Source organism: Melospiza melodia, chromosome 24 (assembly GCF_035770615.1).
Source record: "Melospiza melodia melodia isolate bMelMel2 chromosome 24, bMelMel2.pri, whole genome shotgun sequence".
Lineage (NCBI taxonomy): Eukaryota > Metazoa > Chordata > Aves > Passeriformes > Passerellidae > Melospiza > Melospiza melodia.
Genome location: NC_086217.1, coordinates 11,505,463 through 11,566,410, shown reverse-complemented (window position 1 = coordinate 11,566,410; position 60,948 = coordinate 11,505,463). Strand labels below are relative to the sequence as shown.

Below are 60,948 nucleotides of genomic sequence, written 5' to 3'. Positions count from 1 at the left end.
TCGACACAGGTGGCTGTTGTTGGTCATCAAGTAAAAACAATTTCACGTGCTGGGTAAACAGTTCTCCAAATCACATTCCAAAGCAGCAGAACATGGGGAAGCTGAAGCTTCTCAGTTTCTCAGGAGAAAAGATCCTAAGGAAAGGATTTTTCATAAAATGTGTCTGTGACACCACCCTGTCCATGGAGCAGGTGAGCCCAGGGGCTGCACAAATCCAGCTGGGGTTGGGCTCTTGTCCCAGGTAAGAAATGCTGGGACAATGGGAAACAGCCTCAGGTTGCACCAGTGGGGTTTGAGGTTGGATATTGGGAAAGACTCCATGGGAAGGGCTGTCCTGCCCTGGCACAGGTGGTGGAGACCCCATCCCTGCAGGGATTGGAAACCGTGTGGATGTGGCACTTGGGGACGGGGGCAGGGGTGGCATTGGCAGTGCTCAGGGAGGTTGCACTGGGTGGTCTTAGGGGGCTTTTCCAACCTCTTCTGTAATTCCAGGGACGCCTTTCTCCCCAAATCCACATCTGGGGAAGGTGGGGGCTGAAGGCACCCCGGGGATGTGTTTGCCGTGGAAGGGATGGTGGAGGAGCAGGTGAAGGACGTGGCGATGGCCAGGGCAGCACCTGAATCCGCTGGGGCTGGAGGAGGCTCCTCTCCTGACCTTTGGGGTGCAGGGTGGGGATCCAGGGAGCAGCTCCACCCTGTCCTGCAGGGCCAGGTCACTGAGCGACACCTGGAAACCGCCTCCAGCCCCCGCAGCGCCTCATTCTCCTGGGAAACGCCGGGGCAGGAGCAGGGAATGGCTGGGGTGGGCAGCGGATCCCGGGCACAGAAACCCCTCTCTGTGGAGCACAAGCGCCTCTCTGTCCCCTCTGTCCTCCCTTCCCTTCCCTTTAAAGCCGTCCCCTTTTGTCCCCACACATTTCCCTCGGTGCCGTTGTCCCCCTGCTCCCTCCGCCCACCCCAGCCCAGGAGCTGCTCCCAGAGCCACCTGCTTTTTCCACGTCCTTTTCCAGGACACCTGATGTATTTATTTTCATTGCTGGTTTGTTTTCTTTTTTTTTTTTTTTTTTTTTTTCCTCCTCCTTTTTTTTAGCGCCTATTAAGTTGATTCCTCCTTCCCGTGCCCTGGGAGCCGCGGTTAATGAGTAACCACAGCGAGCTCCGGGGCAGCTGCCTCACACAAACCGAGCCGCGAGGTTTTTGGAGCTGCATAAGGGAACGTTTGTTCTGCAGCCTCTCAATGGATCCTTGTGCGGGAGGCGAGGAGTGTGGGGAGAGAAAGGGACAGACACTAAATCACTGCCCTCCTCCTCCTGCGAGCACAGCGCAGAGCTCAGCCCGGGGCTGCTGCTGCCTTTTCCTCAGAGGTGGGGGCTGAGGCACCTTGGTGGGTTCACAAAATGGATTTATCTCCCCAGTCGAACCCATTTTTAGGGACTTTTTAGCTTTTAAGTGGTTTAAGGATCAAACACTGAGCCCATCTGGAGGCTGGCGTGGCAGGAATTGGGATTTTCCTTGTCCCATTGAGGAGCATGTTTAGCTCCTTGAGGTTCATCATTTTACTTGTGGTGGTTTGTGGTGGTTTTGGGAGCTCACTTTTAGGCACTTTTTAGCTTTAAGGCTCCTTTTAAGTGGTTCAAGTAATAAAAACTGAGCCCATCCCAATGGGCTGGGCAGGAATTGGGACTTTCTGTCTCTGTCCCAGTCAGGTTTGGCTCTTGGCGTTCATCATTTTACCTGTCCCCTTTGTGGTGATTTTGGGGGGTTTATCTGACATTTGCCGTGGGGTTTGAGGCTGTGTCCCTTCCCTGGCTGATGGGGCAGGGCCTGGAAGCTCCCAGGTGTCCCGTGTGACCTTGGCCACGGCATTTTAACCTCCGTGCCCTGCAGTGCCCGTGTCACTGAGCAAACAGTGACACAAACACAGCTCAGCCCTGCCTTTGTGCTCCTCCCCAGGCTGCTGGGAAGCTCCTGGAGCCTGGCTGGGATCTTGGGAGCAGGCAGAGAATCCCAGGTACCAAACTGCTCCTGCTTGGAGCGGCTCTCCCTCTCCCTGTGGCTCCATAAAAACGTTGGGAAAGAACTCCAGGAGCATCAAGTCCAACCTCAGACCAAAGCAGACCTGCTGGAGGAGAGCCACCTGTGCTCCTTTCTGAGGGATGGGGACGCCCTCGGTGCCCTGGGCAGCGCCTGGCAGTGCCTGGAGGCTCCTGCAGGGCAGGAATTTTGGAACATCCACCGGGCACCTCCCTGGCACAGCCTGGGGCTGCTCCTGTCCCTGTTCCTGGGAGCTGATCCCGCCTTGCCTGCTCTGCTCAGGCTCTGAGGGGCTGCTGGTGGCAGCAGATCCTCCCCACGTTCCTGGGACAATCCCAGGCTGGGATTGCTCCGTGTCCCTTTGTCCCCAGAACCTCCCCAAGGTTCCCCATCCCTGCTCCAGCTCCCTCTGGGGATTCCCAGTGCTCCTTCCCAGGCTGGGATCCAGCACCAGGCAAGAGCTAAAACCACATTTTCCTCCTCTTTTAAAAACCTCAGCTTTGGGGCTTGGGTCTAGCTTTATTTTTCTTTTTTTCTTTTTTTAATTTGGGGGTTGGCTGCAGTTTTGGGGGAAGATTGGGGCTGTTTGTGTTTTACCTGCCACAGCTCCCTGGAGCAGCAGCTCTTTATTGGCTCCCGCAGCACTTGGCACTCTCAGCACTGGAAAGAAAAAGCTTTTTGTTCCCATATTTCCATATATTTATATGGATTTAACTGGGCTGGGGAGGGTATTTGAAGGTCAGGGGACTTGCAGAGGTCACTGTGCTGGGAACAGGGAGCAGCCATCCTGTGGGAACTCATTCCCAGCTCACCCTTCCCTGCCTCTGCATTTTCCCAGTGCTGCCCATCACCAAACACTTTATTTCCTTGTTTCTCTGGGAAAAAACCAGCAGCAAATTCCACAGTGTGGATTTATGGATGTGCCATTCCCAAGCTGGGGTGGGAAAAGCAACACGAGCCGGGGCTGTGACCCCAAACTGCTCCACAGAGCGTTGGGACCAACAGAACTGTGACAGAATTAAGAGTTTTCCTGGCTCCCCCTCCCAGGGCAGAGCTCCTGTTGCTCCCCAGAGCTTTCCCTGTTTTCCTGGAGGAGTCAACACCCCAGTCCTTCCTCCTTGGCAATTCCTGGCTGTGGGGAGTTCCATACCTTGGGAATATTCTGCTGGAGAGGAGCCAGCCCATCCTCCTGGTGGTCTCTCCTTGGGAGGCCCAAAGCCATGCCTGGAGTGAGGAACAAGAACTTCCCTTCTCAGGAAAACCAGGAAAACCCTCTTCCTTTTCCATCAAAACCCTCTTCCCTTCCCAGGAAACCTCTTTTTCCAGGAAAATCCTCCTTGTTTTCCATCCAAACCCTCTTCCCTTCCCAGGAAAACCTTTTTCCAAGGGAAAGCCTCCTCCTTTTCCATCCAAACCCTCTTCCCTTCCCAAGAAAACCCTTTTCCCAGGAAAACCCTCCTCCCTTTCCATCAAAACCCTCTTCCCTTCCCCACAAAACCCTTTTTCCTGGAAAATCCTCCTCCTTTTCCATCGCAACCTTCTTCCCTTCCCAGGAAAAGCTTTTTTCCAGGAAAACCCTCTCCCCTTCCCAGCACAAACAGGAAAACCCTTTTTCCAGGAAAAGCCTTTCCATCCAAACCCTCTTCCCTTCCCTTTCCCCTGTCCCTGGCCCTTGCACTGAGGATTTCCTCCCTTCAGAGCTCAGATCCAGCAGCTCCAGGGCCACATTCCCATGTTGGATTTGATGTTTCCAGGGTGTGCACTCGATGATCTCAGAGGTTTTTCCCAGCCCGGATAATCCTGGAATTCTGTGCTCCCCACACCACCATGGAGCTGGGGGGGATAAAGGATGATTCCAGCTGTTCCCAGAGGATTTTTCAGGCCTTGGGAACATCTGGCTGCCATCCTCCCACCCCCACAAGGGCGCTGCTGCTCCTCCCCTGCCGCAGCATTCCAGGGCTTTTCCCCGCGGCTCAGGAATGCGGGGCAGGAATGCCGAGCTCTCCAAGGAGCCGGCAAGGGGCACGGCTGGCACTGCCCGCAATGCCAGCGTGTTTGCAGGGCCGGGAATGCCGCCCCGCCTGCAGCTGGGTCCCTTTCCCGACGCCTCCCAGCATCGGGGTGGCACAGCCAGGGCCGGGAGCATCCCAGGAATCAGGGTCAGGCTCCTCTGGGAACGAGTCCTGCAGCTTCCCATGGGAATTCCTGCTCTTTTGGGGTCTCTGGGCAGCACCCAGGAGCTGTCGTGCTCCCTTGGACCATCACAGGGTGACACAAACGCTGTGGCAGAGCCTTGGAGAGCTCCAGCTTGTTTTTTTTTCTGGGAGATGATATCTCGCAGCTCTGTGTCCTGTGGGCTCGCGGCTCTGAAGGAAATGGCACTGAAAAAGGGAGTAAAAGTTCAGAATTCATTTGAAAAAGGGAAATTTGCCTTTGGAAATCCCAGATATCCAATCCCACGGCTCTGTGAGCCCACGGGAGCCCTCTGGACGCCCAGCTCAGGTGGTGCTGGGTTAGTGACACCGTCCCAGGCTGCTCCAAGCCTCATCCAGCCCAGCCTTGGACATTTCCAGGGATCCAGGGGCAGGATAAGCTCCATCCTCGGTGCCTTTTCCCAGCTCTTTCCTCTCTCTGAGCCCCGTTCTGCCTCTTGCCAAACAGGTTTGAATTTCCAGACCGTGGCTATGAAAACGCAGCTCAGCCCCTCCTGCACAGCACTAAAATATGGCTTTTTCCCCTTTTTAATATCCCCTAAACGATGACCTTTTCCCTCCTTCAGCAGGCAGCCAACACAAGCACAACAATGTGATTTGTGCAGCGTTTCAGCTGCGGTTTCTTCACGAAATTCATCTGCTCTCGAAGCAATTACGGGCAGGGAAGCATTTCCACTCCGGCTCCGGGCCCTGAAAAGCTGCCAGGAGGGATTTTTTCCCTTCCCTTCCCCTCCTCTCTCCCTCTTGCTCCCTCAGCCCCCCCTTGTCCTGAAAAACTTGTGTGGTTTTGCTTCAGCAGCAATTCTGGGGCGGTAAATCCCACCCTGGTGCAGGTGGGAAGGGGATGGATCCGCGTCCCTGTCCCTGTTTGTGCGGGACATCTCCCATCTGGAGCGGGTTTGTGCAGGATCATCCCCTTGAGCAGCACCTTCTGCACCCTCCCCAGTGTCACCGCTCCTGGAGGGGACACAGGGCACGGTGCCACCCCCTCCTCGTGCCCGCTGTGCCCACAGCACGTGGGGTTCAGAGGGCACCGGTGGGACACGGCTCCATCCCATGGGTGACCCTGCCAGCACCCAGGGCTGGGGAGAACGGGCTTTAAATGAGCCCCGAAGCCAACAGCGAGGTTAATTGCTCATTCATTCCTCCGATGGGTTAATAATTAAGTTAAATTAATAATTGGGAGAATAATTAAACAAAACAACAACCCATCCCCGGCGCGGTTGAAGCGCTCGTTGGTCGTGCCGGGCTTTTGGGGTTACTCATTCACTTTAGGGCGTCGGGCTGGCGGTGCCAGGGATGCGGCTCCGGGGATCCCGTGGAAAACCGGAGATTTCCAGGAGAAACCATCGGCTCTGCCCTGCCCTGGACCCGGAGAGCGGCGGGGTCCCGGTGAGGAGCGGGACCGCCCCGGCCCTCGGTTCCTCCCGAACCGCCCGCGGTCGGACGGACAGAAGGACGGAGGGAGAGAGGGAGGGACAGAAGGGCAGAAGGAGGCGGCTCCAGGCCGGGGGGAGGAACTACAAGTCCCGTGAAGCCGCGCCGCCCCGCGGGGCTATAAAAGGGGGAATGGCCCGGCAGCCGCAGTCGGAGCATCCATCCCTGGCTGCGGTGGAGCCGCTCCCGATCCCGGCGCTCCCGGGGGTGTTCCCGGACCCTCGGAGCGGGCTGAGGCTCTGCGGAGGGAGGATGAGGAGGATGCGGATATGGAGGTGGGTGCCGATCTCGGTTCGGGGCTCAGCACGGGGCTCCTGAACCCCGCACTCGCTGCCCGGTACCGGGGGCTGTGCCGGGCACTGCGGGTCCCCTCGGTGCCCGCACCCGCTGTCGCTTCTCCCCCTGTGCCGTCCCCTTTGTGTCCCTTCCCCTGCCCGGGGCTCGGGATGCTCCTGGTGGAGTTTTCCCGTTCTCTCTCGTGTGGTCGCTGTTTTCCTTCGCCGTTTGCGGTTTTTTTTTAGGTGGTTTTTTTTTTTTTTTTTGGTTTATTTTTAGGGGCTCGCACACGGATTTTCCCTTCCCTGCCGTGGCAATTCCTTCCCCCAAAGTCTCGCCCCGGGGCAGGTGCTCGGGCGGGGCTTTGGGCAGTGCCCGCAGCCCCTCGGAGCCCGTCCCAGCCCCATCGCGGGGTCGGGGATGCACAAGAGCACTTTTGTGTGAATCCCGGAGGAAAAAAAAAAAAAAAAATATATGAATGACTCCCTTCTTTTGCTGGCTGCAACAAAAAGACCACACCAGTCTAGACCTGCAGCCGGCGGCACAGACAGAAATTAGCGCTGGCTGCTCCGCTCCACGGAGTGTCCTGGGCAGCTCCAGCCCGGGATCCCCCCGGAGAGCCGGGGCTGCTGCTTTGGAAGGGGAAAGGATGTTTGAGGTTACCCCGGTAGGAACAAGGGGAGGTTTTATTGCCCGGACATCGTCGGTGTTGCTCGGAATTTCCTCCGAAGGCTTTGGAGGCTGCGGGAGTTGCTCATCTCTTGTTAATTGAGACACCTTTTAATAATCGCGGGCGCAGCAGCCGCGGGAGGGAGGTGGGGGCAGAGCGTCGGTGACTCAGGCCTTGGGAGGAGGCTGCGTTTGGGGCTGTGGGGGGAGATCCCGGCTGGGAAACCAGCGGGGCTCCCAAGGACAGCGGCCCTCTCTGCTGGATGGCGAATTTCTCATTTCCCTGTAGAGCTGAGGGGCAGAAATCTTCCTGGTCTGCCTCAACCCTTTAAATATGAACGCTGAAATTGAAGGCATCACCCCCAGGTGTGGGGTCTGCCGTGTGAGGGGAGTTGGAGCTCTGATATGGAGACAATCACTGTGTGCTCTCATCAAAATTTGGTGGTTTATTTTTTGTTTGTTTTTTTCTTTTAAGTTTACCAGGTGCTTTCCATGTTCAGGTGTCCCAAATCAAAGGTTTGGGAGATATGGCACCCCCTCAAATGCCATTTGATGCGGCAACGATCGCCCTGTTTGGGGCTGGGGGGTCACTCTGGCTCTGGGAATATCAATCCTTTAGGAAAAGGCTCCCAGCTGTGTGAAACGAACCCCAAATCCCATTTCTTGTGGGGTCACGAGGAGGCAAAATCCCCCTGTGGGCAGGAGTGGTGACACCTGTGTGGTGTCTCCTGAGGAAAAAGGGGTTTTGGGAAGGCTGAGGTGTCTGCTGAGGAAAAAGGGGTTTTGGGAAGGCTGATCTGGGCAGGGTAAGCAGGCTCAGGTGCTGGTCTCAGGAGCTGCAGGTGTTTCTCCTGCCCAAGTGATTTGGGAGCAGGAGTGTCCCTGCTCACTGCTGAGCCAGGAATTCAGGGCTGTGGAGTCCAGCAGGATCCTCCTGCCTGCTGAGACAGGGAAAAGATCCCAGATGGGCTCATCCCACTCTCTGGGGTGTTGGCAGGACCTGGTTTGGAGATGCTGGTCTGGGGCTGCTCCCCTTGGCTGAAGGATTCTCCAGATCCCTCTGGAATGGCTGGGACCTGCTGGATTTTAGCCTGAAGGGCTGGAAAATGAGGAGTATCCTTAGGAAGGTGTGTTCAGCCCTGAAGGGCTGGAAAATGAGGAATGTCCCAGCAGCCTGGGACACTGAATGGCCACATGAGCAGAGTGGTGTCACCTGCAGTGTTTGGGGGACAGAGTTAAATTTTGGGATTTTGGGAGGGTTTGGGGTCTAAGCTCAGGTGTCACCTCACCTGCGCCTGGCTGAGCTGGGCTCAGGGTTACAGGTGCAGAGAGGGCTTGGGGAATGTTTGGACCTGGCTTTTTTAGGATCGCTCTGCCTGTGACATCTGGAAGCCTCCAGCTCTGACCTGGCTCTTCCAAGGCTGAGCTTTTTCCATTCCCCTCCTGTCTGGTTTTAAATCTGTTCGATCCAGCAGCATCCCTTCTCCCTGGTGATTTGTAGCAGCAGCTGGCTCGGATCTGGACAGTTTTGGACTCAAGCTCCTCCATCTGGGAATTCTCCTGGATAAGGAAATGATCCTTAAATTTTCAGAGATCAAAAGTTTAGGGCCACACCCGCCCCGCAGACAGCAGGGGGATCATGCCAGGAACACAGTGCAGCTTCCTGGGGGGTTTGGGGGTTGTTTGAACTTTGAACAGAAAATAAAAGCAACAAAAGAGAGGCCGAGGAGAGCGCAGGGCTCTGCCAGTGCCCAGAGCTGGAGCCGCTTTACAAAGCCTGGCCTTGTTCAGCCGGGCTGCTTCCACCACCAAAGATGGGTTTAAAGCTGAAATGAGGAGGCGAAAAAGTGCCCCGTGTTGGTGTAAACACGACATGGAAAGACTTTTATTATTTAATAACTGCTGCTCCTTTCTGAGGGAATCTCTCAGTGCAGGATTGGGGTTTGCCCCCTCATGACTCCCTGGGGACTCTGCGCCTCTGTCCTGCTCCCAGTTTGATTTTAGCGCTCCAAGGCTTCCTTTTGTCCCGTTTTTTTTTTGTGTTTTCCCCCTGTTTGGCAGCACAGGGATTGCAGTCAGAGCTTTGCTGGCCTGGCAGGGGCTCGCTGTCACCTCGGGCCCCTCCTGGGTGCGATCTCCGGCGGGGCTGATGAGGTGCGAAGGCCTCGCCCGGGCCGTGCCGCTGCCGTGCCCTCAGAAAAGAACATTTTCCCCATTCAATTGGCTGCTCCTCCTGCCAAGCCGCAGATGTTTTTTTTTTTTTTTTTGAGGGCTAAAACTTAAGCCTTTAAATAAATGTGTTTGATCCCTGGGTGGTTGTGCAGCTTTCCTGAGCTAAAAGAAATAAAAAAAGTCAATCTCGGAATGGGTTTTGTATGGGGAGCAAACATCGTTTGCTTGGGCTGTTCCTAAACTGATTCCTCAGGTTTTATTCCCTGGCAGGGGATCAGAGTTGCAGGAAAAGCTCCCGAGGGCTCTGCTGGGTAAAGCTCAGCCTAAGGCAGCCTGGATTAGCAGGGCCAGAGGGGTTTTGTGCCCTGCAGGAGCTTCAGGCTGGCTCGGAGGGTCTGCCCTGGGCTCCTGGATCTCCCCGGATCCTCCTGGATCCTCCTGGATCCTCCTGGATCCTCCTGGACCTGGCCTCCTGGATCTCCCCAGATCCTCCTGGACCTGGGCTCCTGGATCTCCCTGGATCCTCCTGGACCTGGGCTCCTGGATCTCCCTGGATCCTCCTGGACCTGGGCTCCTGGATCCTCCTGGATCCTCCTGGATCCTCCTGGATCCTCCTGGATCCTCCTGGACCTGGCCTCCTGGATCTCCCCAGATCCTCCTGGATCTGGGCTTGGGCTCTGGATCTCCCTGGGTCCCCTGGACCTGGGCTCCTGGATGTCTTGGTTCTCCTGGACCCTGCTGGTCTCCTGAGTCTCTTGGATCTCCTGGAACTGGTCCTGCTCAGGGTTGGGTGTAGAAGCTGCTCTGGGACCCCAGTGTCACCTTGTCCCCAGTCTAGGGTGGCTGTGGTGTCACTGGAGCTGCTTCAGCTCCTGCTCCTTTACACTGCGCTCTCAGGCCAAAGCACGAGGGGTTTTAGAAGTTTTTCCTAAGTTTGTAGGAGAAAAGATGGTTTTGGGGTGCGGGGTCCTGCTGGCAGACAGGAGGTTTGGATATTAGGAACAAGTTTTTTACAGGAAGGGTGATAAAGTTCTGGAGTGGTCTGGGGAGGTGGTGGAGTCCCCATCCCTGGGTGTGTTTAACAAAGCCTGGATGTGGCACTGGGTGCCAGGGTTTGGCTGAGGTGTTGGGGCTGGGTTGGACTGGATGATCTTTAAGTCTCTTCCAGCCTGGTGATTTTGTGATTCTGTGAATTCTGAGGTGCAGCCAGGGGTGCTTTGGGAGCTGTGGGGTGGCAGCTCAGGGGGTTCCTGTGGTGCTGCCCCTGCCCATCCTCGTTCCCTGCACACAAACCCAGGGCTGGCACTGCCCCAGCGCCAGGGAAGGTGGCCCTGGAGGGACAGGAGCTGCTGCCAGCACTGGCACCTGGGCTGCCAGTGACACCAAGAGGCAGGTGCCTGTCCCCGAGGCTGGCACTGCAGGAATTCCAGAGCCTGGAGAGCAGCTCCCTTCCCTGCTGGGATGAGCTCCAGGAGGTTTCCTCACAGCCAGCTCTTCCTTGGGCTTGGTTTGGTTCTTGTTCCAGCATTTCCTGAGCAACTGGAGGGGAAGAGAGGAGGGGTCCTCTGGGGCTCCATCTGGGGTTCTGGGATGATGCACTGGGATGGGGTGGGATGGGGACAGGAGGGTCCAGCTTGGGGGGACACAGCCACCGGGAGGGAGTGGGAGGTGAATCCATCACCCCAAAGGGGGTTGGGATTTGTGGTGGAGCCAGGCTGGAGGTAAAGCTCCCCAGCTGGAGCTGAGCTCCTCTCCTGGGCTGTGTGAGGCTGAAGGTGTGCAGGAAACTCCCTGTGAGGAGGGAAGGAGGAGCTGCACATCTGGAAGTGCCTGGCAGGGCCCTGTCCAGCTGTTTTCCATGGAAATGCCACCCTCTGGCTGCAGGGATCCTGGGGACAGCGATTCCTGCAGCCCTGGTGGGTTGATGGGTATTTGATTGTGGGTGTTTAATCCCTGTTCCTGGGACAATCCCTTTTCCTGTGGAGGCAGGACAAGGTGGCTCGTGGAAGTGACACCTGGCTGTGGGAGGGAGGACAAGGACCAGGACATCTCCTGCTGGACAGTCCCCTCCATAAAGTGCCCGTGACCCTCCTGCCAGCCCTGTGGGATCTGTGGGATGTGCCCGGCCCAGGGCTCGGAGGGGGAGGGAGAAGCTTCCCAGCCCAGCGGCCTGGATGGGGAATAATGCTCCCCTTTTTATGGCTTCTTCGATTGTTCCCGAAAATCCTTTTTAAAAGCAGGAAAGTTCCTTCCTTCCTTTCAGCTCCCGGTATCTTGAAGAATTCGCTCCATTGTGAGGCCAGGACAGAGACCCTTCTATGAGGGCTCTCCTCGGGCCCCCCTCCCCGTGCCCCATCCCAACAAGCCCCCATTCTCCTCTGAAGAGGGTCCCTCTGTCTAACGCCAAGTAACTCTTAAGGGTAGCATTTATCCCGGGCCACTCAGCTCACAAAGAGTGCTGGAGTGTCAAATAAACTCCCCGCAGCCTGCAAAGAGCAGAGGAAGAAAACACAAAACCCCCTTTCTTTCCACCCCTGCGGGGAAACAAATACGGACTTTGTGCCGGCGGCAGCGGCGCCCTAACGAGCCCGAGCGGGGCTGCTGCGAGCCCGGGTGGCCACGTGAGGGGCGAGGGGGGACTCCAGACCCCCCCAAAATATCTGCTGGCCGTCCCCTGTCCCTCCTGGCTGTCCCCTGTCCCTGGCACATGGCAAAGATTCCAAACACCCCCCCCCCCCCCCCAAAATATCTGCTGGCCGTCCCCTGTCCCTCCTGGCTGCCCCCTGTCCCTGGCACATGGCAAAGATTCCAAACACCCCCCCCCCCCCCAAAATATCTGCTGGCTGTCCCCTGCCCTTGGGGGGACCTGGCACATGGCAGGGACTCCAGACCCCCCCAAAAACCTGCTGGCTGTCCCCTGTCCCTGCTGGATGTCCCCTGTCCCCGGGGGGACCTGGCACATGGCAAGGACCCCAAACATCCCCAAAAACCTGCTGGCTGTCCCCTGTCCCTGCTCCCGGTTTGGGGAGGAGCTGCTGCTGTGCTGGGGTTGTGACCAGAGAGAAGGGACAGCCCTGCCCTGATCCTTGGGGGGCTCAGCTCCTGTTCCCCACGGGAATTCAGCTTGGGAATTGTCACCTGTGGGTGTTTGCTGTGAGGAATCTGTCCCGGGCTCTTGGGGATGCAAACAGGAATCAATCCTGGGCTCTTGTGCATCCAAACAGGAATCAATCCTAAGCTATGGCGGATCTAAACAGGAATCAATCCTGATCAATCCTGGGCTATGGTGGATCCAAGCAGGAATCCCATGTGCCAGGAGCCAGTGGGACCAGTCCATTAGCAGGGAAATCCATCTGGATTCTGGAGTTTGGCACCACCTGGGTGCTGAATTTGGGCATCTCTTGCAGCCCTGCTCTGTGGGATGTGCTCAGGTGCCCCAGGCAGAGCAAGGGCTGGACACGAGGTCGTGCTGGGTCTGAGGTCACTCCTGTCCCTCACCCTGACCTTTGTTTCTCCACAGGTTTTGGGATCCCTGCAGGGACAACTCCTGTAGGCCCCAGGAGCTGCTGGAACCCCCTTGTGCCAGCAGTGAGGACACGGGGCAGGAGTGGCACCCGGTGAGGACACACAGCGGGAGTGGCACCTGTCCCCTCCCGAGGCTGGATTGTCCCTGGATGGTTCCTCTGAGCCTCGCCTGGGCTTTGGATGCTCCCTTCTGTCCGCAGCTGGAATGGCAGGGCTGTTCCTCCTGCTCCTCCCAAATCCCGTGGATTTACTGCCTCTGGCTGCTTCTCCATCGTTCTGCTGGGACTGGCTCTGGCACAGGAATCTCCGAGGGACAGATGGGGACCAGCAGCACCTGCAGGCTGCAGTTCCCTCCTTTTCTGGGCTGCTCTGAGCATGCTGGCTCTGCAGGAGGAAGGATTCCATGCACTGCTGGAGGACAATTCCTGCTGCTCTGATGTGAGTCAAGAACATGGATTTTTTCCCTTTTTGTTTCTGTTTCAAGCACCTTCCTGTTGGACTTGTTGGAAATTACATTTTCACTGTCTGGAGGAAAAAAACTGCCCAAACCTGGGAGCTGCTGGGAGGGAATGAGAGAGCAGCCAGGTTTGTTCTGACAGCTGGACTGGCTGCTTTAATCAATACATGAATTTTTTAGTGCCGTTCCAGCTTGAAATCCCCAACAGGAATTCTCTTCCTGGAGTTTTATTGCTGAGAAATGGATAAAAGGTTAAAGGCTGCAGCTTCCCAGGAGGTTTTGCTTTCTTTCCCTCAGGAGGGGAATCCTGGTGGTTTTCCGCTCTCCAAGCCAGTGGTGGCTGCAGGGGGATCCTTGTCAGGGTCACCGGGGACAATGTGTGACAATGTCCTCAGGGGCTCCTGGTGGCTCCAGGGGAGGAGATGGAAGGCTCCCTTTGGGAGGAGGCTGCTGTGAACCTCCTGGGGATGGAAAATCCATTTTCCTGCTACAAAATGATGCCAGACTTTGGATTTTGAGGAGACTTGTGCTGGTGTTGTGACCTGGGTGTGACATGGGACACATGGGACATGGGACACATGGGACACATGAGGTGGGACATGGGACACATGCCTGAGGGGCTGCTGGGGACAGCTGGGGGACTGAGGGGGTTTGGCCTGGGAGGGGGAGGATGGGATGGGATTTCTTGGGTGGAGAATGAGCTGCTGTTGATGGGATGGGATTTCTTGGTGGGGAATGAGCTGCTGTTGGCCACTAACCCAGGAGGGTCTGCTGTTTGCTCTTCCCAGAGGGGGGAAATGCAGACCTGGAGCTCTGAGTGGCTGCAGCAGCCCTTGATCCAAGGATCGACTATCGGTCCATGTCCCCATTGCCGCAGGTTGGAACCTTTGGAAGGGATTTCCCGTGGAGCTGACCCCTGTCCCCAGTGCCACAGGTTCCCTTTGGAAGGGATTTCCCGTGGAGCTGACCCCTGTCCCCAGTGCCACCGGTTCCCTTTGGGAGGGATTTCCCATGGGTGGGGCACCACCAAAGTGGGAGCACATCCCAGGTGTGGGATGCTGGATGCTGAGGGGGGCTTGGGGGCACGTTCCGGGTGGGAAATGCGGGGTTGGCTCCAAGGGGATCCGAGCAGGGTCCCAGTGGGGTCCCAGTGGGGTTCCAGCGGGATCCAAGCAGGGTCCAAGCGGGGTTCCAGCGGGATCCCAGAGGGGTTCCGGTGGGGTCGGGGTCTCTCTCCCGGGCTCGCGCTGACCCCTGGCGGCAGCAGCGGCAGCGCCTGCAGTGCCCGGCGGGGCCCGCAGGGGGCGCGCGGGATTCGCTGGGATGGGATGGGATGGATGGGACGGGATGGAGCTTAAATCCCATCCAGCGCCACCCCTGCCATGAGAGGGACACCTTCCACCATCCCAGGCTGCTCCAAGCCCCATCCAGCCCGGCTTAGGACACTTCCAGGGATGGGGCAGCCAAGAATTCCTTCACAGTGTCCCATCTCTCCCTGCTCTCTGGCAGTGGGAAGCCATTCCCTGTGTCCTGTCACTCCATCCCTTGTTCAAATCCCCTCATCAGCTCCTCTGGAGCTTCTTCAGGCTCTGGAGGAGGTTTTAAATTCTCCCTGGAGGCTGAACATTCCCAGCTTTCCCATCCTGACTCTGGAGCTGAGGTGTTCCAGCTCTTTGCTCTCTGAGCTGAAAAAGCTGGAAAAAGGTGTAAAAACCTCATGGAGCGACCAATATCTTTGGGAGCAGCAATTAAACACCGCAGGGCCGCTCCAGACGAGGTGGGATATTGGGAAAAACCCATCCAGGGGGTGTTGGCTGTGTCAGAAATCGCAGGAGAAGTGAGAGCGGCTTCCAATAAAGCCACGGGCGCTGCTGGAGCCGCTGGATGGCAGCGGAGCTCCGCGGCATTCCCCATCGTCTGCGGCATTCCTGCTCCGGGCACTGCCTCCATCCCCCGCATCCATCCCCTGCTCTTGCTCCTGCACTGCGGGTTCCCGAGGCTGCTGCTGCCCGGAAAGGGCAATTCCCAACTCGTGGGGTGCCCATGGATGCCCCAACCCCGGCGGTTATTCCAGATCTGGACTCGCTCCTTGTGGGTGGCTTCCAGCTCTGGGTATTCCAGGATTCTGGAGAAGCCCAGTTTGGTTCTTGGCTCCCCAGAGCAGAGGGATGAGGATGAGGAGGGAGCAGATCTGAGGAGATAAATGTGACTTTTGTGGATCTGCCTGTGGCACTTGGGAAACCTTTTAAACTTGATCTGGAATGCTGCTGATCCAGGGATGTGGGGTTTGGGGGGCGTGGAGAAGGACACTGGGGGGGGGTTTGCTTGGGATGGCTCCAGCATTCCCAGCTCCTCGTGGGATGGCTCAAAGTGCTCCCTTCTACCAAAGAAAAGCTTGGAAAGCTCCTGCTCTGCCTCTCCCTTCCCCAGCTCCCTGGGGAGAGGAGGGATCGGGACTGGGAGCTGGGGCTGGCTCTGCTTGCACATGGGAAGGGGTGAATTATGTGGGATAATCCCACATAATTCTGAGAGGGGTGAATTACTGAGGGATAACCCCGAGTCTGGAAGGGGTGACTTACTGAGGGATAACCCCAAGTTTGGGAGGGGGTGAATTATTGAGGGATAATCCCGTGTTTGAGAGGGTGAATTACTGTGGGATAACCCCGAGTCTGGGAGGGGGTGAATTACTGAGGGATAATCCCGTGTTTGAGAGGGTGGATTATTGCGGGATAACCCCGAGTCTGGAGGGGATGAATTACTGAATTATTGTGGGGTAACCCCAAGTCTGGGAGGGGGTGAATTACTGAATTACTGTGGGGTAACCCCGAGTCTTGGAGGGGTGAATTATTTCGGGACAACCCCGTGTTTGGGAAGGGGTGAATTACTGAACTAATGCAGGATAACCCCGAGTGTGGAGGGGGTGAATTACTGAGGGATAACCCGTATTTAGGAGGGGGTGAATTACTGTGGGTTAACCCCGAGTTTGGGAAGGGGTGAATTACTGTGGGATAATCCTGAGTCTGGAAGGGGGTGAATTATTTCGGGATAATCCCGTGTTTGGGAGAGGTGAATTACTGTGGGATAATTCCGTGTCTGAGAGGTGTGAATTACTGAATTACTGCGAGATAACCCCAGGTCTGGAGGGGGTGAATTATTGTGGGATAACCCCGTGTTTGGGAGGGGTGAATTACTGAGGGATAACCCCAAGTCTGGAGGAGGTGAATTACTGAGGGATAACCCCATATGTGGGAGGGGGTGAATTATTGTGGGATAACCCCCTGTCTGGGGCTGCTTTGGAAGCTCTTCCCGAGCAGTCCCAGGCTCCTGGGCTGGCACTTCCCGAGCTCAAAGGTTTCCCTGTCCGGGCTCCTCCCGAGCTGCAGCCAAGGGCGAATTCCAGCGGCGATACCAGCCCGGGGCTGGGTTTCCATGGTGAAGGCATTTGGGGTTTGCTGTGAAAAGCCGGGTTTTTGGGAAGGTTTCAGCCGGGAATGGCACATTTTGTCCATCCCCAGGCTGCTCCCTGTGGGGGGAAAAAGAGCTTTGAAAGGGCCCTGAGAGCCTTGGGGACAGCCTGAGCTGAGTTCTCACAGTGCTCTGCACTCCAGGAGTCCCCTCTGGCCCTGGGATGCTGGGATTTGTCCTGGGATCTGCTTTTCCTCACCCAGGAACTGTCCCAGCTCCTTCCCCAGCTCCTTTTGCTGTTCCCCAGCTCCTTCCCCAGCTCCTCCTGCTCTTACAGCTCTCACTAAACTCGATTTATTTCATTTTCTGAGGTGCTGCTTCAGGCTCTCTTGTGTGAAAACCAAACATTGATCCAGGGATTTTGCATCTGAGGAGCTGCAAGTTGCACCTCTGAGCAAATGAAGTGACCTCATCCTCTCTCAGCCTTGTGTGTGTGTCCCTGGGAGGCAAAAACCTGGTTGAAAACTTAAGGAACTGTCTCAGCTCCTTCCCCAGCTCCTCCTGCTCTTACAGCCCTCACTAAACCCGATTTATTTCATTTTTTGAGGTGCTACTTCAGGCCCTCCCGTGTCAAAACCAAAGGAAAATGTTGATTTTGCATCTGAGGAGCTGCAAGTTGCACCTCTGAGTAAATGAAGTTTGTGTGACCTCATCCCCTCCCAGCCTCAAAAAACCTGGTTAAAAACTTAATTTAGGCTTCCCAAGTGTTGCTCACCTGCCTTTCTAACAAAACAAGGGGTTTTTGAGGTGATATTTTTGCCTTTCCTGGGCTCGGCCAGGACACCTCCAGTGCCCTGGGAGCTGTGCTGTGCCCTTGGCCTCTGGAATGCTCTTTTCATTGATATTTTCTGGGAACAAAAAATGCCGGCTTTGTATCCACTGCCCCTTTTCTTTGCCCACGCAGAAGGGGAGGGAGGGGGGAAAAAAACCCGACTCAAATATTTTCTTGTAACAAAAGGCTGCGGGTGAATCTGGATCAGCCTCTCTGCTCCGTTTCAGGCCAAATCTCCAGGGTTTTCAGCGGAGAAATTAAAACACTGGAGCTCTCTCTTTTCTCCCGCAGAACAAACAGGAGCGGTTCCCACTTCCTCCCGCTCATAAACAAAACCAGCCCGACGTCTCCAGGAGAAACCCTGCCAGCAGACTTTCCTTCCTAATTGTTTGGTGTTTTTTCAGCTCTGATTAGTATTCGGGAGTGCCTGGCACGGGGGCTGCGGGATTCGGGAGCAGCAAATTCAGGCTCCCAGCAAATGCTTCCCTCTGCTTCCATCCCCTTCACCTTCTCCCTTCCTCTCTCTCTCCCTTTTGCTTTGTTTCCAGTTCTCCTTCCCGGGCAGGGGCTTGGAACTGGGTGATCTTTAAGGTCCTTTCCAAGCCAAACCATCCCCTGGTCCTGTAAAATTCCTGTTTTTCCCTTGGAGGCTTCGTTGTCCTTGCAGGAACTTTAAAATTAAATACATTTAAGCAACTTGAAAATTAAAAAGCTCTCCAGGCTTTTCCCTGCCCTTGGGAAGGAGCCTGGCCTGGCCTGGCCGTGCAGGGATTCTGTTTTTCGTGAGGAAAGGGCAGGATTGGATTTGGGAATGTTCTAAAGCAGTAAAGGGTGCAGGGGATAGGTCTGGGATGGAATTTGTCCCACACAGGGTGGGAGATCTTCTTAGGAAAGGGCAGGATCAGATTTGGGAATGGTCTAAAGGAGTAAAGGGTGCAGGGGATGGGTCTGAGACAGAATTTGTCCCTCACATGGAGATCTCCTTCTGAGTTTTCCCTTGAGTCATTCCCTTCTTTATTTTTTCTTATAATTTTTTCTTATTATTTTTCTTATTATTTTTCTTATTATTTTTCTTATTATTTTTCTTATTATTTTTCTTATTATTTTTCTTATTATTTTTCTTATTATTTTTCTTATTTTTTTCTTATTTTTTTCTTATTTTTTTTCTTATTTTTTTTCTTATTTTTTTTCTTATTTTTTTTCTTATTTTTTTTCTTATTTTTTTTCTTATTATTTTTTCTTATTATTTTTTCTTATTATTTTTTCTTATTATTTTTTCTTTTTTTTTTTTTTTTGTCTTTTTTTTTTTTTCTTATTTTATTTTTTTTTTATATTTTCCCTCCCGTGCGTGGGAGAGATCTGGGATGGATGGGGGTGATAAGCAAATCTTGGAAAACAAAGTTCAGGCAAATCCGTGGGCAGGTGGAGAGCAGCTTCCTCTGGGTGGGGACACATCTGGGAGGGGAAGGAGCAGCTCTGGATTTGGGGGGATTTTGGGGGGCACCTGCACAGGTTAGGCACTTTGTGTCCTCTTGGAGCTGCTGCTCAGCTCTTCTCTGCAGGTTGGGATTTTGTGGGTGCTGCTTTTGCATTCCCTGGGAAAATAAATGCCCCTTTTCCTTGGGGAAAAATGCCCCTTTTCCTTGGGAAAATGCCCTTTTTCCATGGCAGGAGTGTTGGATGATGCTTTCCACATCTGCTCTGTGTTCAAACTGCCCCGGGTTCCTTGGGCTGGTGAGGATTTTATGCTCTAGAGTTCCTTGGGCAGGTGAGGACCGGGGGGGATTTTGTGCTCCAGGGTTCCTTGCCCAGAGGTTGATGGGGAGTTTGTGCTCCAGGGTTTTTTGGGCAGGTGAGGATGGGAGTTTGTGCTCCAGGGTTTTTTGCCCAGGTGTGAATGGGGGATTTTTGTTCTCCAGGGTTCCTTGGGCAGGTGAAGATACGGTTTTTTGTGCTCCAGGGTTTTTTGCTCAGGCGAGGATGAGATTTCTTTGTTCTCCAGGGTTCCTTGGGCAGGTGAGGATGGGGAATTTGGTGCTCCAGGGTTCCTTGGGCAGGTGAAGATGGGAGTTTTTTGTGCTCCAGGGTTCTTTGCCCAGGCGAGGGTGAGGTTTTCTTTGCTCCAGGGTTTTTGGGCAGGTGAGAACAGGGGATTTGGTGCTCAGGGTTCCTTGGGCAGGTGAAGATGTGGTTTTTTGTGCTCCAGGGTTCTTGGGCAGGTGAGAACAGGGGATTTGGAGCTCAGGGTTCCTTGCCCAGGTGTTTCGCAGCTCCGCGGGAGGCCGGGCTCGTAAAGCGGCGCTCAGAGAGGATTAAGGGGTAATCGGGGCTGTAAACAACTCGCGGCTCTTTAACACCTTCCTCGATGTGCTCCCTGCCCTGCCCCCGATTCCTGGCTCTGGATGAGCCCTGGGAATGCTCTGGGATGGGGCTGTGGGATCAGGAACCCCCCTCAAAGGGGTGAGGAGGGATTTGGGGAGCCAGCACTGGATGTTCCTGCATCCATCCAGGTGGTTTAGAACAGCGCCTGCTCCGGGTGGGAATTCCCAGCTCCAGGAGAAGGGAACTCCTCACACAACAGGGGGGAAAACATCCTGGGATTGGGGCTTGTGGTGTTTGGGATGTGGTGTGAGCCCTTTCTGAAAGGTGGGACATTGCCTGGCTGGGGTTTGGGAATGAGGAGATCCCAGTTGGACATTCCGTGTCTGGAATTTGGGATGTGGTGTGAGCCCTTCTCTAAGGCTGAGCAGATCCTGGGACGTTCCCTGCCTGGAATATGGGAATGGTGTGGCTGGAATTTGGGAATGCTCCCTTCCTGCGGGGAGCTGAACAGACCCCACTGGGACATTTCCTGGCTGCAGTTTGGGATCTGGTGTGAGCCCTTCCCTCAGGCTGAGCACATCCCAGTGGGACATTGCCTCGCTGGAATTTGGGAATGGTGTGAGCCTGTCCTGCTGGGAGCTGAGGACATTTCCCGTCTGGAATTTGGGATCCGATTGTGAGCCCTTTCCTGCTGTTTAAACAGATCCCAGTGGGACATTCCCTGGCTGGAATTTGGGAATGGTGTGAGCCATTCCTGTAGGCTGAGCAGATCCCGTGACATTCCTGGATGGAATTTGGGAATGGTGTGAACCCTTCCTGTAGGCTGAGCAGATCCTGGGACGTTTCCCTGCCTGGAATTTGGGATCTGGTATGAGCCCTTCCCTCATGCTGAGCAGAGCCGTTCCCTGGCAGGAATTTGGGAATGCTGTGAGCCTGCCCCGCTGGTGAGCAGCTCCTGGGACATTCCCTGGCAGGAATTTGGGAATGCTGTGAGCCTGCCCCGCTGGTGAGCAGCTCCTGGGACGTTCCCTGGCTGTTTACCCGTTGCTTTCCCAGCTCCGTTTCATCTCCCGTTGTGGAATTCCCCTGCAGTTCCCACCTCCCCTCTGCTGCCCCTTCCCACGAGGAGGATCAGGGTAATTAAACACCGGGGTAATTAAACACCGGGGTAATGGAACATTGTCCGGGCCGGGCACGGAGCGACCCCGCTGTTTGCCCAGGAGATAAGGGATGGGAGATAAGGCGTGTTTGCTGCCAGCCCAAGGACAGGGCCAGCCCTGCCCGGGCAGGACAGGTCCCCAGCCCTGGGGTGACACCTGCGGTGACATCTGGCGGGGCTGGCACTGCTCTGCCCGTGGGCACGGCTGGCACCTGGGGCTGGAAAGGGAAAAGGGAGGAGGCGCCTCTGCCCCAGGGATGTGCCTGGCTGGGGTTGAAATCCCACTGGGGTTAAAATCCCACTGGGGTTAAAATCAAAATCCCACTGTTAAAATCCCGCTGGGGCTAAAATTCCAGTGTGGTTAAAATCCCAATGGGGTTAAATTCCCAGTGTGGTTAAAATCCCACTGTTAGAGTCCCGCTGAGGTTAAAGTTAAAATCCCAGTATGGTTAAAATCTCACTGGGGTTAAAATTAAAATCCCACTGGTGTTGAAATCCCAGTGTGGTTAAATTCCCAGTGTGGTTGAAATCCCGCTGTGGTTAGAATCCCAGTGTGGTTAAAGTTAAAATAACACTGTTGTTACAATCCCACTAGGGTTAAAGTTAAAATCCCAGTGTGGTTAAAATCTCACTGGGGTTAAAATCCCACTGTTGTTAAAATTAAAATCCCACTGGTGTTGAAATCCCACTGGGGTTGGAATTGAAATCCCACTATGGTTAAAATCCCAGTGTGGTTAAATTCCCACTGGGGTTAAAATCTCACTGTGGTTTAAATGCCACTGTGGTTAAAATGAAAACCCCACCGTTGTTAAAATCCCCCTGTGGTTGAAGTCCCACTGTGCTGTGCCCTCAGGGAGTTTGGCCACAGGAAAGCTCTGATCCCGAATGAGCTCCCACTTGCTGTTTTTCCCGGATTTTGCTGTCCCCACAGCCCCATCCTTCCCTTGGGAATGCTACTGGGGCTCTCCTTGCTGAAATGTCCCCCCTAAATCCCTCAGGATGGGGCAGTGCCAGCACAACCCTGCTCCTGCCGCTCCCAGTGGATGGATGCCTGGAAATCACAAAATTCCCAAACTTTCCCCAAGCCCATCCTGCTGGGTTTTATTGGGAATCCCAAATTCCCAAGCTCTCCCCAAGCCCCGAGCCCATCCTGCTGGGTTTTATTGGGAATCCCAAATTCCCAAGCTCTCCCCAAGCCCATCCTGCTGGGTTTTATTGGGAATCCCAAATTCCCAAGCTCTCCCCAAGCCCATCCTGCTGGGTTTTATTGGGAATCCCAAATTCCCAAACTCTCCCCAAGCCCCGAGCTCATCCTGCTGGGTTTTATTGGGAATCCCAAATTCCCAAGCTCTCCCCAAGCCCATCCTGCTGGGTTTTTCCTGGCAATAACAAATTCCCAAGCTCTCCCCAAGCCCCAGTCTCATCATTCTGGGTTTTTCCCGGTTGGGGCGAGATGAAAGGGCCCTGCCCCACCTGGGGCACACCTGGAGCACAGCTGTCACCTCCCCATCCTTTATGGCCCTTTGTGGTGCCGCGGGCTGATAAGGGCTCACCTGGGGGGGGGGTGGGGCTGTTTGATAAGGGCTCACCTGAGGGAAGGTGGAGGATGGGGTTGGTCCCTTCCCTGTCCCCGGGGCTGCTCCAGGGTCTGCTGGGAGCTGGAAGCATCACCTGGAGGCAGGAGCAGCCTCAAGGACCCAGTGAGGGCTGGAATTGCCCTGGAATTCCTGGAGTTCTGAGCTCCTTTGCCAGAGGGAATTTTGGGATCCTCTGGGATGATGGAGCCGTGTGTCAGCGTGGGATTTAATCTTTATTTAAGGCTGTGTGTGAAATCTGCCTTTGGTGGGGAGCTCAGGAAGGAGAAAACTCCCAAATTTTGGGATTTCTGGATCCCCTTTAATTTCAGGGATGAGGAGCCCAGTGCCTGCCTTCTCCAAGCTGCCATGAGCAGGTTATAAATTCAGATTGCTGTAGGGAAATGCTGCTGCCAGAGCTCTGGGTGCTGTCCTGGCCTCACCTCCCCACAATGCAGGGAATAAACTCGGCTAAGGGCAGGAGTGTGAGCAGGAAAATCCATGAAATCCATCCCAGCTGGGCCCTGCTTGCTCCCTCTGGATGGGCTGGGTGAGAGCAGCCAGAGCTGGCACCTCTCCTGCTCCTGGGCTCAAATTTTAAGCAAAGATCTCAAATTTTAAGTGAAACCATCACCTCTGGCTCTGGGGTGATGGTTTTGCTTAAAATTTGAGATTTGCTGTCAGCTGAGGGCTCTGCAACCTCGTTTTTCTGTTTTATTGAGCAACTTTGCAGCTTTTCTGTTTGTAAATTGAGTTTGATAGCAAAGTCTGAAAAGGCAGGAAGGAAAAAAAAAAAAAAAAGGAACAGAATGTGAATTTTCTCTGTGGTCAGATCTGGGGATTTATTTCACTGGGAATAATCCTGGGTGATCCAATTACCACGAGCTGGTGCCATCCTGCAGTGCCTGGGGAATCCTGCAATTGATGTGGGGTTGGTTTGGAGATCCCTAATTAAGATTAGCTTAATTCAGAGCTGCTTCTGCTCAGCTTGGCAGCACAGGAACTTCCCTGACTCCAGATTTCCTGGGGATGCACGTTTTGGGGGATGCACGTTTTGGGGGATGCACATTTTGGGGTCCAGCAGGGTGGCTGCAGCTTTTCCCCCATCCCAAAAAACTCCAAAAAGTTGGAGCTGGGTCAGCTTGGAAGGATCCAGCTTTGCTCCACCCTAATCCTGATTTTCCTCCCCTAATCCTGATTTTCCTCCCCAGTTTTTGGAAGGTTTTTTTTGAGCAGTCCTTCCTGTTTGGGGCTGATCTTCCTCCCCTAAACCTCACCTTCCTCCCCAATTTTTGTGAGGTTTTTTTGCAGCAGTCCAACCTGTCTGGGGCTGACCTTCCACCCCTAATCCTCATCTTCCTCCCCTAATCTTGACCTTCCTCTCCAGATTTTGGGTTTGTTTTTTTTTTTTTGCAGCAGTCCAACCTGTCTGGGGCTGACCTTCCTCCCCTAACCCTGACCTTCCTCCCCTCATCATCACCTTCCTCCCCAGATTTTGGGAAGATTTTTGCATCAGTCCATCCTGTCTGGGGCTGACCTTCCTCCCCCAATCCTCACCTTCCTCCCCAGATTTTGGGAGGTTTTTTTTTGAGCAGTCCAACCTGTCTGGGGCTGACCTTCCTCCCCTCATCCTCACCATCCTCCCCAGCCTTTGGGAGGTTTTTTGCCCCGCTCCCTGTGCTGTGCTGGCCCACGTGAGCAGCCTGGCTGGCACTGCCAGCTCCCGTCACCTCCTGGGGGACAAATCCTGGATTAGCAGAGCCCATGGCCCCGCTGCAAGTGGAGCCCTGCTAATTAGGGTTATGTAACCGGGCAGGGCTTAATTGGGGAGCAGGATGAGGGCTCTGGGCTGGTGTGGGATTGATGGGGGTAGGATGGATGGAGATGAGAGATCTCTGAAGCCAGGCTGTGAAATCTGGGGTTTATTGCAAAGGGCCAAGTGCAGGGAGCTGCCAGCACAGCTCAGAGCAGTAAAGAGAGTGGGAAAGAGGATGAGAAAGAGAGGATGAGAGGATAAGAGTGTAAGAGTGTAAGAGAGCGAGGTTTCCTGTTACAATACCATAAATCTTCTCTGTTGAATATTCCAATTCTCTCTAAGCAGTCTGGTCCAAGATACAAATCCTGTAGCATTTAAAATCCTGTAGCATTTCCAAATCCTACAGCATTTACAAACCCTATAGCAGGATCCCATCCTTGGCTCTGTGGTGCCATTGTTGGATCTGGGGCATCCCAGGGATTGTCTGAGCAGCTCCTCCTGCACAGGGGGATGGAATTTGGGATCAGCCCAGTCCCACCTGGCCTGGGGCACTTCCAGTCCCAGCTGTGCCAGCCTTGCCACCCTCTGGGGAGGGATTTCTGTTGGGATCCTGAGCCTCATCCTCCCTCTCCATGGCATTCCCTGAGGGTTCCAGCACCCCAAAGTGACAATGACATCCCGGAGAGGGCTGTTCCTGCAGGACAGGCTTTTCCTGCCCATCCCACTCTGATCCTGCGTGTCCAGCCCACACCAATGGTGCTGCCGAGCTTTGATCTGCTCCCAGTGATTAAATTCCTATCATCCAGACTGACAGCTTAATATTCCTTAATATTCCTCAGCCAGGCTGTGCTAAATTAGTTGTGTCTGTCTTGCCAGAGCTGCAGAAATCTTTCTGACAGCTCCAGGCACTCGATTCATTTTTTTCTCCTTTTTTCCCCCCTTTTTTTTTGCCGTTTTCTCAGTGTACAGTAGAAGTTGTGTTTGCTCTGTTCAGGGAATGCTTTCCTGGGTTTCCCACAAACTGCTGGAGTCACTCAGTGCTTGTGGGGTGTGGGATTGGGATCTGCATGGGACCAGGCTGGGTTTTCCATGAAAAATCATGTCCTCATGTTTTTGGAATGATTTCCTCCCTTAAATCTTGGTTTAGGTTGAATTGTTGCTGTTTTGTGACTGAAGGCCTTTTGGGATTCCTTGGAGCAGCTGATCCCTTTTGTGCCCCCATTGGATCCCCTGTTGGATCTCAGCCATTTTGGGGTGAAAAGTGGCACTTTGGGGGCTCCTGAACCAGAGGAGGAGGAGGAGCAGATTTTGGCGAGGATCTGTTGGCAGCAAATCCATCCCAAATCTTCTCCTTTGCTCTCCCCATTGGGGTGACAGCAGGGACAAGGGACATCCTGGGGGCTCCGGGAGGGGAAGTGACCCCAGATCCACCCTGAGCCAGCCCTGGGGACAGTTCTGGCCTTGGCAAGAGCTCAGGCAGGGAGGAGCCCCCCAGCAGCAGCTCTGCTGGTTGCCTGCTGCACAGGCAGGAATTCCAAGGGCAGAGTTAATCTGCAGCAGGATTAGCCGAGCGTGCGGCGTCTTGTCAGATGTGGGAGCATTGCTGGGGCTGTAATTCTTCCAGACAAGGGGGAGGCTCCTGCTGGAGCCCAGCCCTGCCACACGCTGCCCCAGTGACCCACTGAGGGCTGGGCTGCTGCAGATTCCATAAGAAGTTCTTTAAAATGGCAGTGCAGAGTGTTGTTGCGGGCAGGATGGAGGATCCCGCTGGTTTCCGCTTGAGGCTGGGACGGGAGGTGCCAGAGCATCCCAGAATATCCCAGCCTGGACAGGGTTCACAAGGTGCATCCAGCTCTTGGTGCTCTGCAGGACATCCCAAAGGATCCCAGGTTTTCCCTTTGGAGCAGGGGTGAGGCTCCCTGGCTCCCAGGGATCTGTGTGTGCTGCAGGAGGGGAAGCAGTGACATCCCATGGCATCCCATCCCATCATCCCAGCCATCCCAATCCCATCCCATCCCATCATCCCAGCCATCCCAATCCCATCCCATCCCATCATCCCAGCCATCCCAATCCCATCCCATCCCATCATCCCAGCCATCCCAATCCCATCCCATCCCATCATCCCAGCCATCCCAATCCCATCCCATCATCCCAGCCATCCCAATCCCATCCCATCATCCCAGCCATCCCAATCCCATCCCATCCCATCATCCCAGCCATCCCAATCCCATCCCATCCTAATCATCCCATCCCATCATCCCAGCCATCCCAATCCCATCCCATCCTAATCATCCCGACGATCCCAATCCTATCCCATCCCAATCATTTTATGCCCTTCATCCCATCCCTATCCTATCCCAATCATCCCATGCCATCATCCCATCTGTATCCTATCCCAATCATCCCATCATCCCAACCATCCCAATCCCATCCCCATTTCATCCCATCCCAATCTCATCCCATCCCCATCATCCCTATCCTGTCATCTCCATCCCATCCCAAATCCCATTCCATCCCAATCCCATCCCATCCCTCCTTTCTTTTCCCACAGAATTCCTGCCCCAGGAGCTGTTGGCCTCTCCTGGTTTTTGGCCCAGGAGGGGCTGCAGCACCCCGGGATCCTCAGGAGGAGTTTCTCCATCCAGGCTTTGGGATCTGCTGCTCTTGGCAGCTCTGAGGGGAGCCCAGCCTGGCTCTGGCAGGCCCTGAGCACACGGACTTAATTAGTGGCTGTTAATTGCGCTGGGAGTTGGGAATTGGACACGTTTGGAATTCAGAGTTGCTGTTTCCAAGCGTGGCAGCTCTGGTGGAACTCCTGTCCAGCACTGGAGAAGGAGAGCACCACAATTTGCCCAGGGAAAAAGCAGCATTTCATAGCTTTGGTTCCTCTCCTTCCCTGCTGGCTTTGTTTGGGTTTGGAGCTCATTATCTGCTCCATCTTTGCTCCCCCAGGGACGATTTGCAAACCCCAGGCTGGGTTTGGAACAGGGATGCAAATCCTGGGGATGTGGGGGTGTTGTGGAGCCAGGTCCAGCCTGGCACCCCAGAACCCCAACCCTCGGGGGGGAGAGGAGGATTTCCATCCCCTGACACCTCCCCAGCCCTGCATTCCAGCTGGACACTGCCAGGGGACACTGGCAGGGACACTTAGGGCACACTGAGAGGACACTGGGGGGACACTGGGGCGACACTGGGAGGGGACACTGAGGGGACACTGGGAGGACATTGAGGGCACACTGAGAGAACACTCGGGGGACACTGGGATGACACTGGGGCGACACTGGGAGAGGACACTGGGGAGGGACACTGGGAGGACATTGAGGGGATACTGGGGGGTGACTGGGAGGACCCTGAGAGGACACTCTGGGGACATTGGGACGACACTGGGAGAGGACACTGAGAGGACACTGGGGGACCCTGAGAGGACACTGTGAGGACACTGAGGGGACACTTTTCCTGCTGGGCCTTCCCCCCTGAGCCTGGCCTACCTGGGGGCAGTTTCTGTGCCTACAAGGGTTAAATCCCTGCCCTGCGTTTGCTTTTTGGCTGCCTGGGTGCATGAGGAGCTGTCAGCACCTCGGCTTGGGATTTATTTAGGCATTAAAAAGGGCCCGGGGCGGGCGGATGCAAACACTCCCTGCAAAATGTGCCTGCAGCACAACCCCAGCCCCTGCACACAGCCCAGCCTTCAATAAGGGCATTTAATTAAAGTCATATAACTTTTTTTTATTATTATTGTTATTATTATTAAAAAGGAGGGAGAGGAGGGGAGGGATAATAAAATAAATAAAGAAGCGGGGCCTGCTGAGCTGTGAGCAAAGGTTGGGACACAAAGAGGGGGTTTAGAGTGGGGCTTTAATGGAAAAGTCATCAGCAATGTGTTGTGTTGCTCCTTTTTCCCAGCCTTGCTTGGGCTTGGGGAGAGAACTTGAAGGGATTCCTGAATTTCCAGGCTGCTTTCCCCCCTCTCCCCATGCTCTTCCCCGCTGGTGAAATTTTGCAGAATTATGAATTTTTCCAAAGGCTGTTGCTGTTGGATGGAGCTGCCGTTGCTCTCTGTGCTTGTTTAACCTTTCCTTTCTTTTCCTTGGATCTGGGGGATCCTGGAGCCCGGGATCTGTGTGATCTGTGGGAGATGGGGTTTGTGGGGCGTGGGATCTGTAAGATGTGGGGTGTGAGATGGAACCTGTGGGATGTGGGAGATGGGGTTTGTGGGGCGGGAGATGGGATCTGTGGGGGTGGGAGATGGAATCTGTGGGATCTGTGGGGTGGCAAGTGGGATCTGTGGGATCTGTGGAGTGTGTGAGGGCTCTGCAGGTACACACATGCAGCTGGGGCGAGGGAGACTGCAGATGTTCCTGGAATTCCCAGGCAGGATCCCGACAGGATGTGTCTGTGTGTCTGTCAGGCGCTTGCCAAGGGCCTGACACCAGGACAGGATCGTTCTGTGCCTCCCCGAGGGCTCTGGGAACCTCGGGATGGGAGAGCACAGCTGGAATGGCTGTGGGATGGGAGAGCACAGCTGGAATGGCTGTGGGATGGGAGAGCACAGCTGGAATGGCTGTGGGATGGGAGAGCACAGCTGGAATGGCTGCGGGATGGGCCCGGGGCAGATCCCAGCTCAGCATCCCCAAGAGTCCATCCCCAGCCCCACTGTCTCTGCAAACCTCCCTTCTCTTATCCCTACACAGCTTCTCCAGGCCGTTTTCCCAGTACAGCAGCAGATCCCAGCGCAGCATCCCTGGGGCCATTCCCAAACCTCACCAAACCTCTGCTCTCTTATCCCTACACAGCTTCTCCAGGCTGTTTTCCAGTACAGCAGCAGATCCCAGCTCAGCATCCCTGGGGCCGTTCCCAAACCTCACCAAACCTCTGCTCTCTTATCCCTACACAGCTTCTCCAGGCTGTTTTTTCAGGGCAGGAGCAGACCCCAGCTCAGAATCCCCCAGGACCCATCCCCAGCCCCACCATGTCTCCAAACCTCCCTTCTTTCATCCCTGCACATCTTCTCCCTCCAAACCCCTGCTCTTCTGTCTCTGCACAGCTTCTCGTGTTGTTTCCAGGCTGTTTATCCAGGGCAGCAGCAGACCCCAGCTCAGCATCCCCCAGAGCTCATCCTCTGCTCTCTTATCCCTGCACAGCTCCTCCCGTGGTTTCCAGCCTGTTTTCCCAGGAAACCCGCCTGTGCTCATGCAAGCAGGCCAGCACTGTCTCAGAACCCTTCTCCTTCTTGTCATCCCCGTGGTTCCTAAATCCTCGTGGCTGCCCTGCTGTGGTGTCCGTGCCTGTGCCCCTTTCCAAGGGTTTTTTCCTTGGATTATCCACACTGCTGAGGTGTGGATAATAATCTTATTTCATCCCTGCAGGTGACGCTCTGGCTCACCCCTGTTTGTGTGGGCCAGGACCAAATTCCCCGGAGCAGGGAGTTCTGCATTCCAGGATGAGAACAGCCCCCAAGCCAAGCTGCTTTTTTCCAGCTGGAGCCCCCAGTGCAGGCAGGAAGCTGGAGAGGACAGAGGGGACGTTTGTGGTGCTGGAACATCTGCTCTGCAACCCCCAGGAGCCCCTTCTGGCCAAAAGCCCCAGGGCTGGAGCATGGGGGGGTCTGAGGGATGCTGCAGCTGCTGGAGAGCCTGGCTGAGCTCCTGGCATCCCAGAAACCCCAGAAATCAGCACAGGGAGCCATCCCAGGCACAGCCAGGTGGATCTGCCTGCCTGGCACACCCAGAGGGGTGGCAGTGGCAGCCCCAGGTCCTGTTTGATGGGAAGAGCAGGGAGAGCCCCAGTCCTGCCTGGGATTGCCCAGCTCTGGGCTCTGCACCTGGGGGGCAGCAGGAAAACAATTCCTGCACTTTGCTTTCCAGGGAAGGGAGAGAGGGGGGCACAGGGAATTAATCAGCTTAGGGTCAGCACAGGAAAAAACACTGCTTAAATGGGTAATCCCCGGGCTGGAAATCAGCTCAGAGCTGCGAAATCACCGGATGGGTTTTCCTCCTTCCCTCCCTCCCGGCTCCAAGGACAGGGGTGGGGACAGGCCAGGACTCCAGTGTGGCTTTTGCACCCTTGCTTGGTGCCACTCCCTGACCCAAAGCTTTCCAGGGAGCACCTTGCCCCAGGTGTGTATTTGGGGTACACAGATTTGGGTTTGGGGCACCCCCAGGCCGTGGGGAGCAGGCCTGGTCCCTGGGGTGGGATCCACAGCCAAAGCCATCTGTTTGTCCCTCCCTGGGCACAAACACAGGGAATTGGCAGCTCTGCCCACCTTGGGAGCAGTTATTGTGCACTGGCATGGGAGATGTGGGAATGAGGAGGGGACCCTCTGTAATCCCTTTTATCCTGGGGATCCAATCCCTGCTCAGCTCTGGGGGTGCAGGAGGTACCTCAGAGCATCCCTGGGGTGCCTTGGGAAGGAGCTGGGGCAGAGTTCCAGAATGAAGCAGGGATTTATTCAAAGCATCTCCTCCATGGATCCACCTTGGGCAGCACAAGAGCCCAGCCAGGGCGGCACCCAAGATGAACCAAAATGGTCCCAAAATGAACCCAAAATGGTCCCAAAATGCACGGCTGGGCACGGGGTCTCTCCCTTGGATCAGCTCTGCTCCATTTGCACCTTGCAGTTCATTGTCCCATCCCAGCTTTAGCCCATCCAGTCCCACCCTGCTTGTTTTTCTCTCTCCAGCCCACGGTGTTTGTGCTCCTGGGCTGAGATTTGGATCATTTGTCCTTGGTGCCCAGCTGGAGCAGGAATTGTTTTGTCTCCCTGCTCTGTGCACAGAGCTCAGCATGCCCTGATGTGAGCCCAGCCCCACACACTGAAGCAGCACAGGACCTGAAACATAGAAAAGTTAAACCTGAGGCATCACCTCCTCTGTAGGACACGGAAATCTCCTGTTGGTGAGGAGGGGGCAGAGCCCTCCAGCTCCTTTGGAGCATCCAGGGATCCCCAGGAGCTGCTGGCAGAAACCTTGGGGAGCTGCCCAGGGGCTCCAGCAGGAAAAGCAGAAATGCTGGGAAATCAGCAGAGCTCCTGCTCAGGAAATGTCCCTGCAAGGTCAGGGCCATCCCTCAGCCTGCCAGGGGTTTGTCACTGGAGTAAATGACCCAGAACCGTCAGCAGGTGCCAGAACCTTCCCGAGACCTGGGGCAGCGTGGGCTGGCCCAGGCTGATGTCACCTGTGCTTGTCACCCTTCTCAGGAATGAAGGGGAATGGGACTTTCCTCATTCCTGGCCCTGTGACAGCTCTGGGGCTCTGCGGGGCCGGGGTGGCCCCTGCTGAGGGAGGGGAAATTGCTGGAAAGAGCAGGAGGCAGAACAGGTTGGAGTGTGTGCTGAGAGAGCCCTCGGGCTGTGCCTGGGGGAAGGTGAGGGTTCCATTTTTAGGCTTCCACCTGTGCTCAGGTGTGGGGGCTTGGTCAGGGCTGGAATTTGAGGAGGGAGCTGTGGATGGAGCTGGGAGCTGCCAGGCTGTGAGTGCATCCTCTGGGAATGAGCCAGGACTCACCCATGGGGTATTTTCTGGGTGGTGTTTTTGGGGTCCCCCGTGGCAGGGAGGAGATGATGAATCTGACTCCATGTTCTTGGAAGGATGTAAAAAATAATAATTAATAATTTATTATTTTATGATACTATATTATATACTGTATTATATTACAATATAATATATATTATGTATTTATATATTATAACATAATATATATTCTATATTTATGTAATATATAATTAATATTTTTATTTTATGATACTATATACTATATTATATATTATGAAATATATACTATATATTATATATTTCATTAATATATATAATATAATATAATATAATATAATATAATATAATATAATATAATATAATATAATATATATTATACAAAGTAATAAGTAATATTTATATTATATTTTATATTATATTTATATTATATAAAATTATAAATAATAATTTATTATTTTATGATACTATAGTATATTAAAGAATGCTATACTAAACTATACTATAAAGAATACAGAAAGGATACTTACAGAAGGCTAAAAAGATAATAATGAAAAATTTGTGACTCTCTCCGGAGTCCCGACACAGCTTGGCCCCGATTGGTCATGAAGTTAAAACAATTCACATGTTGGATAAACAATCTCCAACCGCATTCCAAATCAGGAAAACACAGGAGAAGCAATCAGATAATTATTGTTTTCCTTTTTCTCTGAGGCTTCTCAGCTTCCCAGGAGGGAAATCCTGGTGAAGGGATTTTTCAGGAAATGTGAATTTGACACAGCCGGGGCATCCCTGGATCTCCCCTGGGCCATCCCCTCCTTCCTGCAGGTCCTCCTGCGCCTCTGAGGTTTTTGTGGTGACATCTGAGGGCAGCTCTGCACCCCCCTGGGACATTTTGGGGTTAAGGGAGCAGAGTTTGGGCGGTCTCATCCAGCCTGACCCCAGCGCTCGGCATCCCCCGCAGGCTCAGGTGAGTCAGAGGCGGCTCCGGGTGACTCACGGCCTGTCTGGGTCACGGTTACTCACTGACACCTCCCCAGCAGGGCTGGCCTGGGAACCCAGCCGTGAGCACACCCCTGCAGGGCTGGCTTTGGGGGCAATTTGGTGATAATCCCTCGGGACAGGCTCTGGGAATGGGGCTGGGGCTGCTGCGGTGAGGAGATCCCTGAGCCTGGCCTGGGGACAGGGGTGGATGGATGGAGCAGCTTCTCTGTGGGTTCCTCTGCAGGGCTGGCTTTGGGGATAATCACTTAGGACGGGCTCTGGGAATGGGGCTGGGGCAGCTCTGGCTGTGGTGAGGAGCTCCCCGAGCCTGGCTGGTCCTTCTGGGCAGCTTCAGATCCTCCTGCACTGCTCCAGCCCTGGGAGCCCACAGAGAAGCTGCTCCATCCATCCCTGAGGTGTTCAAGTGAGCTTGGAGCAGCCTGGGACAGTGGGACATGGCAGGGCGTGGCACTGGGTGAATTTTAAGGTCCCTTTTTCCCCCAAACCATTCCATGACTCCACATCCTGCAGTGCTGGTGGTGGAGGAGGCAGCGTGGAGAGGATTTCTTCCCCCGGGATCCCAAATTCCCAGCCCAGGTGGGATCCTGGGTGGGCTGGGGATGTGAGGTGGCCCAGCCTGGGGGGCTCTGCCCGTGGGCAGCAGGGAGGAGGGAGCTGGGAGGGTCCCCTGTGAGATGGGACAGGTGGGACACTGAGGGAGGGATGGACAGAGGGAGAGAGGGGTGGAAATGGGGAGAGAAAGATGGAAATGGGGAGAGGGAGAAGGAAATAGGGAGAGGGAGAGGAACACAGGGTGAGAGGGGTGGAAACAAGGAGAAGAGAGATGGACATAGGGAGAGAGGTGGAAACAGGGAGAGAGGAATGGAAATAGGGAGAGAGGGGTGGAAACAGGGAAAGATGGAAATGGAGAGAAAGAAACAGGGAGAGAGAGATGGAAACAAGGAGAAAGGAATGGAAATAGGGGGAGTGGGATGGACACAGGGAAAGAAGGATGGAAACAGGGTGGGAGGGATGGGCACAGCCATGCCAGGACTTTCCCTTTTCCAGTTTTTGGGCCCAGGTTGCTGAGGCAGCTCCTGCAGTGGGGCCGTGGCTCTGCAGCTGCATTTTTGTCAATCCAGCCCTTTGGAGGGAGGAACTGCAGCAGTGAAAGCGGAACTGGGACATGTCTGAGCAGGGCCAGGGGTCTGAGGGAGCAGCAGGGAGCTGGGAGCTGCCAGAATCCTGTTCCTGCTCTTGGATCCCTTTCCTGTTTGCCTTTGCTGCCCACACAGTTCATGTTCTGTCTGTGGATGCTCTCACCCTCCACAGCCAAAATTCCCGTTTTATTCCTGCTCCCGGAGAACAGCGGAGGGCAGGAGGCAAATCCCACCCCAAATCCCATCCCAAAATGGGCAGGAGGCAAATCCCATCTGCTGCAGAGCCAGCACCTGCTCTGTTGGCTCGGGGTGGATCCCTGTGGGATGCTGCTGTTCCATCCCTGCTCTCCTGGGATGTTGTGGGGGATCCTGGAGAGGACAAAACCCCGGGGCTGGTGGCCAGGAGCTGCTGGTGGCCCTCAGTGTGTGGCCCGGCTGTGCTCCGGGGCCCAGGGAAGCAGATGGGCCCTCCTGGGGAACGGGGCAGGAAAATGGAGAAAATTGCACCTGGAATCTGCCTGGTTTGGGGGCTGCACTGGGGAGGAGCGGGGATTGGTATGGCAGGGGCAGCTGGGTGGGTTTTCCTTGGGATGGAGGAAAGGGCTCTGTCCTGTGGGTCAGACTGGGCACTGGACTGGATCCACACAGTCGGGATGTGCTGGTGTGCCCAGGACGGGCTGGGGACATCAGTGCTGGTGTGTCCTGGGCTGTGATGGCCCCAGGATGGGCAGGGGACATCAGTGCTGGTGTGTCCTGGGCTGTGATGGCCCCAGGATGGGCTGGGGACATCAATGCTGGTGTGTCCTGGGCTGTGATGGCCCCAGGATGGGCAGGGGACATCAATGCTGGTGTGTCCTGGGCTGTGATGGCCCCAGGATGGGCAGGGGACATCAATGCTGGTGTGTCCTGGGCTGTGATGTGCCCAGGACAGACAGGGGACATCAATGCTGGTGTGTCCTGGGCTGTGATGGCCCCAGGATGGGCAGGGGACATTGCTCCTGGTGTGTCCCTCCCTGCCTGCAGTGCTGTGCTGATGTCCCCAGGACAGGATGGGACAGGCAGGGGACATCTCTCCTGGTGTGCCCAGTGCTGTGATGTGCCCAGGACAGCCAGGGGACATCAATGCTGGTGTGTCCTGGGCTGTGATGTCCCCAGGACAGGCAGGGGACATCGCTGCCAGTGTGTCCAGTGCTGTGGTGTGCCCAGGATGGGCAGGGGACATTGGTCCTGGCGTGTCCCGTGCTGAGATGTCCTCAGGACGGACAGGGGACATCTCTGCAGCGCCTCTCTCCCCGCAGTGCCGGCTCTCCCGAGCCCCGGCCGCATCCCGAGCTGCCCGCGGCCCCTCGGGGCTGGGCTGGGCTGGGCTGGGCAGGGCAGGAAGCGCTTTGAAGTGCGGCTGTTCCCCCGCCGGAGCCCGAGATAAGAGATCAGAAGATCAGAGCAGCCCCGGGGCTGCGCTATCGGCCCGTGGCCTCTGATCGCTCCCGGCCGCGGCGCCTTCAAACGGGGCTGTGCCCGGCACTCCCTGCGCTGGGCTGGGCCGGGATGGGCTGGGGGCACAAACCTGCACCCACCCTGCACCCACAGCCACCCTGCACCCCCGGGCTGGGGGCACAAACCTGCACCCACCCTGCACCCTGGGCCGGGATGGGCTGGGGGCACAAACCTGCACCCACCCTGCACCCACACCCACCCTGCACCCCCGGGCTGGGGGCACCCATGCTGTACCCACCCTGCAGCCCCTGAGCCCCTGTGAGCTGCCAGCCCAGGGCTTGGACCCTCTGCATGTTCTCCTGTGGCTCTGGGTGCTCCTGGGGTGTCACCAGTGCCCCTGCCTGTCCCACATGCTGCTGTGCACAGAGCCTGGGAAATGGGGGTTGGTGCTTTGCAGACCTGGTGATGCTCATGGGGTGCCTGTGGACCTTCTTAGGGGGCTCTGGGTGCCTCTGGGGTGTCACCACCATCCCTGTCTGACCCACATCTTGCTGTGCTCAGGTCCCCAGAGCCTGGAAAATTGGGGTTGGCCCCCTGAAAATCCCAGTGATGCTCATGAGGGTCCTCTGGACCTTCTTAATGGGCCCTGGGTGCCTGTGGGATGCCACCACTGATGTTTGAGCTCCCTGCTCACCCCAGATCCCACTGTGCTGTGTGCCCCAGCCCTGGGCATTTGGGGTCAGTGCCCTGCAGGGCTCCACGGTGGTGCTTGGGGCAGGAGGATTGGCACTCTCAGCTCCCCAGCAGCTCTGGGAGTGCCCAGGAGAGGCTGGGGCAAAGGAGGAGAAGGGTTTGGGGCTCCTCCTCCCCACATCCCTGCAAACCCTGGAAATGGTGCTGGGGGAGGATCAGCCCGGCCTGGCCCTTCCATCAACGCTGCTTTTGCTTTGCAGGGTCCCTGCCGGAGGCTCGGGGTGAGGGACAGAGGGACAGAGGGACAGCCAGGAGGAGAGGATGGACACTGCAGCTGGGACAGACAGACAGCCAGGAGCAGCTCCCAAGGACAGCATGGACACTGCAGCTGGGACAGACGGACAGCCAGGACAGCCAGAACAGCTCCTGAGGACAGGATGGACACTGCATCTGGAGCAGAGGGACAGAAGGACAGCCAGAACAGCTCCCAAGGACAGGATGGACACTGCATCTGGAGCAGAGGGACAGAAGGACAGCCAGGACAGCCAGAACAGCTCCTGAGGACAGGATGGACACTGCATCTGGAGCAGAGGGACAGACGGACAGCCAGGACAGCCAGAACAGCTCCTGAGGACAGGATGGACACTGCATCTGGAGCAGAGGGACAGAAGGACAGCCAGGACCATCTGCCAAGGACAGGACAGGACAGACAGTGCTGGCCTGCACATCCCTGCAGGAGCTGAGCTCCTCCCCGTGGCACTGACAGCGCCCAGGAGCAATTTCTTTGGGAATTTGGGAATTTTCCTTGTGGATCCTGGCCATGGATGGATGCCGAAGAGCTCCTGGCTCGAGCAGGAGCTCAGTGCTTTTCTCTGGCAAGGACCAAGCCTTTGCCTGCTTTCCAGTGGATATTTTTGGTTTTTATTTTTGCTGTTTTTGGGGGTTTGGGTGTTTCCTGAGGCTGCTGGAGCTGCAGTGGATCCGTGGTGGGACTGGAGCCTTTGGAGGAGCAGGAGCTGAGCTGGAGCTGGGGCTCCAGGCTGGCTCATCCTGGCCTGGGGGGGGCTCAGGAGGGTCCTGGTGCCACAGCTGGAGCATCCCAGTGGATCCCAGGGCGGGAATGGGGGGAAGCCAAACCCAGCATGGGCAGTGTCACCCTCAGAGACAATTAAACTGCATTTAATTAATTTAATAAACCCCGTTGGCTCTGTGAGTGCTGGATGTTGATTTCCCACATTTCCAGGGGGTTTTTGGGATGCTTTGGGTTCTCCAGGAAACCTTGAGGATGAGAAACTCAAGCTAACAAAGCCAGCCCAGGAGCTGAGCACCTTCGTTGTGCAGGAAAGTTCTCCCCCATCCTTTCCCTCCTCCCTTTCCAGCCCTTGCCCACCACTGCCATCCCTCCTGCCCCAAAAGCTGCTGAAATGCAAATTTCCCCTAAAATCCCATTGTTAATCGTGCCTGGATCCTGTTCCCTCCTACCCTGGCAGCACCAGCAGGTGCCCTGTGGGGACAGAACATGAAAGGGATATTTAGGTAGTGGAAATATCAGTTTATGATCATTATTTTTTTAGGATTTTGAGCATTATTTTACCAAAAAAAGGGTTCTTGTCATATAAAAAGCACAGAGTGATGAGCATGGATTCAGAATGATGATTTGGGAGCAGCCAGGGTGGCTGGAAGTTTCTGCCAGGATTATTTAGGTTGGGAAAGGTTCCCAAGGTTGAGTCCAGGCTGTGGCTGATCCCCACCTTGTCCTTTAAACCAGAACAACACCAAGGTCTTTCTCCCCCTGCGCCATCTCTTCCCAACACAAAATCCTGCATGGATCCGTGGATGGGCATGGGTGACCCAGGGGTGTGGGATTTGGGATTTTTGGGGTTCCTGGCCTGATGGGCAAGAGTTCAGGATGATGATTTGGGAGCAGCCAGGGTGACTGGAAGTTTCTGCCAGGATTATTTAGGTTGGGAAAGGTTCCCAAGGTTGATCCCCACCTTGTCTTTTAAACAGAGCACTGAGGCCCTGCTCCCTCTGTGCCATCCCTTCCCAACACAATTCCAACACAAAATCCTGTATGGATGCATAGATGGGCACAGAGCAGACCCAGGGGTGTGGGATTTGGGATTTTTGGGGTTCCTCAGAAATGTTCCCCTTTGGATCCCCCAGCAAACACAGCCAGGGAAAGGTGGGACCTTCCTGGGTGAGCAGCTGGAAGGAAACCCAGCCTGGCTGCAGGGGGAATCCGTGGGTTTGTGGGTTTGCTTTCCCAAATGCAAACATTGACCCTCGCTGGGCAGGAATTCTGGTGTCCTGCAGGGGGAATCCATGGGTTTGTGGGTTTGCTTTCCCAAATGCAAACACTGACCCTCGCTGGGCAGGAATTCTCGTGTCCTGCAGGGAATTCCTTGGCTGCTCCTCCAGGCTGGGAGAGGTTTGGGATCTCTGTAGGTGCCAGAGCCCCTCTCTGAGGAAGGGCTGGGAATGGGAATTATCCCAAAGCTGCCCCAAGCTAAGCTCGTTTTCCCTCTAAAATGTGCTTTGGTCGCCCTCAAGGAGGGGAAATTCTGCGGGCAGAGAGCTCTGCTCCTTTCCATCAGAAATTCCATGGATCCATGAGCAGGATGGGACAGAGGGACACCCCAGCTCTGGGAGCCCTGCTCCCTGCTGGTGTTTTCTGGGTGCTTGGAATGGCCAAACCTTCCCCAAGCCTGCTCTGAACGTCCTCCCCCTCTCCAAATGAAGTGCCAGCCCTGCCTCAGCCTAATTAAAACCAGCGATGAGGACTGGGCCAGGCTGTAAAATTCTAGGACAGTTTTATGTGGAGCAATTAAAAGGAAGGTAAAAAAAAATTGTTAAGAAATTAAACACTAATTACTTTTTTTTTTCTTTTTTTTTTTTTTTTTCTGGCCAGCTGAGCTGTTCTGGCAGTGGGGCTGTGAGGGGGATGCAAAACCCGGGATGGTCGAGTCCCATAAATCTGCAAATCTGCATCAAATGTTCCCCCGTAACTCATCTGCAGCCAATTAACCTAAATCATGTTTTTTCAATTAAAATCCGAGGCCTGGTGGGAAGGGGGGGGTGGCAGAGGCAGGGCCTGGGCTGCAGCGAGGTGGAAATATCTGTTTTAAAAGGTGTGATCCCGTTTTTAGCGTTTTCCATATAAAATGGGACGTAAATGCCTGGGCTCAGGGGAGCTCTGGGGATCCCTGGATTTCCAGGGAATTTTCCACCTGGGGATTTTGCGGTGAAAACTCCTTTGGGATGGGCATTTCCAGGGGAGGTGGAGGATCCCAGTGCCAGGGTTTGGGGCGGGGATGGAGCCTTGTGTAACGCTGGGATAATTGCTCTGGATGGGGAAGGAAGCTGCTGCTTCCTCTCTCTGTGTCTGGTCTTGCTCCCCAGCGTTTTCTCCGGTGCTTGGAAAAGGAAAACAGGCACTGAGGTGTTGGGAAAGAGGGGAGGGAGGGCAGGGCTTGGAACCTTAAAAAATAAATCCCATAAAATGGGATAAACCTTCCCAGGCTGGAAGGAGAGGGTGAGGAGCTGCTGCTGGCCCCACAGGAGGAAATATTCAATTTTCTGTCTCCTTGCTCTCCTCCTGGAGTGCATTCCTGCAGGGAATGTTGGGAATGGGGGGCCCATAAATCCCACAGAAATCCCCCTGGATAATTCCATGGAGGAATTACAAGGGGGGATTAGAATAATAAATATAATAGATATATTATTATTATAAATATATTATAATTATAATAAATATAATTATAATAAATACAATTACAATAAATATATTATTTATATAATATATTTATATTATATATATTTATAAAAATATATAAAATATAAAAATATATATTTATATCATGTATTTATGTAATATATTTCTAATTTATAAAGGTGCAGTTATCACCTTCCTGGATGGGAATGGAGCTTCACCTTCCTGGTTCCGAGCTCTGAAGGAACTTTAGGGACATTTGTGGTCTCCCCACACCAGGATGTGTTTCCAGAAACATCTGGAGACCCCACGGTGTCATCCTGCAATTCCAATTATTCCCGAAATTCTCATTCCTCCGACAAGCCCCTGCAGGTTTCCCTGTTAGGAAAGCCGGGCTGGTTTATTAATAACGTTAATTGCTGTAATTGGGAGGCTCTGGCTGGCCCTGCCGGGGATGGTGTGGGTGTGGGAAGTGCTGGAATGTTCTCCCGTGGTTATTGCGGTGCTCATGGGGTTGTGGCTTTGGGGCTCGGGTGCTGAAAGAAACCCAAATGGATCTCCCGGGTTTGGGCTAAAAATCCATCCCAGCGGGGATTTAAATGGTAATTAGTGCCTGCTAATTAAAGCAGAGCTCCAGGCAAGGGTGGTGATTCCAGGGGTTCGGATCAGAGATCACCTAAAGAGCCCCAGGGATGCCCAGGGGTATCCAAAGCCCTCACGGGGAGGATTATTCCAAACGGAGAATGGAATATTTCCTGATTTCCCTCCTCTCAGTGACCAGAGTAGCCCTTCCCTTTGCCCAGCCGGTAGAATTCCTGTCGGGACAGGGCAGGGGGCAGAAAATCTGATTTAATCGCAGAATTCCTGTCGGGACAGGGCAGAGGGGCAGCAAGTTTTGTTCCTGGGATTATTTTGTTCTTGGGACTATTTTGTTGTTCTTCATGGGATTATTTTCTTGGCATCATTTTGTTGTTCTTGGGGTTATTTTGTTCTAGGGATTATATTGTTTTTTGGATTATTTTGTTCTTGGGATGATTTTGTTTTTATTATTGGGATTATTTTTTTTTAATTATTTTGTTCTTCTACTTGGGATTATTTTGTTCTTTGGGATTATTTTGTTCTTCTTCTTCTTGGGATTATTTTGTTCCTCTTCTTGGGGTTATTTTGTTCTTCGGATTATTTCATTCTTCTTTTTAGGATTATTTTGTTATTTTTCTTTAGATTATTTTGTTTTTTAGATTATTTTGTTCTTCTATTTGGGATTATTTTGTTCTTCTTTTTGGGGTTACTTTGTTTTGGGGATTATTTTGTTCTTCCATTTGGGATTATTTCGTTCCTCTTCTTGGGGTTATTTTGTTCTTCGGGTTATTTAATTCTTCTTTTTAGGATTATTTTGTTATTTTTCTTTGGATTATTTTGTTTTTTAGATTATTTTGTTGTTCCATTTGGGATTATTTCGTTGTCCCCCAGCTCCGTGCAGGATCTCCCAGGGCTGTCTGGCTGTGCTCAGCCCTGGCTGTGCCTGGGAGCCACCCCGAGCCCGAGATCCTTATCTGGGTTATTTTTAGAGATTCCTGATCCATGGCAGGAGGTGACTCACGGTGGGAGAGGAGAGGAGAGATTTGGGCTTTTGGGACAGGCTGGTTTGGGGTTTTGGGGATTTTTTTGGGGTTTTGGGGACAGGCTGGTTTGGGGTTTTTGGGTTTTTTTTGGGGGGGGTTTGGGGACAGGCTGGATTGGGGTTTTTGGGACAGGCTGGATTGGGGTTTTTGGGGTTTTTTGGGACAGGCTGGATTGGGGTTTTTGGGGTTTTTTGGGGGTTTTTGGGACAGGCTGGATTGGGGTTTTTGGGGTTTTTTGGGGGGTTTTGGGACAGGCTGGTTTGGGGTGTTTGGGACAGGCTGGATTGGGGTTTTTGGGGTTTTTTGGGGGGTTTTTGGGACAGGCTGGTTTGGGGTGTTTGGGACAGGCTGGATTGGGGTTTTTGGGGTTTTTTGGGGGGTTTTGGGACAGGCTGGTTTGGGGTTTTTGGGACAGGCTGGTTTGGGGTTTTGGGACAGGCTGGTTTGGGGTTTTTGGGGTCCCTTCTGGCGCCACCGAGCCTCTCCCTGCTCCTGTTCTGCTCCAGCTCCCGGCCTGGCTGAGCTGTCCCAGAGCATCACCTCGGGCAGGGCCCAGCCTGGGGCGCTCCCAACCCCTGTCCGAGCCCGGGGAAAATCTCAGGAAAAGGAAAAACAAAAATTCGGCCCCAGATCCGGCAGGGCCGCAGCGCTGCGGGCGCGGATTTGCCCCCGGGCTGTCCCCGGTGTCGCCGTCCCCGCCTGGTGCCGCCCCAGCGGGGCCCGGGGGTCGCTCCCGCCGGGCGGGGCGCGGCCGTGACATCACCTCGGCGGCCTCCCATTGGCTGCCGGGGGGTGACGTCACCCCTCCCATCCCGGCGGGATGCGGGGTCGCCATGGGAACGGGATGCGCGCTGCGCCCGCGGGGAGCGTGGGACCGGCGGGGACCCGTTCCTGTGCCTTCAGTGACGGCACCGGGGCTGATCCCGGCGGAATTTGGGCTTGTCCTGATGGAATTCGGGTCTGTCCTGATGGAACTCGGGTTTATCCTGATGGAACTCGGGTTTATCCTGATGGAACTCGGGTTTATCCTGATGAATTCGGGTTTGTCCTGATGAATTCGGGGTGCCAGCGGCTCCTCCGGCCCCCAGCCCACCCCTCCAGCAGCTCGGGGGAGCCTCTCCCACCCTCAGCCTCCTTTAGGAGTCAAACGAGCCGCGTTCAGCTCCCCCAGCGCCGTTTAATCTCTCCCCAGCCCCCAAATCACACTCCTTGAATCCCCCGGCGGCCGAAGGGAGAAAGCTGCAAAGAAACGTTTTCAAACGCCTCAAAAGAAACAGTTTAGCGAAAGCGCCGCGGTTTTTCAAGGGTGAGGTGTCGGGGACGTGGGAGGTGAAAGCAGCCGGTGCTCGGAGCGGCTCTGCCTCCTCCTCCAGCGGCCCCGACCTGCCGCTGGTCACACGCGATTCCCAAGGACAAAACAAAGCCCTTTAGCCCAGGCTTCAACCCTGACCTTGCTGTGGCAGGATTAAAATCTGCTGGAGATGGACGGCGCGGTGGCAAAGAGTTAATTCCTCCTCCTTTCCCTCCCTCCCTCCCCCTCCCCTGTTCTCTGCTCCTTTTCTTTCCAACTGGCCTGGTTTGCTGCGGGGAAATCGGGAAAACAAGCGGCCCGAGGAGCTGGGGGGGTGCGGGAGGCGCAGCTGGGGCTCCATCTCCTCCCTGCCGCCTTTGGGGCTCCCCAGTGCCGTGCTGGGGTTCGCTCTGTGCTTTTGGGGCGGATCAGGAGGGTGTGGGAGCGCCCTCAGCCCTCATTTTCTCAGGGGAGAGAGGCCTTTCCTGCCGTAATCCCTTCTGTTTTCCCTATAAATCTCGTCAGGTTTTTATTCAAATCTGGGCTTAGGAGCTGTTTGGGTGAAGAGCGGAGTTGTGCACAAGTTAAGTTTGCTTTAGGATTTTATTTTTTTTTTTGTTTTGTTTTTAGTGAAAAACGCCCCCACTGCCCAAAATTCCGAGCAGTTTTAAAGGCAACTTTGTAACATCCCCCGGCCCTTTCTGGAACCTTGTGCAGTTTCCTTGGCTGCTTTCCCTGCAGTGGGAATATCGATAAAATGCAAATTTTCCTGGGCTGCCGCTCCTGGTTCTGCTCCCTCCAGCAGAAATTTGGGGAAAAGGGGCTTGGGGGAGAGGGGGAGGTGGGAGCAGGATCTCTGCACACCCCTGCCCCAGCCGGTGCCTCCCCACCGTGGGCAAAGTCGCTCCATCAAAAATTTATGGAGATTTCAGAGGCCGCAATAAGTGCGAGCCTGCTTTGATCTCCTCGCATTTCACCCGAGCAGGGGATAAATCAGGGCCGAAAATGACATTTTTTGCTGCGGCTGGGGTGGCCCTGGGGCTGAGCTCTGTGCCCTCCCCGGGCTGGCGGCTGGCAGTGCCACTCGGGCGCTGGCACCGCTCCCCCGTTATATAACAGCGAGCGGGGCTGGCAGCAGCTCAACAAACCCTTCCCCAAAAGGCTCCTGGGGCGGCTGCAGGCTGTGCCAGCCCTGTGCCCTGTCCCAGGAGAGGGGCAGGGTGCCCAGGGTGCTGTTTGCAGGGCCGGGGGCTGCAGGAGCCGCTCAGACCCGGGGGATGCTCTGAAGTCGGGGCCAGCTGGATTCGGGCACCTTGAATCAGTGGGATTGGAGTTTGGGGGTGGAGGCTGTGCCAGCCCTGTGCCCAGGCTGGGTGCTCAGGGTGCTGTTTGCAGGGCTGGGGGCTGCAGGAGCTGCTCTGAAGTTGGGGCCAGCTGGATTTGAGCTCCCTTTGGATCAATGCGGGATTGGGTTTTGGAGTGAGGGCTGTGCCAGCCCGGCCCCGAGAGGCTCCTGACCCCTTTCAGGAGGGCTCAGCAGGATTGTTGGCCTCAGCTGTGGGACCAAGGGCATCTTGGACATCTCTGGGTCCTCCTGAGCTCCCAGAGCTGCTGGAACTGCTGGGAACAATCAGGGCAGGCACGGGGAGTGAGTGATACCCCCACTGTTGGCACCAGCCTTGTGCAAAACTCTGCTCCTGTGGATGCAGCACCTTGGTGACTCCCTCACCCTGGTGGGGGATGCTCAGGGACACTGGGATGCACTGGGGGGTGTTTGGGGACACTGGGATGGCACTGGGGGATGCTCAGGGACACTGGGATGGCGCTGGGGGATGCTCAGGGACACTGGGATGGCACTGGGAGATGTTTAGGGACACTGGGATGGCACTGGGGGATGCTCAGGGACACTGGGATGGCACTGGGGGATGTTTAGGGACACTGGGATGGCACTGGGGGATGCTCAGGGACACTGGGATGGCATTGGGGGATGCAGGTGCCAGTGTGGGTGTGCAGGGGGCTCAGATGGTGCTGTGACCCCAGGGACAGGGAGGTGACACCTCAGCCCCTGGGTGAGGGGGGCAGATGCAGGGCAGGGCTGGGGCAGTGCCAGCCTGGTGGGAGAGGTAAATGTTGGATTTTGGGCACTCAGCATCACAAAGTTTTGGGAATTTCCTCAGGAGCAGGGGGAGATGGGCAGAGCCAGCTGCAGGGCAGGGATGGGGAGAGCATCCTCACAAAAACCCAAATTATCCAGAGCAGAACTCAGCTGCAGTTTGGAGTAATTGTGGTGCAGATCAGCTCTGCCCACCCTTTGGAGATTCCAGCTCCTTTTGAATTCCCTCACTAAACCCCAACCATCCTGTGCAGCACCAACCTCCTGCCCTGCAGCCTGGCATTACCAAGCAACCATGTCCTAAAATTCACAGCCCAATGGAGAGCACTTTGTTTACCAGGAAGAAAACCCTTGAAAAGGGGAATCTTTGGCGGAAGCGTGACGGGATTAAGGCCGGCGTTTCTCTGGGCACCGCTGTTGTTTTGCAGGGCCTGACCTCGGTGCTCTGCCTGGTTTTTGCCAAGCCACTCTTCCCCTGCCTAATTTAGAGCAGGGCTTTGTGCAGGGCTGGGAAGGGGGAGGAGGCAGGGCCGGCTTTGGCAGCGCAGGCGGGAGCTGGGATGATCTGCTTTGGAGCACAGGAGTCGGTCATTAGATGCTGCGCTGCCGCAAATCCCGCCGTAATTAATTTTCTCCTGAATTAATTAGGAGGAATTGTGACGGCAGGCCGGGCTGGGAAGGTGTGGGGGGAGTTTTTCCAGGGGGATCTGGGGGTTCTTGGCAGGGCAGGAATTAAATCTCCTTCCTCTGCCTTCCCAGGCTGGTTCTGGAGCTGCTCTCAGCCACAGCTGGGGTGGGCAGGGGGGAAACTCCTGGGCACAGCTTGTCCTAAACCCCAAATGCTGCTTCAGGAGGAAGTTTTTCACAGAGAAACAGTGCTCAAATACTGGAATCATCTGCCCAGGGAGGTGGTGGAGTCACCATCCCTCGACGTGTTGACCCAGAGATGTCCAAGATGCCCTTGGTCCCACAGCTGAGGCCAACAATCCTGCTGAGCCCTCCTGAAACAGGTCAGGAGCCTCTCAGGGCAGGGCTGGCACAGCCCTCACTCCAAAACCCAATCCCGCATTGATCCAAAGGGAGCTCAGGGAAGACTGGACGTGGCACTTGGTGCCATGATCTGGTTGAAGTGTTAGAACAGGGGGTTGGACTCGATGACCTTAAAGGTCTCTTCCAACCTAAAAATTCTGTGATTCAGGGCATTTCCCCTCTTTTTAGGGACTTTTGGCGCATACTGAAGTAGAGGAGGTGGGACTCAGCACCCTGAGGCTGAGCAGTGCTGGGCTCTACGTGGCGAGGAAATTCAGCTCCAGAGGAGAAGAGGATTCAGGCGATGTTGGTTTGTTCTCGTCCTTCGCCTCTCTGGCACCTCCCTGGGCAGGCGGGACTGAACATTCCCGGGAAGGATGAGGGAAATTCCTGCAGGTTTTGGCTGTGCAGCATCCCCGGGGAAGCTCACCTGCCTCAGGGGCAGAGGGAAGGGAATGCGGAGCCTTTCCAGCCGGAATTATCGGCCCCAAAGCCGAGCGGGGGGAGCTGGGAGCAGCCAGGGGAGGCAGATTATGCTCAGCACGGAAAGGAGCGGCCCGGGGGCGAGGGGCGGTGCAAGGGACGGCATTTCCTGGAGAATCCTCAATTCCCGTGCTGAGGAATGGGGATGGTGCTTGCCAGCTGATCCCGAGGGATGAGCCAGGCTCCCCCAGCTGGCTCCTGGTTAATTAACCCCAATTAGCGCCGCTGCTGGTGCTTCAGGGGGTACAGGTTGGGGGCAGCTGGGGCACAGCCCTGCCCAGCAGCTGGTGGCACCTCGGGGCTCCTATGGTGGCACAGCCCGTGGGGTTGGGCTGAAAATGGGTTTGGCCCCAGCTGGAAGTGGGGTTGGGTGTCTGTGTCTGTCACCCTGTGCCATCGTCCCTCCATCACCACCCCAAACAAACAGAGAATTAACCCCAGAACTAACCAGTCCTCCAAAAAAGAACCTCAAACAAAAATACAAACCAGGATCATAAATCATCAACCAAATACAAACCAGGATCATAAATCATCAACCAATCACCCACCAAATTTTACGTTCTTATACCTTGTACCACGCATTCTTGTGCCACACCAGAGGAAGGGTGACACAGGGTTAGAAGGAATCAGCCCAGGATCTGCAGATCCTTCCATGCATTTGGGATCTGGACGTGTTTGTGGTGCTGGAAATGGAGATGATTTCACTGCCCTTTGCCCAGGTGCTCTGTGTTTGTCACCTGCCCCTTCTCCTAGCCCGCTCTCACCTTCCTCAATCATTTGATCCACTCTCAAATGTCTCTTTTTCCTTCCATTCCCTCAGAACTTTTCTGATCAGGGATTTGCTTCATCCTTCCTGCCACATTCCCAGGCCAGGAATGTTTCCAGCTTTAATCCCACCTGGGACAAGCTGTGGCACATCCTCTGGCTCTGCCTTATCCTCCCCAGCACCCAAATATATCGGGGCAGCTCTGGGAGCACCCAGGGCTCCTCATCCCCTCATTTTTTCCCCCAAAATGTGGCAGATTTGTAGGGGCTGTGTGAGGATTTATAGGGGCTGTGTGAAGCTGCTGTGGCTCCTGGGTTTTCCAGCATTCCTGATCCTTTCTGTGCCGCCCTGCTGCAGGTGCAGGACCTGTCCCTGTCCCTGGCCGAGCCTTTGGGGCTGCAGGGCTGGGGGAAACCGAAGCCCCGAGGTGCCTGTGCCCCTCTGAATGGGAGCTTTGTCTCGGCAGAAAGGGCCTTGAAAGCGATCTGGGGGAAGGCGATTGTTATCTGCAGCCTCCTGAGCTGTTTGGATCCTGACTTTGTCAGAGATCTGGTAATTTAAACTTCAACCTGCTTATTAGAAATTTGAGAGAATAGTTTAATAATAAAAAGCAGATTTTTTTTTTTCTTTTTTCCCTCCCCACCCCTTTGTTCCTGTGCTCTTCTCTCTCCGGGCTGCTGGGGATATTTAATCGTCTGATACCCCCCTGGGCTCCACCTCCCTCTTGGCTTTTAGTTGTTTAAAGAATGGGATAAAATGGCAAGAGGGTTCTTTTTGAGGGCTGCCAAGCAGGGCTGTCCCTGTGGTCCCTGAGCTGCTTTTGGGAACATTGGAGAGCTGAAAGGAGCTGGAGGGAACGGCAGCTTCCCACTCGTCCTTGTTTGAATGAGCTCTGGAAATCCACCCAGGTGCAGGAGTGCCCTCCAAGCAGGACCCTGCTGGCTGTGCTTGTGGGAAATGATACAGAATTTTATTTCTTTATTTCAGATTTATTTTTTTCCTCCTACAAAAGCTGTGTTCAGCTGTATACAAAACAGTGCTCTGCTGCTGTGGGTTCCAGGGGAAAAGGGAGCGGATTCCATGTCCTGGATGGTCCCAAAGGAAAAGGGGAGCAGATTCCATATCCTTGACAATTCCAGAGGAAAAAGGGAGCAGATTCCATGTCCTGGGCAATCCCAAAGGAAAGGGAGAGCAGATTTCATGTCCTGGGCAATCCTAGGGGAAAAAGGGGAGATGATTCCACGTGAATGGAATGAATGGGAGTTCTGGGGGACAGGAATTTCTATTCCAGGTGAAGGGGAGCAGGTTCCAAGTCCTGGACAGCCCTGGGGAGCTGATTCCATGTCCTGGACAGTCCCAAAGAGAAAGGGGAACAGATTCCATGTCCTGGACAGTCCCAAAGGAAAAGGGGAGCTGATTCGTGTGAAGGGGAGCTCTGGGGGACAGTAATTGCTATTCCAGGTGAAGGGGAGCAGGTTCCACGTCCTGGACAGTCCCAAAGGTAAAAGGGGAGCACATTCCATGTCCTGGACAGTCCCAGAGGAGAAGGGGAGCAGGTTCCAAGTCCCGGGCAGCCCTGGAGAAAAGGGGAGCTCCATTCCCTGCACGTGGAGAGGCTCCTAAGCCATTTCCTGCCGGGCCTGGGTTATGTTGGTTCACTTTGGCTCCTGCCCTGGATGCCACTTCCATGACATCACTTGGAGTGGAGGAGGTGAGACACTTGTGAGCGATTATCTCGTGCAAATAGCCCTGGGTAAATAAGCTCGGGGCACTATTGACACTGAGACTGTTTCTCTTCCGAATTTCCTGCTGGGGGAACTTTGCCAAGAAGCCAAAAATGGGGTTGGGGGTGGGGGGGGGGCGGGAACCCAAACTCCTCAACCCCAAACTTCAAATTTCAAGTCAGGGCATGGAGGTGCTGTCATGCAGGTAATTGAGTTTGCAGCTCCTGGCAGAACTTGCAGGTGGGAGCTCGGTCTGGGGCTAATTTTGGGAAGGGAGAGGCTGTTTGGGCGAGCTGGGATCTTCCTCCTGGGTGGTGCTTGGAGCTCCTCACCTTTAACACTGCCAACCCGGGCTCCCTGCCTGCATCGAGCCGGTGTTCCTGGGAGAAATTCTCCTGGAGAGAGAGGAGAATGGTGCTGGGCTGTGGTTTGGAGTGGAGAGAAATCTGGGGAAGTGATGCAAAACTTCCCTGGATTTATAATACTTGTATTTCTATATATTATAGTTGTATTGTTATATACAACTATAATATCCGTGTATATATACATATATATGTTTTCATATATATATTATACTTCTATAGTTATAAATCAAGTATTATTAGTTATAAATATATAGATACAAGTATAATATACAATACTTGTATTTCTATATATTATACTTGTACTGTTACATACTTGTATTTCTATATGTATATATACGCATAGATATGTTTATATATAGATATTATACTTATATAGTTACACATCAAGTATTATTAGTTAAAATATATATATACAAGTATAATATGCAAGTATGATACATATATATGAATCTATAAATACATATATACACATATATAAATACAAATATAATATATAAAAATACAAGTATAATATATAGAAATACAAGTATTGTATATATACTTGTATATATGTTTATAACTAATACTTGATTTATAACTATATAATATTTGTATCTCTATATATTATACATGTATTTTTATATATTATATTTGTACTTATATATTTATATAGATGTATTTTTATATGTATATATATGTATTTATATATGCATATATATGTATTATACTTGTATATTATACTTGTATTTATATATATTAATAGCTATAATATTTAGAAATACAAGTATTGACTTGTATTTCTAAATATTATAATTTTATTTTTATATATTTCTATTTATAACTATAAAGATATAATACTTGTATTTCTATCTATTATATTTGTATTTATGTATGTATATATATGTATTTATATATTTATATATATGTATTATACATATATTTTTATATCTATTTATAACTATGTAATACTTGTATTTTTATATATATCTACCTATTTATAAGTACATAATACTTGATTTATAACTACCTAATTCTTGTACTGAGTATCACACAGTTAACCCGGGCATGCTGCTGCTGTGATTTTCCCAGGATGGCAGAGGAGGTGAGGAGGGATGGGGATTTCCAGCAGTTTTGCCACCTGCAGGGCTGCCCTGTGCCCTGGCAGTGCCAGCCCTGCCCTGCCCTGGGAGCGCCATGGCTCAGGCTGAGCCCATCCATCCTCAGGGCTGGCAAACTTTAACCACCCGAGCCCGTTTTTTATTAACCTGAATTTCCTCCCTCTTCCCCCATTACCTCCGCAGAAAAGAATCTGACCCCGAGCTCTCAGCATCACCTTCAGGGTTTGGTTTTTTATTTATTTTTTTTTTTAATTTTTTTCCTCCTCTCCCTGCTGTGGCTTTGTGGTTTGGGTGAAATTCTGCAAATTGAGTGTCCCTGCTCCCTCCTGCCCCTGTCAGGGTCCTGGGAGCATTTTTAGCTTTGTGATTTGGGTGAAATTCTTCAAATTTGAGTGTCCCTGCTCCCTCCTGCCCCTGTCAGGCTCCTGGGAGCGCTTTGGGGCTGGCACAGCAGCAGCTTTAAGCCCTTCAGAGGAGCCTCTTAATTAAATTTGAAAAGTGCTGTGCTAAGAGGGTTTGCAGAGCAGTCAGGTGCTGGGCCCAGGGCCTGAGCGCTGCCACAGGCTTGCACCACCACCCACAGCCCTGATCCCCTGGGCCATGTGCACAGATTAGGGAGAAATCCCTCAGAAATGAGGAGTTTAACTCCTTCCAGCTCTGGGGGTTTTCAGGAGCTGGGTCCTGCTTGGGGGGGACACCTTGGGGACACCCTGGACACCTCCATGGTGTCCCCAGTGCCAGCTGCAGGTGTCCTGCACCTCCCTGGCAGCACAGCCGTGTCCCATTTCCATATTTCCTTGATTTGAGAGCTGCCAGCTCTCCTTGGGGTCCCGAGGGAGCAGCAGGAGCTGCAGGAGGTGACATTTCCCTCCCTGCCTCATTTCTCTGCTCGTATCCTCGTTTTTGAGGAGGATTTCTGGATGTTCAGGGAGGCTTTGAAAGAGCAAAGCCCCATCAAGAATAGGTTTTGAAAATCCCCTTTAAAGACCCATTTTTGAAGGGGTTTTTCAAGGTGAGGCTTGGAGCAAGCTGGGATGGTGGAGGTGTCCCTGCTCATGGGGGATGTGACAAAAGGACAAAAGGAGGGACATCCCCCAGGCTGTGGCTGCACAAAAGGAGGGAGGTTGGGGTCATTTTTGCTGAGTGGAGCAGTCTCCTGTGGGGAAAAGGATGATTTCCTTTCTCCTTGTTTCATCCCATGGGGAAAGGGATGATTTCCTTCCTCCTTGTTTCATCCCATCCCATCCCATCCCATCCCATCCCATCCCATCCCATCCCATCCCATCCCATCCCATCCCATCCCATCCCATCCCATCCCATCCCATCCCATCCCATCCCAGTGCAGCTTCCTAGGGAGCTGGGCCTGCCCAACCTGCAAAATGTCCCCTGGGAAAAGCCAAATTCAGGAATAAATCACCAGGCCTGTGCTCTGAGGCCTCCTGGCCCGGTCTGGCTCCAGCTTGGAGCTGGTTTTGGTGCATTTTTGGGAATCCTCTCCTTCAGTCCTTGTGTACATCAACTCAGAGCTGCCCACACCATGCCTGGAGCTTTGGGCCTTCTAAAATAAGGGACATTTTCTCCATACTAACTTGGAGGGATTAAATTTGATCAGCCCAGTGCCTGGCCTTGAGGGCCCTGGGTTCTGTCTGGGAGTTTTTACAGGGAGGTTTTCCCAAATGCTGGATCCTGGATGGATTCCCAAAGTTTTCCCTTTGGTTTCTGAAGCTCAGGGGTTTTTCTGGGCTGGGGGAGAGCAGGGCTGCACACACGAAATGTGAGGCTGCACCAGTGGCTGTGTCCCAGTTCCTGCCTGCAGCTTTGGCTGCTGCTTTGGGCAGGAGGGAGCAGCATTAAAAGGAAAATGCAGCGTGGGGAAGGCAGCTGGAACCTCCTTCCTGCCTGGAGAGGGGTTTAGGGGCTCCTGGTAAATCCCAGGTTAAGCCTGGAGCACATTGCAGCCAGGCCAAAGCCAACAATGCTCTCCACTTTCAGGAAACTGGGAGCTGTGGTTTAACAGGACGGGTGACACTGGTGACACGGGTGACACGGGTGACAGGCTGCAGCCAAGGCCAGCCCTGGCTGGCAGTGACACTCGCCTGGGCAGGCTGTGCTGAGGGATTGCTCAAGGTGGGTTCAGGGCGTCAGCTCAGGGATTTGGGACTTTCTGGGCTCCTGGGCTTGCAGCCAGAACTGCTTGTGGGTGAACTTGCCAGGCTGGCTCCAGGGAATTCAGATTCCTCCAAGGAATTCAGTTTCCTCCAGGGAATTCAGTTCCCTCCAAGGGAATTCAGTTCCCTCCAAGGGAATTCAGTTTCTCCCAGGGAATTCAGTTTCCTCCAAGGAATTCAGATTCCTCCAGGGAATTCAGATTCCTCCAGGATGTTCAGTTTCTCCCAGGGAATTAAATTTCCCCCAGGGAATTCAGTTCCCTCCAGGGAATTCAATTTCCCCCAAGGAATTCAGATTCCTCCAGGATGTTGAGTTTCCTCCAAGGGAATTCAGTTCCCTCTAGGGAATTCAGTTTTCCCCAGGGAATTCTTTTCCCTCCCTGGCTCAGTCGTTCCCCCAGGCAGAGGGGAAATCACTCCATTGCTTCCCACAAAGGAATGGGGGAGAAATTCTCCTGGGCTGTTGCCAGTTCTGTACCCTTAGGTGAGGGCTGGGGGAACAGTTTCTGTGCTGAAACTTGGGTTTTTTGGAAAACCCCAGGCTCTGCATGTCCCTCTGTGAGCAGCCCAGTGTCCAGCCCGATTCCAGCTGTGGTGGGATCAGATCCCAGCTCCTCTTTTATTCCAGCTGTGGTGGGATCCCGAGGAGAACACGGAATTTTCTTGGCTCCACGCTGGCCGTTCCTGGGGGGTGTTTGGCACCTCTGCAGGGCCGGCAGTGCCCCTGTCCCTCACCCAGGCTGGCAGTGCCCCTGTCCCTCTGGGGGCATCCCGGGCTGCAGCAGCTCCTCCCCAGGTGCAGGAGGGAGGGAGGGAAGGATGTGTTTTATCAAAGTCAGTCCCTGCTGTTTGAGTTCCTGCTCTGCCGCTCGATATCATCTCAAAACCAACACGGGAGGTAAACAATGACTCTGCTTTGCTTCCAGTCCTTTCTCCTTCTCCTCTTATTTAACTTTTCAGTTGCCCCAAGCGTGGCTGCAGCAGATGTGAGGATGTGTTTGGGGGAGCCTGTGCTGCCGAGCCCTTCCTGGAATCCTGCAGGAGCCGAAAAGAGCAGGAAATATTTTTCTAAGGCAGCCGAAACGAGCCCTCCTTCAGTAATAACCCAAGGTGTGAAAAACCCCTCCGGTATTTATGAGCAGATGTGATTCAGGACTAATAAAGACCTGAGGAGCTCATGGGCATCCATGAATCATCTGCCAGGGATGGTGGCGTTATCGAGCTGAGCTCATATCAGACTGGTTCTGTGGTGGTGGCACTGGGGACACCGAGCCAGTCCCAGGTGTCCCCAGGAGGAGCACAGACCTGGCTGCCACCGAGGGACCTCACCAGGAAGGAAACCTGAGCTGCCAGGAGCCAGGGCTGCGGCTTGGAGGAGGAAATTGCTGTTTCTGCTGAGCCGTGCAGAGAAAACAAATCTCGCCCCCAGGAGCCGCCTTCAAAGGGAGAAATTCCTGCCCTGGGCTCAGCCCTGGCACCCACGGGCTGGGGAGAGCCTGGAGGGATCCCAAAGCTCATCCAGTTCCATGCTCCAGGCTGCTCCAAGCTCTGTCCAACCCGGCCTTGGGATCCAGGGGCAGCCACAGCTCCTCTGGGAGTTCCATTCCAGGGCCTCCTCACCCTCACTGAATTCAGCCTAAATCCCACCTAAATCCTTCTCCAGAGCACCCTGAGATGATGTTCCCTGGTCTCTCTTCGTTTTGAAATATCTCCTCTTTTTGCTCCCACCAAAGCCTTTCCTGTTGCCTCCCTCCCTTTCCGTGGTTTTCCTCCTCTTGGACTTTCATGTTTTTCTGGAAAACTCCAGGCTCTGGATGCCCCTCTGTGAGCAGCCCAGTGTCCACCCTGTTCCATTCTGATCCCAGCTCCTCTTTTATTCCAGCTGTGGTGGGATCCTGAGGAGAACATGGAATTTTCTTGGCTCCCTGCTGGCACTTCCAGGGATCCAGGAGCAGCCACAGTTTCTCTGGGAATCTGTTCCAGAGCCTCCCCTCCCTCACCGGGGAAAATTCAAACCTAAATCCAACCTAAATCCTTCTCCAGAGCCCCCTGAGATGATGTTCCCTGGTCTCTCTTCGTTTTTGAAAAATCCTTCTCTCTTCATTTTGAAAAATCTCCTTTTATTTTGCTCCCACCAAAGCCTTTCCTGCTGCCTCTCTCCCTTCCCATGGTTTTCCCCCTCTGCTTCCTCCCCTCTCTTCTCCCACTCTCCCTTGCTTGAAATCCATGGAAAAAAAATGTGCAGCCTCCCCGAGAGAACCCCTTGGCAAAGTCATAACTTGTTAAGCGCCGTAATTAAAATATTTCTCTCATTAACTTGGAAATGATGTTTCTTCCTGAATTATGCCGGAGATTTTTTTTTCCCCCCTCACTAATTAAATTGCCAGTTTCTACAAAACAGTTCCAGATCCACGGGATCCCAGGCAGAGCAGGAAAATCCTTCTCCAAAGGGACCCATTCCAGAACCTTCTGTGCCACGTGGAGCATCCTCCTCAAGCAGCAGCAGGGCACAAATGTCCCCAGCTCCTTGTAGGAAAAGCGGGAATATTTTCCAGGGTTTTGGTGGTTTGCTGGCTGTTTGGGGATGTCCCTGCAGGGTCCTGACAGGGAGCTTTTCCACAGGAGCCAGGTCCTGGCAGTGCAGTTTGTGTGCAGGTGTTAAGGGTTAGGGTTAAGGAGTTTTGGCATCAGGAGGGATGCAGGTCTGTTCTGTCCTGGTGTTCTCCCAGCCTGTTCCTGGAGGTTTGTCCTTGCTCAGCTGCAGGATCAGGGAGCTCTGCTGGCTTGTGCTGGGCTTGGTCCTCAGGATTCCTTGGAATGTTGTCCCAAACCCATCTCACCAGAGCTGAGGGTGATGAATCCCCCTCAAACCTGACCCTGCTGGTCACCCCAGGGACCCCTCCCCACCTCCCAGAGTTCCTCCCTGATGCTGTCAATCCTTTTCAGGAAATCTTTAACCCCCAGGTCCCTTCCCTGCCCATTCCCGGGTGCTCCCAGGGTTTGGGCTCTGCTCCCCCTGTCCCGCCAGCGTTCCTGGGGGGGTGAGGGGGAGCAGCGCTCATGGGGAGCCCCTGAAACCTCTCAGCTCCTGAGCCCCAAACCCTGGCTGTGCTTCCCATTCCCCATCTCCATTCCCATTCCCCATGGCCATTGTCCTTTCTTATTCACATTCCCATTCCCCATCTCCATTCCCATTTCCCGTCCCTATTCCCATTCTTATTCCCATCTCCATTGCCGTTATCATTCCTCATTCCCATTCCTATCTCCATTCCCATTCTTCCCATTCTTCCCATTCCCATTTCCTCATCCCTGTTCCCATTCCCCATTCCTGTTCCCATTATTCCCATTATTCCCGTTCCCATCCTCATCCCCATTCCGAATTCCCCAATCCCCATTCCCATCCTCATTCCCATCCCATTCCCATTATTCCCATTATTCCCATTATTCCCATTATTCCCATTATTCCCATTCCCATCCCCATTCCCATTATTCCCATTCCCATCCCCATTCCCATCACCATTCCCATTATTCCCATTATTCCCATTATTCCCATCTCATTCCCATTATTCCCATTCCCATCCCCATTCCCATTATTCCCATTCCCATTATTCCCATTATTCCCATCCCATTCCCATCATTCCCATCATTCCCATCATTCCCATCATTCCCATTATTCCCATTATTCCCATTATTCCCATTCCCATCCCCATTCCCATTATTCCCATTATCCCCATTCCCATTATCCCCATCCCCATTCCCATCCCCATCCCCATTCCCATTATTCCCATTATTCTCATTATTCCCATTATTCCCATCCCATTCCCATTATTCCCATTCTGGGGTAGCAGTGGCTGTTCCTGCTGGACTGGGATGTGTCTCCCTTGGGGTATTTTTTGTTTGGGTTTGGTTTTGGTTTGGTGTTTTTTTGGTTCTTTTGTGGTTTTTGTTTGGTTTTCTTTTTGTGGGGAATTTTTTTATTTGTTTTTGTTTTGTTATCTTTTTGGTTTCGTGTTTTGTGGGTGGTTTTGGGTTTTTGAATTTTTTGGCAGGGGAGAGTTTTTAGTTTATTTTTGTTTTGATTTGTTTTAGTTTTTTTTTTGTTTGGTGTTTTGTGGGTTCTTTTGTGGGTTTTTTTTTGTTTGTTTGTTTGTTTTGGGGGAATGAGGTTTTGTTTGGTTTTGTTTTTTGTTTGGTGTTCCATGGATCCTTTAGTAGTTTCTTTTTGTTCGTTTTTTTTGGGGGGGGGAGTTTTGTGTTTGGGTTTTTTTGGTTTGGTTTTGATCTGGTGTTTTGTGGTTTTATTGTAGTTTTTTTTTTTTTTTTGGCAGGGGAGGGAGTTTCCTTGTTTTTTTTTGGTTTTGGTTTGATGTTTTGTGGGTTCTTTTGGGGGGAATGAGTTTTTGTTTGTTTTTCTTTTGTTTTGTTTTTGGTTTGGTGTTTTGTGGGTTCTTTTGTGGGTTTTTTTGTTTGTTTTTTTTTGTGGGGGGTGGAGTTTTTTTTTGTTTCGGTTTTGGTTTGGTGTTTTATGGGGTTTTTTTTTGTTTGTTTTTTTTGCGGGATGGAGTATTCTGTTTGTTTCTGTTTTGGTTTGGTGTTTTGTGGGTTCTTTTGTGGGGTTTTTTGTTTGGGGGGATAGTTTTTTTGTTTGGTTTTGTTTTGTTTTTGGTTTGGTGTTTTGTGGTTTTTTGGTTTTTTTTGGTTTTGTTTTGTTTTTGGTTTGGTGTTTTGTGGGTTCTTTTGTGGGGGGTTTTTATTTGTTCGTTTTTTTGCGGGGGGGGGGGGAAGTTTTTTTCTTTGTTTTTGTGGTGTTTTTTTTTTTACTTTTCTCTGTCCTGCAGCTCTCTCAAGGGTGAGATCAGGGTGGCCCTGCCCGCGGCTGGCTCTCGGGGCTCTGGGTGGCCCCGGGGATTTAGGAGCGCATCAGCCGCGGGGTTAATCCGGCCCAGCCGCTGCCCACGGCCAAACCTGTCACAAGTGATTTGGGCACGGAGCGCTGAGGGAGCTGAGCTGAGCTGAGCTGAGCTCAGGGGATCAGCCCAGCACCAGCCTGGACCTGAATCTGAGAGCTGCCAGCTCTCCTCGGGCTCCTGCAGGAGCAGCAGGGGCTGCAGGAGGTGACATTGCCCTCCCGAGCAGCGGTGACGCTGCGCCGCTCATTTCTCTGCTCGTATCCTCGCTTTTGAGGAGGATTTCTGGATGTTCAGGAGGCTCTGAAAGAGCAAAACCCCATCAAGAATAGGGTTTAAAATCCCCTCGAAAGACTCGTTTTTAAAGGGGTTTTTAAGGATGAGGGTCGGAGCGAGCTGGGGTGGTGGAAGTGTCCCTGCTGATGGGTGGAATGGGATGGGATGGGATGGGATGGGATGGGATGGGATCCATGGGATGGGATGAGATAGGATGGTGGGGTGAGAGATGGGATGGGATTGGAATGATGGAATGGGATGGGATGGGATGGGATGGGATCCATGGGATGGATGAAATGGGATGGGATGGGATCCATGGGATGGGATGAGATAGGATGGTGGGGTGGGAGATGGGATGGGATTGAGATGATGGAATGGGATGGGATTGGAATGATGGGATGGGATTGGAATGATGGAATGGGATGGGATGGGATGGAAAATGGGATTGAGAATGGGAACAAGAGTCACAGGGTCCTGGAGGCATTGAATCCTGCATTGGGATGGGATGGGATGGGATGGGATCCATGGAATGGGATTTAAGATCCTTTCAAACCTAATCCAGTCTGGGATTTTGTGATTTCACACCCAGTGGTTGGTGGGTGTAGTAAGGCCCAGCTCAGGGTTCACTGGGATTAAAAAAGGAATTTTATTGACCTGCTCTTCTCTGGGAATTCTCAAAGAATTTGAGATTAATTTCCCTAAATGCCAATCTCAGTGTGCTGCTGGAATGATGAACTTTGGGTATGTCCTTCTGTGCTGCTTTCTGAGGTGAACCTCAGGTTTGAAACATTCTGGGGTTTCTGTCTTTAAAAGTGCCCTGGAATGCAGAAACTCCTGAGTTTTGCTGCTGGAGATCATAAAATACCTCCAGATCCCCTGGGCTCGTCCCCTTTCCTCTCTCTGTCCCTCTTCTCCCTGTACAGAACTGGGTTTTTCCTTTGGCCAGAACATTGCAAAGAAGTTTGATGTCACTTCTCCTGTTGGGAAAGGAGGAAATCTGGGGAAGGAGTGGATCTGGGAAAGGAGGGAATCTAGGGAAGAAACAAACCTGGGAGATGAAGGAATCTGGGAGAGGAATTAATTTGGGTAAGGAGTGAATTTGGGAAAGGAGAGAGTCTGGGAGGGGAGGGAATCTGGGAGAGGAAGGAATATATGGGAAAGGAGCAAGTTTGGGAAAGAAGTAAATCTGGGAAAGGAGGGAATGTGGGAAGGGAGTGAATCTGGAAGAGGAATAATTTTGGGAAAGGAGGGAATCTGGGAGAGGAATAAATCTAGGAAAGGAGTGAATGTGGGAAAGGAATAAATATGGAAAAGGGGTGAATCTGGGAAAGGAGCGAATCTGTGTGAGAGGAATAATTTTGGGAAAGGAGCGAATCTGGGAAAGGAGCGAATAAATCCCCCTGAGCCTTTGCATTGCATTGTCTGGGGCAGTCGGAGCAGGGATTTTTCCCAGGAGCTGCCTGGCAGCGCCCAGAGCCAGCCCACAGAGGGAACAGCGTGTCCAGTCCTGTCCCTGGCAGGGGCAGCGTGCCCAGGGCACCCGGGATGCCAGCCTGGGCATGCAGGGCTGGACCGGGGCTTGCCCTGCCCTGCCGCTCCTGGCTGGATTCCAGGGACAAAACAGCTCCAGAGTCAAAAAAAAAAAAAAAAAAAAAAAAGTGGAGAAATCAGAAAAATCAAAAATTCCGAAAAATCAGAAAAATCAGGAAAAAGAAATCTGAAAAATCAGAAAAATCAAAAATTCCGAAAAATCAGAAAAATCAGGAAAAAGAAATCTGAAAAATCAGAAAAATCAGGAGGAAAAAATCTGAAAAATCATAAAAGTCTGGCAAAAAAAATCTGAAAAATAATCTGAAAAATCAGAAAAGTCCGGGAAAAGAATCTGAAAAAAACATCTGGAAATCAGAAAAATCTGGGAAAAAAAAACCTGAAAAAATCTGAAAAATTAGAAAAGTCTGGGGAAAATCTGGAAAAAAAAATCAGAAAAGTCTGGGGGAAATAAAATCTGAAAAAAATCAGAATAATCTGGGAAAAAATTCTGAACAGAAAATCTGAAAAATCTGAAAAATCTGGGAAAAGAAATCTGAAATTCAGAAAAATAAGAAAAATAATCTGGAAAATCTGGGAAAAAATCTGAAAAAAAAATTGAAAAATCAGAAAAGTCTGGAAAAAAAAATCTGAAAAATCTGGGGAAAAAAATCAGAAAAATCAGATTTTTGCCCTTGCAAAGAAGCATGATTTTGGAGCACAGCAATGAAATCAGCTCCCCACCCTGGCTTTGCCCAGCTGCCTCCACCAGCAGTGTTGGTGTGGCAGTGCCAGCTCAGCTGCTGGAATTCGCTGGCTCTGTGGAGCCTTTTGGAGATGTTTTTGCACCCAGGATTTCATCACAAGCCTGGCTGTCAGTCACCTGCAGGTGAGTGACTCTCCAAAACCCAGCCCTAGATTGGAGGAAATGATAAGCAGCTCTTCTTGTCCTAAAACCCTGCTTTCATTTTTTTTTTCTTTTCCACTCTCTTTATTTAACAGAACCCTGAGTAAATAATGATTGGCCTCCCATGGAGGGGCAGGGAATGGTTTCAGTTCGGAGTTTGGTGCAAAGCCAGAGGTTTCCATGGGCAGCCAGGAGTGCCCTGGCACATTCCTCCAGCTCTGGGTGCCAGGGGGTTCCTAAAGGTGAAAATGCCCCTGGGGAGCTCTGGGTGGGATGGGAATTGCTGTCCCCAACAGCTCCAGCTGCTGATGGACAGACACACGGACGCTCCTGTCCTTCCCTGTCTTTGCAGGCCGAGCTGGGAGATGGGCACAGCTTGGAAAACAGAATTATTGACTTTTCCTCTTGGGGATTGGAAAACAGAATTATTGACTTTTCCTCTTGGGGATTGGAAAACAGGATTATTGACTTTTCCTCTTGGGGATTGGCTTGAGGCGATCATTCAGAGATATCCTGGTGGTTTGAACTGGGAAATCTCGGGGATTGGGATGTTGGGGTTTGTATCTGAGCTGGGAGATGGGCACAGCTTGGAAAATGGAATTATTGGCTTTTCCTCTTGGAGATTGGCCTGACGTGGTCATTTAGAGCTGTCCCGGAGGTTTGAGCTGGGAAAATTTAGACATTGGGGTGTTGGGGTTTGTGTCTGTCCTTCTCTGTGTGCCCACAGGGAACCTCTGAGCTGGGAGATGGGGCACACCCTGGAAAACAGAATTATTGACTTTTCCTCTTGGGGATTGGCTTGAGGAGATAATTTGGAATTGTCCTGGTGGTTTGAGCTGGGAAATCTTGGGCATTGAGATGTTGGGGTTTTATGTCTGAGCCCAGGATTTTATGGAGACTTGTGCTGCTCTGGTTTCCAGCAGGAATTGTGGAAAGGGGTGAATTTCTCACCAAGCCACAGCCTGGGAGCGGCTCCTGGCTGGAGCTGAGCCTTTAATTGGGCACCAACCCCGACTGCCAGGGCTGCCACAGGGCCGGGTGCTCAGGGCGAGGTGATGCCCCTTTCCAGCACTGCCAGCAGCCAAATCCCCACTGGGAAGGAAAACGTGGGGGTTTAATTTAAATTTAAAATGCCCTGAAGAGGGGCAGAGTGAATTCTCCATCCCTTGGAGCTTTGAGTGGGAGCAGCTCCCTGAAATCCCGGCTGTCACTGCCCATGGGGCTGATCCACACAGGAATTCCTGGAAAAGCAGCTCTGGGGTCCATCCTGGGTGGAAATCCTGACATTCTGGGCTATTCCTGGTGCTGGGGCCCATCCTGGGGTGAAATCCTGACATTCTGGGCCATTCCTGGGGTGAAATCCTGACAT

General features: G+C 53.3%; 1 long non-coding RNA gene across 1 annotated transcript; it reads left to right on the top strand.

Moving 5' to 3' along the window:
* Positions 1-5,823: 5,823 nt before the first annotated feature.
* Positions 5,824-36,805, top strand: LOC134428857 (uncharacterized). Its single transcript, XR_010030482.1, has 3 exons — positions 5,824-5,959; positions 12,322-12,764; positions 35,853-36,805. It is a non-coding gene; the product is annotated as an uncharacterized LOC134428857 (long non-coding RNA).
* Positions 36,806-60,948: the final 24,143 nt, after the last annotated feature.